This window comes from Sceloporus occidentalis, unplaced genomic scaffold, assembly GCF_023333645.1.
Source record: "Sceloporus occidentalis isolate IW3139 unplaced genomic scaffold, rSceOcc1.0.p SCAF_28, whole genome shotgun sequence".
NCBI lineage: Eukaryota > Metazoa > Chordata > Lepidosauria > Squamata > Phrynosomatidae > Sceloporus > Sceloporus occidentalis.
Window position 1 is genome coordinate 5,508,720 of NW_028317008.1, and position 72,089 is coordinate 5,580,808.

The 72,089-nt window shown below is 37.2% G+C and overlaps 2 protein-coding genes across 2 annotated transcripts; both read right to left on the reverse strand.

Moving 5' to 3' along the window:
- Window positions 1-10,910: 10,910 nt before the first annotated feature.
- Window positions 10,911-26,099, reverse strand: LOC149299729 (tyrosine 3-monooxygenase-like). The gene is made up of 12 exons (XM_089486024.1): window positions 25,872-26,099; window positions 24,454-24,628; window positions 22,323-22,411; window positions 19,060-19,127; window positions 18,234-18,284; window positions 17,080-17,225; window positions 16,394-16,529; window positions 16,101-16,170; window positions 14,809-14,865; window positions 12,024-12,119; window positions 11,147-11,280; window positions 10,911-11,070 (listed from the first exon to the last, which is right to left on the reverse strand). Exons 1-12 carry the CDS (start codon window positions 26,097-26,099, stop codon window positions 10,911-10,913), a joined length of 1,410 nt encoding a protein of 469 aa, XP_089342150.1.
- A 4,864-nt stretch (window positions 26,100-30,963) lies between these two features.
- LOC149299730 (phenylalanine-4-hydroxylase-like) lies at window positions 30,964-52,877 on the reverse strand. The gene is made up of 13 exons (XM_089486076.1): window positions 52,836-52,877; window positions 51,185-51,289; window positions 44,985-45,168; window positions 39,670-39,758; window positions 37,458-37,525; window positions 36,376-36,572; window positions 35,882-36,017; window positions 35,523-35,592; window positions 34,889-34,945; window positions 34,351-34,446; window positions 33,544-33,677; window positions 31,303-31,418; window positions 30,964-31,007 (listed from the first exon to the last, which is right to left on the reverse strand). The coding sequence occupies exons 1-13, from the start codon at window positions 52,875-52,877 to the stop codon at window positions 30,964-30,966; spliced, it is 1,338 nt and encodes a 445-aa protein (XP_089342202.1).
- Window positions 52,878-72,089: the final 19,212 nt, after the last annotated feature.

The window sequence follows — 72,089 nt, forward strand, 5'->3', positions numbered from 1 at the left end:
CCACTTTTTTTAGAGGCACCTTAAATTGCATTCCATTTAGTGAGTTGTCTAACTGCTAACTGACTTGAAGTGAAAATGCATGGTTAATTATTCAATAACTTAGTTCAGCACCTATTAAATTAAGATGGTAAGTGATAAAAAATTGAGATTGATCAAGTGCCATTTCTTACATTGATACTTTTGGGGGTGTTGCTTTGTTTATAGGCAGGGCTAGCTTGAGTATGTCCTCAAGCCCATTAATGACAATGCATTGTAGAGGCTTTGCTGTGAAGGGGCTTGTATGTCTACATTTCTGCATAGTGTTTACAAGAAAAATCATCATACACCTCCTTTGTTGACCCTGGAACCCTAGACTGCCTAGCAGACTTATGTAGTGATGTATGGATGTAAGGGTAGTGAACGCTTCAGTGTTGAACTAGCTGCACGAGCAACACGAGCCTGAGTGAAATATGAGTGGGCAGGTGCTGCACACACAGAGTAGTACACAACGCTACAAAATGGATTGTATTTATTTTTTTCAAAAACATTTCCTTTATTTTTCAGAAATTGTAAATGAAATTACATCGCTACGACAAAAAGGAGGCAAGTACATTTTCCACTTATCTTGGCTGAGTTTACATTTTTCCAATTCAGATATAGAATTAAGAGAAACATTTATCGGGAATCTCACTAGGCTCTGTTATTTTTTTTACAGAAAAAGCAAACACAACAAGTGAATAAATATATAAAAAGTATATTCTCTCCTCGAGTAGCAGCACCCAAAATGTTTCCTATTACATGTGCTATTTCATCCCATGTGATTGGTGAGTTTTAGAACTCACTCTAGTCATCTGACAATGGAGGAAGAGCAATTTGATTTAAAAAGGTATCTTGAGTAACTGGGTCAAAATCATCTTTGCGTAAAGATTTTTAGAATGTGTTAGGAGAATTTCAGACTCTGTATGTAGCAAAGTGGAGGGAGACCTCAATGCTACTATTGGTTTGTATTTCGAATGGGTTTTAGTCATTCTGGCTAGAAGGCATTCAACTTTGTTTCCCTGTGCAGCATATTTTGCTTTACAATAATGTAGTTTCAATGTGGCTACTTCTTAATAACGTATTAAAAGTAACTCTGGCCAGAAGAAAGGCTTATTTCTTGCGAGGACTGGGGGATTGCACTTTTTTGGACATTGGTAAGGGATCTAAGTAAATCTTTTTTTTTTTTGTATGATATGTCCACAGAGGACCTCTTTGGCAGTGTGCCAGAGTAGTACTGGCTGTTCTTGATGTTGGCTATTGGTTTGTGAATATTCCAGCCAAGCCCCTTGTAAACTATTTTTAAAATCTTCTGAGGAGTATAAGTATTGAGGCATACTCCAGTTAAAGGATGATAGTGTGGAAGGTTTAAATTGCAATGTGAGCAATATGGATGGATAATCCAATATTACCAATTCCTTAAATTTGGTATGAATAGTGTGGTGTAGTAATGATGTTGATATCAGCAGATAGTCTGCTAATCTTGTTAATGATTCGTGAGGGGCTGAATAAAATGTGTATTCCCTATCCTACACATCCTACAACCATCTACCAGATTCACTGAAGAGAGTTTTTGTTTCTTTTACTTGCTATGATCTACTGTTGTATCCACCCAAGCATTGAAATTGCCTCCCAGTATTATTCCCCCAGGCTTCTAGGCCATTAGTTTTAGCATTAATCTCGTGAAAGAGTTTATCTGTGTTGGTATTTGGGACATAAATGTTACATAAATGGATTAAGTAAATTTCCGTGGAGCAGCTAATTATAATAAATCTGCCTCAAGGGTCTAATATTTTGTGGTCAATGTCATACAAATTAAAACAAGGTAGCTATACATTCCCCTACCGAATAAAACCTCAATCTAGTATGTTCTAAATCAGTGAGATGTGTTTCTGATAGAAATGCTAAATGTGTTTTCTAGTTTTGTTTTTTTTTCAGGTGAAAATTGGTTTCTTTTATGCTGGATTATGTACTCATTTAATGTTCCATGAAACTATGTTCAAATGATGCTGTTTTAAGATTGCCTGTGTGAGGTGTTAGATGTCACATCAAGTGACATCTAATATGCTATATAAGGTCACTATGTCAGTCGGTACCTTCAGTATAAAACGGGGCCTGTCCCAGAGAGGAGGCTAATTTATAATTCCTATATTGCATCATATATGTTTGTATATGTAGAGGTATAAAAAAGTGAATTTGAAGAAAGTTCCAAAATTTAAGAATAAGCTTCCAAGCTTAATGTTATTAACCCTTAAAAATGGAAAATATTTTGCCTGTTCCTATGAACAGTTAATTGGAAAAAGTAGAAAATGCCATATTTACTAAAGTATAATCATTACAGAGTTCAAATATTTACGGAATAGAATCATTACTGGGGCAATGAACTTTGTTTACGCCGTGGCAAGGGTTGCAGGTCCACGGGATCAATAATTTTAACTGAGTAAAACCTAATTCTGTTCTTAGCAGTCAATACTTTTGTCTGTAACTTTTGTGACTCTAATAGTTATAATTGAAATGTATGCCCACTTTTACTTAGCAGATAGTTAGATGTGAGAACTAGAGGTAATGCATGACCATAATCTTTTACTTACCTAAGCAAACAAATCAGGTGAAAATCATAGACTGAGAGAGGTGACAAGCATTGGTGACCTGTGCCATCCCGATTTGTTATCTTACACAAATATGCCATTGAATTGTCTCTCTTGACTTGGGGCTGTGCTACAAGGAAATGGTCTTTAATTTTATCTGTGATTCTCATCCTCAGGCTGTGCTTTCCACAAAGTCTGTGATGCTGCATATTGGCACAATAGCATTAAAATATCAAATAGACTCATGCAATTTTTCATGAAAATTACCTGTTTCGTGCATTTGTACGAATCAATGAAAACCAGGATGATCACATACTAAACTAATAAAAACAAATTGCAAAAGTTCTGGCTGTGATTGATGGTTCTAACAATTTGTGGGAGTTTTTCTGTATTTTTTTCACTTTGGCCAATCAGCATTTACAAGTGAAGGGACAAGCATTAGATAAATAAGTGTGCTGGTGCCATTTTGTGGAGGTGGAGTGTGAGACAATGAGATTAGCAGAGGCTTAGATTAATGTTCATCAATCATATACAATACTGCATTTTACTTAATAGTTTATTTTAGTGCTGAAAATGTACTGTTGGGTGGATTGGAGAAGCTGTAGTGACTTCTATAGTGTAGACATTTTCCCCCTGTTCCTGAGTACAGTTGATTAAGACAGTTGCCTATTTATGCTATTAGCCAAACCTGTAATTTGTGGACAAGTTAATTTTTTAGGAGTTTTCTATCATATCATCTATTATTCTTCATTGTGGACTCATATGAAATAATATCATTATTTGTAATGAGTAATAATAATTATATGTCTTTTTTGTTGAATATATACCGTGAATATAACTGTACTTTTTAACTTTAAGGATATACCCAAAAAATAAGAAAATAAAAATGTGGGTATATATTTACTTCAAATACGTGAAAAAGACAAATTACAGTTACATTCAAGGTATATATTCTAAAAAAAGACTTATTACAATCCAAATTTAGCTTCATTAAGATAATATTATTTTATGGGAGTCCAGATTCCACAGAATAGGGCTGGCCTGGAAAGCAACTGATTACAGTACTTAGCAGGGCCTTAAAATGATATAGAACACATGTTAAGGGAGGGTTGACATTCAGTGTGGGAGAGAAAGTCGACGTTCAGTGCATGTTCACACTGACGCAAGGAAGAGAGGTTGCCTTATAGTATTAGAGTGTGCATGTGCTGGAGATTTATAGACAGCTTAGATGATCCATGGTCTTTTGCATAGTTTATTTAAAGAAGGGAGTGACTAATACTATTCAGAGCACTAAAGCTGTGATAAAACAAGATAAAACAAAAACAAACACAGAAATAATCAATTAATATCACCAATATGGAGAGAACTAAAAGGATTAATATAATAGATTCAATTAGAAATAAATAAACAGATACTTGCACATCATATGTCAACAATTGTGTCAATAATTTATCTATACTGGAGGTATTATTAACAAAGCATTACTATGTACCTGTCTTCAAAATCATTGAATCCATTTCAATAATATGAAAAAATCCAATCCATCAATAAAAGTTATGCAGAAACAAAAAAAAACCCATAATCTACTACAAACCAAGTCCCCCATTTTCACATAATAGTCTTTCCACTCATCCATGGGATATCAGCTGAGGAAGGGGCAAAGCAGAGCCCATGTCTCATTAATGCTAATTACCATGGTACAGTACCAGGTGATGTTTGGAAACGTCAGTTTTAGTTTTTGTTGCATAACCGGAGATTTAAGTTTGGAAAATGGTGGCCAAAGTCTGAAAAATGAGTCATTTTAAAATGTGCATGTTAAAATTGGTGCCTAAACAAGCCATTAAGAGCACACATGTAATAACCTCATATAGGAGTTTTGTTGTGAATATATTAATGCAGAATTATCTTTTGTGTATCCACTAATACTATTTTAATAAGTTTAGTATACCGCACCTGAGCTCAGTTTTGCTTCTTTTTTAACAATAAGTAGACTTGTGCATTCGGATTTGTACAAATTGTAACAAACTCACTGATTTGTATGAATGCCTAAAAACGAGGAGAGCCTCAATGAAACAAATTAAAATGAAGCAGAGAGCTCTGAATTTTCGTTCCCATGTTTTGAGTTTTTTTTCACTCACTCTCGCATGCTCCCTCAAGTCTAGCTATTGTCTCTCTATTTTCCCAGCGTCTCCGCACAACTTCTTGTTCTCTGTTTCGTCTGTCTTCTTTCTCGTTCTGATGTAGTAGTTTTACAATAGGGTGGAACCTCAGAGCACAGTCTCTCCCTCGGTTGGCAGGATGAGGTAGAGGCTGTCCCTGTTTTATGTGTCGAGGCTTCGTCCTTTTGCTAAAGTACTGCATCAGGCCAGAGAAATCTGGATGAAGTCACGGAGAAAGGGAAGCATTTCTATACTTCTCTTTCTCCGTAGATCCATCTGATCTGTCCTGGGCATCCAATTGAGGAAGAGGGTGGGCCTCGAGGCTCTGCCCTATTGTGGCATTACTTTGAAGAGGACAAGGTTAATGCAGAGGAGAGCTGGGAGTCCTCTGAAACGGCAGTAAACAAAATTTTCTTAACGGTGTAATAGGCTTGACCCAAGGCAGCACACAGCACCCCTTCATGGCTATAAATGGTTGTATTCTATGCTGCATCACAGTCTACCATATGTGTTATATATATGTTCAGTCTTTAAATAAACTTAATTCCCGCTGTGTATTTATAAATATTGACTACAATACATCATGGCAGTAGAGTATTCCTTACATTTGTTCTGGCAATGTCCATTTGCATAGGATTTACTGGTCTCAAAAAAATCTCAAAACTGTGTGGAGAGAGATTTCCTTCTCCATCATTCTATATTTTGTTTTAGGAAATTTACATGGAGGCTGCCATGGGGCCTAATGTGTTGTGTTAAGGTCACTTTTTAGTTTTCTAGAAACCCTCGGATCCTGAGGAGGGAACAGGTCACTATCTGAGTTACAGTTGTGCTCTACTACCTGCTTAAAAACTACTCTATCATCAACAGTCTTGAGGAGGAAGATTAGTCCCCAGCCTTCACCATTCTTCTTCCCACAGCATACCCAACGTTTTCTTAAAAAAGGCAAAAGTAAATCAAATTAATCCAACCCATGCTGGAAAAAAGAAGATTAGTGAATGACTGCTAGTTGCAGGGGAGTATGGTTATATATTCCTGGGCACCAGCAGCCTCAAGTGGTTAGAGGATGCATTGCAATCTTCTTTGACTTCAACAAAAGTTAAAGACATGTATGTCCTTGCCTGCAGTTTACAAAATTTAACGTTACATATGCTCTCATGTATTTACGAGCAATAATATAAATGTGTTTACATGTGAGGACATGCCATTGATCAGTTGACTATTTAGTAAACAGTGCCAAACTCTTACTATAAAAACTGTAAACAGTAATTATCATAAGGACATATTAATGCATACTAAATGTTTAAACAGCAACTGGTCATTAACAGGGTAGTAGACAGTCCACCTAGTACATAATTTGACAGACTCTTTTGCCTGGTGGTAAACAAAAGAGCCGCATCTGTAGTATATAACTTAATTCATGTGAGTTAATGTATACTTACACTGTGCACACTGATCAACACATTTCTTGTTATAATAATTTATTTTTAATAATAATCATTTTCAATAACTTATTTTATTGGTTAAAGTAAACATTAGGTATTAACAAGTTACAGCATGAACATCTGGCTTTGGAGGGTCTCGCTGCCAAGTGGGAAAGCCAAGACAACGGGAAATATCCACCCATACTAACTATAGTATATAAATATAATAAATACACATATTGTATAAAAGTATATTGGTAAATTAGGAATTATGCATATTGAATTTAAAGCTGTATACAAAGTCAAAACATTCCTTAGATGTTGTGCATGGTTTCATTTTTTATGTTCAGATTTCTTCTGTATTTTTGGGTTGATTCAAACACACTGAACTGACACTCAAGATTCATTTGTTCATCAGTGGTTTAGTCAAACACCAGTTGAGGTTAGTTGTGACGAGCTGAAAAACCACAATTTCCAACCAAGTTCAAGCAAGTGGACCATGAGCTACAGCATGTGTTCAGTAGAAAATAAATCCTCCCCAACATAAAATGCCCTATTAACCATATAAGAGTCAGTTTTCCCTTCCGTCTCCACAACCTAATGCAGAGGGATCTGTCATTAGTAGGCTACTCAGAGCTCTTTTCTTCTGGGCAGTGGCTACTTGTAGTTATAGGGGTAGCAGTACATAGGGATACAGAGGGCCTTTAGTGTGAAGGAACTGGTTGCGGAGCAGGTGGGAAGTGAGTAGGGAGTATGCAGGACATGGGCAGGTAGTGTGTATAACCACATGCTGCTTCCCTGCCTCGAGAATGAAAAAGGCAGGACTGGGGTGTTACAGAGCTGCACAGTCTCTTGGGCCACTCTATGCAGGTATGATTATGATATTTGCATAAAGATTTCATATCCGGAAAATTGGAGCCATAAGTGTGTTTTTTAATAAAAAATGGGAAAACAGAAAGCACAATGAAATGTTGAAAAAACCCCTAATTTTGCTTTTTTATGCTTTGTGTAGCTTAACCCATCCTGATGCAGGTGTTGGTGTGGCAGGGCCTGTCCTGGTGTGTGTTTTGGTGTCAGTGTGGCAGAGCCTGCGCTGGGTGTCGTTGTCACAGAGCCTGTCCTGGTGTGTGTGTTTGGGTGTCGGTGTGGCAGAGCCTGTCCTGGTGTGTGTGTTTGGGTGTTGGTGTGGCAGAGCCTGTTCTGGTGTGTGTTTGGGTGTTGGTGTGGCAGAGCCTGTCCTGGTGTGTGTGTTTGGGTGTTGGTGTGGCAGAGCCTGACCCTGGTGTGTGTTTGGTCATCTGTTTCCTGGCACTTAAATTTCTGTAGGAAAAATAATAACTATAATAACTATTTACTTATCCAGAGATAAAACGTCCTCCTGAATTTGCAGTCACTTCAAAGGACCAACCTTTCTAGGCCCAGAGATCGGTGAGTAAAAAAGTAAAGTAATTGTATTATTTACTTTATTTCAATCTGCATATTTTATTAAAAAGGATTAGTCGCACTAAATTGTGGCTTCAGGCCTTCCATGTATCATGACTTTTTTAGTGTACTGATGTACTCCCAATCCAATCACATAAGATTCTATCTTATATTATCTGCCTAGCACTGATGTCATCTTTATCCAGTACACATGGATATTATCTGCCTAGTACTGATCTCATCTTTATCCAGTACACATGGGTGCAGAGAAGTTAGGATTCTGTGAATTCCCAGGTACTTATTTGGACCTTTTAACACTTTTGGTTCCTGGGATTTTAATAATAATGGGGTATTCTGTCATTGTTAAGGAACAATATGATTTCATTTTAAAAATAATGATTTACCGTATTTCCCCATGTATAAGACGTTTTGCTCAGCAGCGTCTCTTGATCTGTCGCGGCGAAACAGGAACCCAGTGGAGTCACGTGAATGCACATCGCATCACATGACTCCGCTCAGTTCCTGTTCCTGCTCGAACGACGCAGAGGGAAACAGCCCCCCCCCCCCCCCAGAAGTCTGCAAGCGGCACCAGAAGATCTACAGTTCAGGTAAGGTGGGGGAGTAAATGAATGAATGTGTGTGTGTTAGCATGGATCTGTGTGAAGGGGGCACAGGGAGGCTGAAAGTGATGTGCATGTACTGGCTGCCTGAGCATGATAGGAGTGCGATTACTAACAATTGCTAGCAGCTAACATCAATCACACTCATATCATGCCCAGGCAGCCAGTACAATAACTTTATGTAATATATATATTTTTTTAATTTCGGACCCCCAAATTAAGGTTCGTCTTATACAAGGGAGCATTTTATACTTGGGGAAATACGGTATAGCTACTTGGATGGTAAATAGTGTTGCTTTGATAGACATGTGTAAGGAGTGTGGTGTGTGGGTACAAGAACTCAACCACGTGATACAATACATGGGGCTGGTGTCCACATATTTTCAGGGCTGCTTTTCATTCCCAGTCTGGCCCTGCCCAGAAATAGAGCGGACGCGAGAGAGAGTTCATTATGACTGCATATTTCCCTATTGAGTGATATAGATTCCTGGTGCACTGTTGCTCAATGAGCTGTGAGCCATGTGGAGCAACTGAGAGCCTAGTCCTTAGCCAGACCTAGGGGTGCACCTAAGGTAAATACATCACTGTTTTTCCACTCATTTCTGCAACTATGCTGAACCCTTTTCTGCTTTTAACAGGGTATGTTTTTCATTTACCAAAGCACATGTAAAATCATCACTGGTCATCACTTTCAAATTAAACACTTTGACATCCAGATATGGTTTTATGGTGTTTTATTATACACAAGGTACTGCATCTTTAAACTAAGTTTCCCACAAATAAACAAAAGAAAAGTCAAATCCTACTCCAGTTTGGAGACCAACGAAACAGAAATTGTCCTCTTTAGCACACTGGCTGGCTACTCCAGTTTCCGGTTACAAAACAGAGTAAATATCAAAAACAAGTTTTCACATAGTACCTTCTATAGGGTCCCTGGACACAGGGCTCACATGTTTCTCTCTCTTTCACACACTAAGACACCCAAATACCTTTAGAGCTGTCATTTATTCACTTGTACAGCAGGAGCTAATTAACCTCACCTGAAAAGGGTGGCATTTGCAGTATTAATCCTTTCAGGCAGGGAATAGAGAATAACCAATACGAATGGGTTCAGTAAGCTAGAAAAATATAGCTGTTGGAAGCCTCAAAAAGTGGCCACCTTAAGTACACTAATAGAAATACTGACAAAGCAAGGTGTACATATCAGTGCAAATTATATATAAATCACAAAAGATATAGCAACAGATTTGTATATAAATGATAACAAAATATAGTCCAGAACAATATGCAACAAGAAACAATGAACCATAATCTTTAACCTATTTCCTTAAGCCTTCAGTAAACACTATCCAATATCTATACAACCATTAACATTTCCCACCCTAGCCTCTGGTGTAATGTTCACACTTGAGAACTCTCAGACATTGACCCTTAGTTTCAGGGTTTTTTGTTTTTTTTCAGGATTACAGTCTGGAGCAGACATATTATGCTCTGGTTAAATGATATTGAAACATCCCAATTGTATATAACAGTTAAAACCACTGCTTGAATACAAATAACTAACTATGTGTCTACCAATCATTTTGCATGCTGACCATTATTACGGCCATTTTGTTGCCATTATTAGTAGACTTGTGCATTCATATTCAGGTGAACATGAAAACGAACACGAAGGGTGCGTTTTCGTTGTTCAGCCCGAATACCGAACATACGAACATGGTGGCGGCAAAATGTATGTGAAGACACACAACGTTCGTCTTCGTCTACTAATCTCCCTGGTCCTTTCCCCATCTAGCCTACCTTATCTACGCAGCATTGCAGGGGTTAATGGAAGCGGAAATCCACAGATTCGCTGTCAGGAGTTAAAGTGCCGTGCGAACAACTCTATTGGTCACCTGCAGGGGCCTCCTCTGGGATCAACCAATCAAAACGATGCTGCGTAGTTAACGGGAGCGGAAATCCATAGGTCCGCCATCAGGAGTTAAACTTGGATCGGGGAGACAGGCCAAGTTCCCCGTCAAGAGTTAAAAGGCCGTGCAAGCAACTCTATTGGTCGCCTGAAGGGGCCACCTGCAGGCAACCAATAGGCTCACTCGCACGGCCCTTTAACTCCTGACGGCGCAACTTGGCCTGGGGAGACCATGGTCTCCCTGCTCCAAGAGTTAAAGGTCCGTACAAGCGACTTTACAGGTGTACTTCATCAGTTGATGGCAGAGGAGGCCCCTGCAGGCGACCAGTAGAGTTGCTTGTACGGACATTTAAAATCCTGGCGCCAAAGCTGCTGCTTTTTTCTACGAAAAAAGGGGCCAAAAACGAAGAAAAAAACGAACACGAAGAATGTACATGAATATTTGCCCGAACCGAACACAGGAACAGGCGAATATTCACGGAATACGAAGATTTTTTCCCCAACGAAGACGAACACAAAGACGAACAAGAGTTGACCGGCGCCCAAGTCTAATTATTAGTCAGCATCTTGATTGGCCATCTGACACACCAGGTAAATGCCTTAAAGTGGAGACTGTTAAAACAGGGGTTGCAGGATTAGTTCTTAGGTATTGTCATAAATAAAAGTGAAGCTGGGGAAAAAATGCACTTCCAGGAGTTGCAGCGAAAATTAACTTTTGAGCTATATTCTTGTGATCTATAGGTTGGCACAAGGGAATGTTTGGTTTATTCATGCAGTCAGCAAACTTTGTCCAATGCGAAATATAAACTCTTCAGATTATCATTTATCTGACCAAGCATATTCTTGACTTTTTGAAGTGAATCAAGAACTTCAATGCTGCAGGTGAAAGGGTCATAACGGATAGAGAAAGGTTTCTTCATCTTCATAGCATAGTGTCTGCAAAGGCAAAATCAGTTATCAGAATAATAACCATGATTTAAAATATAGGAAAATGAATGGCTCTTTTGCTCACCTGAGTTTTACTTTAGAATCCTCAAAGTTTTCAGACACAAAGTAAATTGGTTGAAATAAAGTGTCCTGATAAGACTGAATGGCTGTTACATCTGGATCAAAAGGTTTAAGAACTGGCTTGTTTGAAAATGCATACTGTAAACAAAAAAGCCAAAGAGATATATATATATCTGTGGCAAAAGCATTCTCGTGCCTTGTACCCATAGCACAATTATATTTTTAACATTGGAATACTTAAGGGAATTAATGAACCTTAACTGGCTAATTTAATTCATTGTAATGAAATCAATGATTAGGCGATGCCTTTTTTTGCTGGAGAAAAAAATAGTTTGCTCAGTAAATATCCACTTGTTGTTATCTGTTTTGGCCACATGGTGGCAGCTGTATACCATCATTGTGTTTACATCAACATATCAGTCTATATGCATTACGCATTTACATAACACATCAAATCAATTATACTACTAATTAGTCAAGCAAGACTACATTCTATATCTTCCTCTGACACTCAAAAAAGTCAAAATGTGTGAATCATTTATTCTTGGGAAGTTGTTATTAAACCAAATCTGCATACAGGAATGTGACATTTGCAAAAGTTATTATTATTATTATCTTTTATTTATATAGCGCCAACAATTTACGCAGCGCTTAATACGATGCATTCACTCAGTGCCTATACTAGACAGTGCTGGTTTATGTAATCTTCACCATTGCAGTTTATTTACATAGCATCACACTATATTTTGTTTGCTGAGCATCAGCTAATTCCATAGTGTTATCATGACATAATCTATGACAGAAAAACAAATTTGTCGTGAATTTCAATCATATCCAAATATATGCACCAAAAAACATAATTTACAAATAGTTATTCCTACCGTAAGTTCTCCATATGAAGATAGAAGTCCTGCTCCATAGGCTTTAATAGATCCATTCTGCTTGCAGAGACCAAACTCAACAGTGAACCAGTACAGCTAAAATATAAGGAAAACATTTTGTTTTTAGACAGTTACAAAAACGAATTACAATTTTAGTGACTGTTCAATAACTTTGTTTATGAGTTAGGTTCTTCTCTATCTTGACTAGAGATGTCAAGTAAGTTCTTTCTGTTACCTATAGTAAATTTTAAAGATTTAGTAAATAAAAGCTAAGGAGAAAAATAATCTGATAGTAACTGGAAAATCTTATACCATATTAAAATACTGTGAGATTTTAACTAAGACCAAATAATGAAACAAATGAAAAATATATTACAAACATGAAGAGTTATTTGAGGTTGCCATGGCGCTGTTTTTTTTCCGGATTAACTGCATTGCTATTTGTGAATAGTTCCATATAGAAGATAATTTTAAAAAAGCATCCTTTTTATTAAAATTACTTACTATTTACATGATAGGGAAACTGTGACATGACTTCATACAGATAATCTTTATTCAGAAGTTAATGTAAAAAATGCAGTAGTGTTAATTCATTGTAGTTGTTGTAAAAACAGATTATAGATCAAATGAAAAATAGTTGCTTTTTGACTGCAACTTTGTTTTTACAGTATATCCAGTTAAAAACTAAATTAATACTGTGGGCATTTGAAGTATCTAAGGTTCTAATTTATGTAATACATTTGTTTTGTCATAAATGTGTCTCTTAAGAAAACATAGAAAACTTAAATAAAAAAACAAACATTAAAAATATAAAAAAATATAACTGCAATGGTTGTGTAGCAGACAACATAGTGTGCAATGTCACTGTGTAAATACAGAGGCCTCAAATGGCAAAGCATGGGCATAGATGCATTCAAAAGTTAGTGTTTGTACTAAAAACTTATTGTAGCCCCTCACCCCCAAAGACAATCTACAGTTACCAGCTACTATTCCTACTATTGCGGTCTCAACATCATTGGAGTTGCAGTGAAGAAATGTTTTGTTGTTTAGTGTAGCATTCTGAGGTATTAATAAAAGAAGGTAGATAGAAGGGGATAAAAAAGGGACATAAAGGCTTGGAACCAAAATAGGACACTTGGCATTTTTACAGAAGTTTTGGTAACTTTTCTCAAAGTGCTGTGAATGTTTGCCAAAATGACAGAGCTCTCCTCCGATCACATTCTAAATACATAGACATTAATATATAATTTTGCCCCCCTTTGCAGCTATGACTGCTTCTACTCTTCTTAGGAGGATTACAACAATATTTTTGGAGTGTTTCTGTGGGAATTTTTTCTATTCATCCAGTAGAGCATTTGTGAGGGCAGGCACTGATGTTAGACGAGAAGGCCTGGCTCTCAATCTCAGTTCCAGTTCATCCCAAAAGGTGTTTGATGTGGTTGAGGTCAGGGGACATATTGTTAGGGGTAAGTGTAAGGAATAGGTGAGAAGGTAGTGGTCAGAAAGAGGGAAGGGAAAGATAGAGAAATTGGAGAGGGCATATGACCTAGAGAAAACCAAATAAGGTCCATTATTGTGTGGGAGAATTAGTGCACTGGGGAAGTTTGGAGCAAGCAGAGTTGTTATAGGTATGTCATATGGGATGTTGAAGTCACCTAGAATGGCATTTGAGGTGTCAGAAGAGAGAAAAGTGGTCAGAAATGTGAGCAATGTATTACTGCAATGTGGAGAGAAAGAGCAGAGAACAAATTTAAAGGGAGGGAAGACTCTGTATAAATGCAAAAAGGTGTAGTTAAGGGAGAGAAGCATGGTTATACCATCACCGTTTTTATCGCCAGGCCTAAGAGTATGTAAGTGTAGGCCCCTGAAGGATAGTGCAGCGGATAAGGTCATGTCAGAGGAGGAGGTCCAGGTTCATTAGGAGACAGAAGGTTAAAGGTATGAGATAAATAGGTCAAGTACGGTAGCCATACCATACTTTGTTGCATAAAGAGTGTCGATTCTACAAGCAATAGTTGAAGCTGGGAGCGAGTTTGTGGTTACAATGTAATCTAAGATGGCAATACATTCATTAAGTCCATGTGAGAAGAAAGAGGAAAGAGATAAATGGTTTAATTAAGAGAGAGAATTAGAATCCCACACAAGCATTCAAAAAGCAAATATGTAATACACTAAGAAGAAAATGTCCCGTTATGACTGAGCTATTAATAAATGTAGGAAATCTTGTGTAACGTCAGTTGTAGCTATCTTAAAGTACATACATACAAGCCTGGACTCAGCATCTGAGACACCAGTGAGCCACAGTTCCACCTACTTATCCGATCGTCCGCTCCACAGATATGTAGACCTGATTTCCTTTGACCAAGTCACATGCTCCAACTTCCATATCCTGTACCCTTCTACAATGTCCCCATCAACCTCTGCCATGCCCCACCTACCCCTTGTGATGTTCCCTTTTAGTCTGGTGTAGAAGTCCTGGAGATCCTATGCATCTGTATCATAAGCGCCGGATATGACAACACATCAAGTGCCTCTGATACAGCCGTAGACATGTGCTTCTGAGATCTTTGGGGGGCCTGGAGTGCACCCTTAGAAAGTAAGCGCCTCGTTGCAGTGCACCTGCAGCATCCGCGTTAGCGTGCCCATGATTTCTATAAAGTAAGACAGCACAGGGGTGGATGTGGGTCAGGGAGGGAGGGTAGAATTGTGGAAAGATGGAGAAATGTGTGGCAGGCTTTATGGGGGCTGTAGGAGAGAGTGTTCTGTAGACCTCATGTGAACTTACAGTTGCCAGTTTGTCAATATCTTTATCGGATGCTCCAAGTGAAGCCAGGCCAATATCCTGCAGATATAACAATGTTGTGTTAGTCCTGACATTTCTGGATTAGGTAAGAAATGAGAAATAAAGTCTAGGGGTGTTTTGTAGTACAGTGTAAACAATAAAGGTAAGGATAATATATTTACAGTGTAACTGTCCCATAAAATTACAGCCCAACATTCAACTGAGCTAACTGCATGATTGATGGCTCAAGTAAACATGGAGGCAGTCAGCCTGGAATGCAAAAGTCTATTGAAAGGGGACTTTTATGATCGTTCATTTATGGCTTATAAAATAATGTGGACTGGGCTGGGACTAGCAATAACTGCAAATCAACCCTGAGTATCCAGAAGTATTTCCAGTCATTTAGGACCAATCTTTATATTAATCTAATAGGGTATCCATGCCACCTTGCACCCCAGAAAGTTCCTTGACAAATCCAAAATATTCAACATTCAGCACCTGAGGTAAGCCCAACAACGTAAACTTAAAATGGTATTTCACTTCCATAATTCTATAGCATATCTATAGCTGTTGTAATGGCTCCTGGGTGTAGAAAGTAAGCAGTGGAGACTTCTGAGTACTACTAGTCTGTGCCTAGATGATTTGCTACTCTGGCACAGCTGCTTACTGGCCCTTTCTCCTGACAGTATTAATTTGTTCTCTGGATTATTGACAGTTTGGCACAAATACTCATTTCTGAACCACAGCTTCCTCCTCCGGCCATTGTCTTGACTATGCATCTTTTTTGTCCCTCTCAGTACCTCACTTCTTGGATTAGCATCATGGTGGGTCTCCAACTTTAACGAGAACATGACTACCACTCATATTCTTGCTTGGTCCCGGCTCCAGATCTCCCATATTATTAAAATAAGCTAACTCTTCTGGCAAACAATGGATATTCACCAGTACACATAGTAATTTTAAAAAATAATACTGATTCAGAGAAAAATCCCAGTCGTGATTTATATTTTACTCTTTCCAGAGAAAAGTGACCATACTCTTATAAGGCTGTTTTTCCTTTATCTGGATCAATGGAATTAGGGCAATGTCTGATGGGCTAAACTCGGTGGATGTATGCCTTTTTAGCCTTATTATGTATAGAACAACAAATCTAGACATGCTCTTATTTACATGTGCCTTCAACAGCAATGATAACAGTGTGCACCTCAGGCTTTTGGCAACAGACCCATAAATGTTTGATCCATCAAACTCAGTGTAAAAATAGTCTAATAATCTTGTACAAAAATGTGATTTACCTGTGAGAACTGAGCAAATTCTTTGTCAGCTAGCATGGGAATATGCCCCAGCAATTCATGGCAGCAATCACTGCAGAAATAGTAATTAAAAAATACATACAATTTAGATATGTTCCTTTATATGTAAATAAATGAATGTGAAATACAGGGATATAATACACTAAACATGGGTAATCTACATTTCAGATGGCAGAAAAGTTATCTAGTTTTTAATTAGGAATTGCTTGTACCACTTTGTACCTCAACCAAGCCATCAATTTAGCCAACATTCGTATAGTTCATTTTTAACTCACGGTTCAGGAGAATGCATGGAGGCAGAGTGATGCCTTATATACTGGGTACTCGGAAATACTCGGAAGGCCAGACAAGCTAAGAAATCCCGTGCAGATAGTAAGCCTGCTGCTGGTCTCAATGTGAATCCTGTTCTTTCTATGTAGGACAATTTAGTGAAATGAACAAAATCATTTTATACACGTATATTTTAATTTCTCACTTTGACTCTGTGTGCTACTATGAATTATTAATTGACAGTATGATGAGTATTAAATGTATTAAACATTGGCCAAAGCTGAGGTAAAGACAGGTGTTTTTTTTTATCAAAAAGTAAAAAAATTGCACAAAATTTGCCACTTTTATCTGCGATGGACAACCGTAGGATTTACAGGGCCACATGCATGTTCATTTATTGTATAAACAAAAGAAATATATAATATAAAAACATGATGTAGTTAGTTTTAATTATATCTCACTGACCTGTTAGTGATTTTTGCCATAATTGTTTTATTTGAGACTCAAAAATAAAACTGACAACAAAGTTTTGTGTTAAGAGAAACTAATAAAACATGCACATTAACACATTACATTACAAGATAATCTACCAAACACTGACTACCTATGTTCAGATTAGGCTCTGAGAACTAGTTTGTCTTAATTTAGAATTGTGTAAATTTGTTTTCTTTCTTTTTTCCATTTGTGTTACCTTTTAGAAATTGAGAGACGTCTTGAAGCTGAGGTATAGCATCCTCTGTAAAGCCACAGTATTTCTCCAGCTGTTGGAATGAATCTAAGTACTGCTTGCATGCATAATTTGGATACAAACTGATGAGGGATCTGTAAACCTTTCTCCTTTAAAGTATAAAATATACCTTCATGTTAAATTAAACTACCCATTATGCAGTTAAAACATCACTGCTACATTAACAAAAAACAATGTAGCTATACAGTATTTATATATAGAAACAAACAATCTACTGTTATAGATTGTTACTTATAATAAGATAACAATGGAGTTATGATAATATAGATTTAACTTTGTGACCATTTCATTAAAGCAGAACAAAAAAGTTATATTCTGTTCTTATAGGCCAACTAAAATGTACTTTACTATGTTAACGTGCTAGTTTTAGTGTTAAATATATGGATCTCACATTTATTACCAGAAGAAATATACTCTACTCTGAAGCCAAACCATGAAGCTACCTTTCGGTGTACTCCTTAAGGATAGATATAAAACACAGGGATAAAAATGAATGTCTTAAATCAGCCCTTACTTACTTTTCGTTGAACAAGATTTTGTTTGCTTGCCAGAATAACTATTTTATTTTTTCATTACACTATTTTAATTATTTTCACAGTGCTCTGGGGCCGCACTCTTATGAATGTGTTATGAAAACTTAGATCATTCTTGGAAATGGTAAGTAATCAAGTTAACATTCATTCTCACTCACAGTTGATGATGGTTAGGCAAAAACAAACACCTAATTTTGAGATCCAGAGATTGTAAGGTATAAACATTTTTTATTAGTTTTTCTAATACAAAGCAGTTTGTGGATCTGGTTATCATTACAAAAAAATAATTTCTAACTAGCACCATTCCATAGAACACCCATGACTGTAAGTGATTCTGGGATTGATAAGAGTATCCAGAGACTGTAAACATAAAGCAGAGAATAAGTCCAACTAAAATGCAACATGTCTACTTTTAAAATATTCAGTATGATATTATTATTTTAATCATGAATAATAATAAAAATTGTTGTTATTATTAATCATATTAATATGACACATATACACATATATATCTATACATGTGCAAGAGTATAAGATTATTTCACTTTTTGATAGATTTCTTACCATGTGGCAGTTTCTTCAGCAGTATAGTCAATTCTTGGCAACAGGTCTCCTCTAGAATAAAGAATTTGTGACTTTCAAACAAGTGAATTGGTTTAAAACTATACCTAACCACTTTGTGTGCGTTGTGAGCTACATTGAGTTGCAGCATTGTGGTTCATTTTGTTCCATCCTATAACATTATACCACTAAAGTTTAATGTGTCTCTTTACTATAGGCAAAAACTCACTTTTAAAGTAGTAATTGGGACATGTATAAAAATAATTTCTGATTTTAATTAACCTATTCAGAGATGATCTTTCTTTATGGAAATTCAATCAAGTGATTATTTGTAATTACTGCAGTACTGGACACAGCTTAAATTAATATATATATGCACCTCATAGAAGGTTATATTAATATTGTGTAATCACACAAAAAAAGCATTACCAGTTTGTTCATCATCATTGTTCACCTACTTCTAGCTGTAGGTGGAAAATTGGCAGAACAAGGCAGAAAGAGGTGGAACGCCCCCACCTAAAGATTAGACTCCTACGACCCTGGAGATATGTCCTATGATTATATTATTCATGTTCTGGAAGTGAAACTTGTCTTACCCAACTCAATGCTGTTATTGTCTATGATAAAGTGTGTTGAAGAAGCAAGTGATATATTTATATGAGATAATGAAATCCTGTTTTTAGAAGGATTACTTTATATGTGTAACAAGCTTTGCATGCAAAAACCTTTTCTTCTTACATCTTGGGCACAAGAGGAATCCACAGAGGTCCCATAAGCAATGCTTGGACTGTGAGTCACTTCAGAAACGTCTTTGACTCTTAAAACTTACTGTTTGTAAGTGGACGCGAGTTCTGCAAAGAATGCTCTACGTTTCTTGTATTCTTGGTCAACAAAACCCTAAAAAAGAAGATAAAAAGTAATGTATGATAATATATTGAATATATGCTAAAGTATAATTCAGAATTTTATAAATTATTTTAAAAGTCTATCTTACTACTAATAGTTCTCTGCAAGCCATATTTATAAAAAAATATTGAATGTGAAGCAACCTGGAGGAAATGGTATTGTTTCCCAAAAGTTCTTAGGTTAGTTATCCATATTAAAATATGTTGAGGAGCCAAAACCCAGATCACAAAGCTACCTAAAAACCTTAGGTAGCTTTGTGATCTGGGTTTTGGCTCCTCAACATATTTTAATATGCCCTGCAAGAAGCTGGCTGGAACAGCAGTGGCACATTCTGGCGTAGGCTGACCAGACCTATGGTGGTAGGTCCGGGTGGCAGTATCCCCTTTGCAACAAAGCGGCCAGAAGATTGCCCTAATGAGTAATCAAGCTCCTGAGTGTGCCACTGCTCAATAGGCCAGTTAGCAGGGCAGATTCTGATCTCCTCAACTGTCTGTCACTATTTAATCTAATAAGGAGGCTTTATAATGGACAGCAGATGCTGAGGTGGGTGACCTAGGTGGGGACCTAGGGCAGTGGCAGAAATCTTTAAATTACATTTCTTTATATAGTCCCATCATATTCAATAACACTGTTACAAAAGGGGACAGGGGAAATGTTTAACAAAGGCAATTTAAAATGTCCATAACATTGATACATGTTAACCTGTTAATCTTTAAATTACATTTCTTTATATAGTCCCATCATATTCAATAACACTGTTACAAAAGGGGACAGGGGAAATGTTTAACAAAGGCAATTTAAAATGTCCATAACATTGATACATGTTAACCTGTTTGCACCCCTTTGCTTAAATCTGTGCCAAGGCGCCCTTTAGGATGTACCTGTAGGTCTTGACTTTGTTGCAGCGGCAGAGAAATCTTCCTGCACAGCAGTGCAAGAACAAAACAAAAAAGGAATTTTTATTTTTTTTTAAATGCGCCTCTTTTCCATACCACTACAAGTAAAAATGTTTTTTTGTTTTTTTAAAAAAAAAAGGTCACTACCCCCAAACCCCTTCACATTAAAAAAATATTCAACATTATGATTGTACTCAAGAGATGTTGCTGAATCTTAACTGGGTCATTGTTCAGCTGTGGCATTTACAGTATAGAAGAAATCTTAAGCAAAAAATGCAAAACATTTTATTTTTTTTATTTTAGCATAGTATTTTGATCTATTATCAATACTGATTATTCTTTCTACGTACTTCTATTATACTTCTCCTGAACAAAACTATATATGGCTTGTGCGGGAATCATGGTTTAACAAACTTTTGGTAAAAATGAAAAAAAAAAAACCCTCAGAACCTGAAAAAGCCCCAGTCCTGTAGGGTTTAAAACATACTGGTGCAGAAGTAAAGGACAGTCTTACAATACAATCTATTGGGTGGTTGAGGGTAAAGTGAGACAGTTGGAGAGGAATTTATTGTAAGCAGGGTGATATGGAAAACTCCTGATCTGTTGAACTTGCAGGTGGGCATGGCAGATGGCTTCTTTAGGATGCTTGTTGAGGGTATTAGAAGGGAAGGTTTTTTGCTTTGTGAAAGAAAGGGAGATAACGTTTGACAGAATGAAGTAGGTAATTCCAGAGAAGTGGTACAGCACCTGAACGTGAAAGTGGGATGAGGGAATAATGGTAGCAGAGAGATGCAAGCCATGAGAGGAATGAAGAGGGTATTTGGATATGACAGTAGATATATGGGTGGGCAGAGTTGTAAGATATCAATAGGTCAGAGTCAGGAGTTGGACATCTGAGATGTGTCAGATGAAAGAATGCAAAAAGGTACAAATGATTAGGACATGTATGAGCTAATTTTATTTACAGGTTGCAACGATGCTTCACAACTATAACATAAACATTACAACATGGTCAAAGAGTAAGGGCTGCCTTTGACATGTTTCTTGGTGCAAGAGCTTTTTCTTGATGTTCTAAACATGTAGAAAATAACAGAAAATAACAGATTCTTCATAAATCACATGAGAAAACAAAAGCTAAAATGCAAGATTTTTGTTGTTAACCTTAAAATTATTAAAAAAGAAACTCTGTTCATCATTTTGTGCAAAAAGCCAAGACGTACAGCTGTGGAAATTGGTCTTTTTCTCATGTCATATGGTATTAGTTAATCATCAAATACCCACCCAGGGACATAACCTTAAAATGCTTCACTGCATGACATTTTCTTGGTTATGGATCTGACAACAGTGGATGCAAATCCTCCTAATGTCTATGTAAATGATTAGCCTGGGAAGACTATAACAAACATACTTTTCTGTGAGCTAGAATTTTTTATATTGGTGTTTTGGTTAAAATTTGGTTACAACTAAAATATATTTAGGGATATACTTTATGTCCTTTAATGTGGATTTACTCACATAAGGTATTTGTAACTAGGACAGTTTCAATAGGTGCAGGCCCTATCATATAAACAAACTAAGTGACTGTCTAGGGCACTTAGCAGGCACCGCTGTAGTTCTGTCCTATAATTGCAAGCAAGTGTCTGCTGGAGGGTACACCAGTGACACCATTTGCCTAGGATGCTATAAGCACCAGGGCTGGTCATAGCTAACAGTATTATTATTATTAATTTAACAGAATGCTGTATTTATTTACTAAAGAGAAGTTATATATGTATTGAGTGCATTAAGAAATAATTCTTAAGAAGGAAAGGTTGAACCAGTGATTGAGCCACATCCAGACCCGTATAAAACTGTACCTTGTGAAGGACAACCAGTTTTCCTCAAGTTCTGTAGGACAATAAACGTGTAGGCAACTTCCCAAAATAGAATATAGGCATCTGTTTCTTCCTTTATTCTGAATTCACTATGTTAATACTACTAAGAGGCACACAATTTGAACCCAGAGATGTAATTCCAGTTGACCTTCTGGGACTTTTCAGAAGATTGGGATAAATTATTGACTCAAACAGGCTTTATAATGTAAAATCATTACCAGATGAAGTGAACTTCCTTGACAATATTATGGGGGTGGGGGGCAATCTAGGACAAATTTGTTTTTCATTCTTGTCCTTGGGAGATCATTTATGCAAGACAGCAAGGTAGCCACTGAGTAGCAAATCTTGGTATCATAACATAGAAAGTTCATGCACTCCAAGATGATATAACATGTTTTCAATTACTTCATACTTACAGGATGATCCTGATCAAAATTGGGCTCAAATTTAATAATCAGGTGATGGCACAAATCCAAATCTTGCAGTTTTCTTGGAAAAGAAGACACTGTTTGGAAAACCAACAATATTACTGGGAATGAGCTGTATTATAATATTATTTTAGACATGATTCCAAAAGGCGTGATCCCCAGTCTACACCACTTCCAAATAATATTTTTGGGTTCAATAAAATACAACAGCAATATAAATTATAGAGCATGGAGAATTTTTATATTTATATTAAATTATTCTAAATTGCCTTTTTAAGTGCACATTTTTTATTTTTACATCATTTAAAATACATATGGCATTTAAATAGTTATGTAGTTATATAGTTTCATAAAGCAGAATTGATTAATAAATTCTGCCTGCAAAAACCCCACATTATTATATTGATCAGTGGGAAACTTAAAGAATCTTGCCAAATGTCATCACCACTCTCAGGCCATATGTTAAAATCTTGATCATCAAAAAATTGAGCCACAGCTGTCCGTAAACTGTAATATGGCATATCAAGCAAATACAACTGGTGTTTAACAACATGTCATTTGTAATTTTTAATGCCCAACATTATATTTTTGGCAAAAAACTGTAAGTCATGTGATTCCTCTTTCTTTCTTTACACTTCTTATATGCATTATGATTTTGCTTCCATAATGTTTAGCACTTTATAGCCTAACAACAAGAAGAAAATAAAGGCAGTTTGGTAATTTAACAAACCTGCATCAAACAGAACATGACTGACCCCTGGTGGCAGTTCAGTTACCGTACATGTGTTCTGGGCTTACACAAATGACAATCATTTTAACCAATTTCATGGTTGGCAGTGGTTATGGTTAGCACACCTCAACACAGGAAGGTACTTAATTTGCTGTTTTATTCTCAGCATTCAATCTGGATTGCTGTTTTGAATTCTCAGTTTAAATTTTAAATTGTCTTCAAATGAGAAAAATGTATTTGTGCAAATAATAAAATACAAACAATTACAGGATAATCCAAAATCCATATTGTGAAACCACTGTTGGTGGCAACATCATTTTTCATGAGTTATTATCCAGTATTCGCTATGTTATCTAGATAATATTAACATATATACATGGAGGACATATTATTAACAGGATGATGTAAACAATAAAACTGAAATATTGTAAAAATAGGCATTGGAGCTATAATCTTCTATGTCCTGTAGCACTTTTGCCAAGATCTACCTTTTTTTACATGAGCATTATCATTATTATTATGCATTTGCTGCAGAAATTGTGGGTGTTCATTACCAGAGGCTGGGTCACATATCAGCAAAATATGAAAGTCCATAAAGGTCTATACATATAGCTATAAATTAGAACTTGGGCACCACCCACGTCTCTGTGTTTATCTTCAGGGGGAAAAAAAACCTTCGTATTCCATGAATATTCGCCAATTGCCATGGTCGTTCTGGGCTAATACGTTCTTCTTGTTCGGTTTTCTCTTCATTTTCTGCTGATTTTCTAGCAGTGGTTAATACGGGGTTAACGCTGTAACAGTAAGCAGCAGCTTTGGCCCCAGGATCTTAAAGGGCCTTAAGAGCCGGCAGGGGGCTCCTCTGGCATCAACCAATGAAAGTTCTAAAGGTAAAAATTTACCTTTAGAACTTCGTCTTAAAGGAAGATGAAATAATCAGGGAAAATATTAAAATCAATTAAACCCAAGTCAATCCAGCGAATTTATGAGTTTGGTGATATTGGACAAATCATTTATTGACCAAGAAAAGCATTGGCCTATTTACTAGTTCACAATCAATGGGCGGGCTCACAGTAATACAACGTGAATCAAGTTGGCAGCCAAGTTGAAAAGGGCTCACAAAGAGCTGAGTTGGCCCAATTGTCCATTCACTAGGACTGACAGATGCTACAAACCATTGACTCTCATTATCAACTTTGATGACAAATGATTTTCAACTCAACAGCAGCAGAACTTGAGAGGAAATGTATTCAACATTTTATGATTGCATAAATATACTGTATCATAAAAACTGTGTAGGCATATTTTTTACTGGAAGTATATTTGCCAGGGCCGGCTGCAAATTCTGAAAATATATTGGAAAATGGCATTTTCAACAGGAGCACTTACCACTTTCCTCTGTAGCTATTTTCACATCATCTGCCACCCTTTTTAAAGATGCTAAAAGAGAGCTTATTACAGAGTTTTTGATGTCACATTTCACAAAGCATTCAAGGCCATCCCCCATGTGCTTGATCCATCGAACAGGTCTGGTTTCAATGTGGTAGATACAAGCTTCAAATTTCTAAAGGCAAGAATATGCACTAATATTTATCAATATTTGAATATTAAATAGTAAATAAAAAATATCCCTTCTTTTTATTCTGTACCCCAAAACTAAAATTAAACAAAAGGTTATGAATATACTTTCAAACCGAAACATAAGTGGTTGTGTAGTCACTCAGGAGCGTCTCCTGTCTAGGCAGACAGATACCACATGAATCTCATCTGTTTCAAAGATGGAATTCTGCCTGCTCTAAATGCATTCATAGTTAAGAGTTGCCTTTACTTGAATTGCCCCCATCATTCAGATTGAATGTATAGGTAGACATTCCTCTAAACTACAGTGAAGATTTGGTTCATGCTCAAGTCCCAAAGACTTCGTAAACATCTGGTTAAAGCATTAGAATAATTACTTATCACTCTTGAGTTAACAAGTGTTTGAGATGATTTACTCTGCAAAAAGGCAGATAAAGATGAAATAATATATCAATTTGAAGCATAAATGTTTACTTAACATCTTACAGAGTACTATTTAATATCCACTCCTCTATTCCCTTTTACCAGACAACTCATTGGTATGTGTTAGTTGTATAAGGTTGTCTATTTAAATTTAAAATTGTTATTTTTAAATGTTTAATTGTAAAGAATAAAATGTATGGCTTTCAAGTAACTACCCTTTTGTAGGTCAAAACCACATTGCCCATGGTCCTCCTAAAGTGGCTCTTAAAGTTAAGAAATTTTGCTTTGAGAAGTAACCTTTTCACAAAATAAGGTTTATATTTGTAATTTGACAGCTAGCAACTCAGCAAATTATAATTATTACCTTTTATTTATATAGCACCAACAATTTACGCAGCACTTCTTACAATACATATTTTCAAGGGTTAAGACAAACCGATACAGTAGGTGGAAAGAGCCCTTCTTGCAAGCTTGCCATCTTGAGATACAGAATAATTTGCAGATCATGTTTTGCATATTTATATTTCAGTTGGGTTGCAAAACAATAGAATTATTTGAGTCATTAAGAACTGAGAAAAACATTATATGCCCAGAACATTGTACCTATAACTGTAAATATACATATAAATACATAACATACACTCAAATGACCATGAGAATGTGTAGGTTCTTTGACATTTAAATACAAATGAAATATGACAGGTCAAAAAACTCATTACAAGATTTGTAACTACACAATACTAAAGATATTAGCTTTACAGTGACCTTTTAAATAAAATATGCATATTAATTTGCCATTACTTTACCTCTATGACTTTGAGGCTTGTGGACAGCCCAGATGTTCCAGGATTTACCACTGTAAATATTAGATTCAAAGTGCTTGCCTCATGATCAGCAGGATCTCCGAAGCTCTCCAGGGATCCGGTTGCCTGAAGGTCCCCTGCTAACTCTTTCTCTGCCCTCTCATCCTCTGCAACTCCCTGCTTTGTGGCAGCAAGGTGGGCATTATGAGGAGCACCTACTTCAGATTTCATCGTGAGTTGGCTCTCATCACAGTATGTTAAGTAGTGAGATACTGAGATTATTTTTGTCTAGGAAGCTGTTAGCTGTTTCAGCTATTCAGTCACTAGAAATGTTTTCTTCTACAATATGAAGATGCGTTTGTATTATTATTATAAGTCTGTACTAGCTGCAACTTTCAAGAGGCTGAATTATACAGCATAGATGTGGACTGCTTATCTTCTAGAAGCAAACCCATTTATTGGGGTTTTATAGTGCCATACAACCCATGAATATTCATTCTATGCTTTTCTCACCCTTCAGCAACGTTTTATGCTAAGGCAAAGACATGAATCAATACATGAAAGCAGACATTGAAATTGTATTTTATGCAAATCGCTATATTAGATGTCTATTTTAATTCACCCAAACAATCTGAGGATAAGACATAAAAACCTGCATGCTTAAGAAGGAACAAAGGCAGATCTTGGCACAAGTGCTACAAAACTACTAACCAGATTTACAATGATACCTTTCTTTCCCCTAAATACCATGTATATTATACAATTATTTCAGCTTTATTGTTGGCATGATCCCATTACTTATATGTTCTCCATCTAGCTAAAATAATGCACAATTAATAATACCTTATTACATATTACATTTTAATAAGTTACACTTTGCTTTGTCTTTTTTCCTCCTTTACTTGTGTTTATGTCTCCTTTCAAACAATACTTCATCACAGAGCTAGGAATAAGGGCTATGGTAGAAAAAGCACAAGTTGGTGCCAGCAGAACCTATATATTTATGGAGGAGGTGCTGTCCATTGTGCTGAACCTTGTTCCAGGAAAGTAACAGTAAATTGGACATTTCACAAAGTACCATATTTATTAAATCTACTTACTGTGTATCTGTCCATGATGAGCTAAACAATGGGTACAATTTAATACAGTAATAAGTCTGAAAATGTTGCATTGTCTAAATCAGGCATGTCCAAACTTTTTTCGAAGAGTGCCAGATTTGATGAAGTGAACATGTGCGAGGGCCGACAATTTTGCCTGACATTCTTTGAACCATTAAAATTAAATGCAAATTAACTATTTTATGCAAAGTTTATTGAAAACGGCATACTTTTCATTTTGTGACTTGGATGACAAATCTAAACAGGTGTTAAATCACTCTGCCTTTAATATCAAAAAAACAGATCTATATTTGGGCAACTTATCTGTGGGGCCTTATCAGTCTGGAACGCGGGCCGCAATTGGCCCTCGGGCTGGACTTTGGACATGCCTGGTCTAAATGAATGCAAGATATTATTAAACGCTATCATTTATATCTATTTATTTAAATACTATAATATATATTTATTATGATCATTCAGTTATAACTGACCATACTCAAGAAAATGTTTTTATAGGTTTCAATCACAATCTGGATGGTTGGAAGGAGATTAATCATAAATATTAAGCTCATAGTATGAGTTTTATAAACCACCCTTCACTATTGCACACTACCAAACTACTACTACTCATAATAATAATAATAATAATAATAATACAACCATATGTGATGACATGCAAATATTTATTTTGTATGTAGTTGAGGAATAAACCCAATATGTTAATCTATGTTACATCTATCATTTCTGAGATGTGAAATCACAAGCAAAACACAACATAGGTATTGTACAAAAGCCTAAATGTGTTTCTCTATATAAATAAATAGCTCTCCATTGCCATTAGCCTTCATTGAAATGATGAAGGAAATTGTATTGTGAATTTAAATATAAAAACCTTGATTTACCACAACTTACCTCCCTTTCTGTGTTTGATTTGTCCTGTTTGGTGTTTTATCCCGCCAAAAAAGACATTCAAGCATTGCTCTATGTGATTTTGTGTAAACATAAATTTACCTTGTAGCATTTTAACTACTCTGTGCCTGGAATAGTATTGCTTTGCTTTGTAAGAGATTAAAGGAAAAACAAAGTTGTCTTGATATTAATTGATAGTTAATATAAAGAAGGCGCCAGTTTAAGGTTTAAGTCTTGGAGACAGTGTTTATGGAAAGACAACATTCTTTTTCATTTAATTTTGTACAAAGCAAAATAAAATACCCCAGCATATATTTGTGCTTTGAAGGTCTTCCAATGCAGGGAGGAAGGTATGTATAATAAGCTTATTTCTTTTTTCATTAATTTGTTTTTATGCATGTATTTTGATTTGGTTAACAAACTATATGCATGAATTCATCCATTGAGAAAAAGTGTCATCTATGAGCCAGTTATACTCTGTCCATGCATCAGGTTCCTATTAGTTTCAGTGATTTTGTGAATTAAATTTTACCAGTTCTTATATTGGCCCAACTGAAGCTATCATGCTTATACAACATGTCATTAATGATTGCTTAAATTACATATTGAGTTGATAAACTCTTAGCACCCACACAAGTGAGAAATCCTACATGGGCGTCCGGGGGGGCAAGAGTGGGCACTCCACCCCCCGTTATTTGAAGAGGCCCACTGGAGCTGCAGCAAGGGCGAGACAGTAGGCTGTTTAGAGTAAGTTAACTAGACATAGGGGCACAAAAAAATACCTTGTAGCTAAAAATATTTTATTTATTTCTGTACAACTCCTGCTGGCACAGTGGTTAGTCTGCTCTCATCTAGCTGGTCTCCTCCCCTTCACTCTGGTAACTGCTTCTTCTGCACAGAGTCCCCACCTCAGCAGAGACACAATGTGCTGGCTGCAGACACAAGGTAGTTTTATTTCAAACATGTATTGCAGTTAGGGTTAGTTAATATCCCATCTTCCATGACTCTTAGCCAGTCTGGTATGTTAAGCATCATGGGAAAGTGAGTACAACTGGATTGTCAAATGTTCAATTTTATATCATTATGGATTGGCATTGCAACTGAGGTGGAATGCACATGTCATTATTCTCAGCCATCCACTTAGTTGGCTGAACATCATGACAAATGTAATAACAGCACTTTGAGTACCGAATGTTACCCCAACCACCAGAAAGTGTCCTATTTTGGTTCCAAGCATTTATCTCCATTTACTCCCCTCTAACTAAAATCTCATAATGCTACACATCAACTTTCCTTGACTGCAACTCCCACGATGTTGAGCAAGCAATAGTAGGAAGAATAGCTGGGTATTAGGGGGAGCTCCAATAACTCTTCAGTACAAACACTAACTTGATGTCTGCATCTACAATAATATTCAGCAGCCATATCACTGGCTGAACTTCATGGGAACAATACACCACACTACACTACACAGTAACTGCAGGTCCCATGAGATACAGTAAACTATTACTGGCTGAACACCTTGACATTATATTACATTTATTTATATAGCGCCAGCAGATTCCATAGTGCTGTTATAACGAGGCAGTAAAATAATTTAAAATCATACACAATAGCAAACTGGTACAAAAGTAGAAATGGGCCATGTTCTTGCGAGTTTACAATCTAGACTGGGGTAGTTGTGGATAATATTTACCACTCTAGGAATTGCAAACTAAAGTTGGCATGTTGCCCAGGTTCATGATGGTCTGAACCATGGTTATATAATTTTTCCTATTAATGGGTAAATAACATTTGCCTCCCACTAGGAAACACATCTTCTGAGCCAACTAAGGAAGGCAACAGGGATGAGGTAAGGAGGTATTGGGGTGGGAGAAGGGAATGGTGGGGAGAATATCCTCCCCTGGAAACAATCCTGCGGACACCCATGAAATCATATTATTGTAGCACATAGCCTTGAAAATGTGTCCATTTACGAAGAGAAAGTCTTTACCTAGAACTTAAATATCAATATACTAAGATTAACAAGAAAATGAAATTAAAAAGTTAACATGGGACCCTTAAGCATCATCATAAATAAAAACTTCCCATTTGCCATTATTTTACAATTTTCCAAGTATGAGGTATAATTAAATAAAACAGAGTTGTCTTTGTAATATAAAGGAATCTATATAATTTTATTTTAAAGTAAACATTGTATTTACTACAAGTAACCTCCTTTAAGATAAAGCAAGTGTAATTAGCAAACAAAACATAAAAGCACTTATATATCACTTAATATATTTTCTTAGTAATTATTCCTGATATGTGTGAAACAGTATATATATATATATATATATATATATATATATAGATATATATATATATATATATATATACTGTTTTCACAAATATATCTTCTTGTAGTATTGTGAGTATAGGAAAGACATTACTTTTGACAAAATAATAATAATAATAATGCATATCAATAGTAACATATAAATGTTTTTATATATGTATTATATAAAAAATTAGGATAAGGTTGTGTTTTAATATATATAACATTCAAACAAAGCATTTTCATTTATTTTTTCTGTGTAAGTCATACATTTTAATCCTTCAGTATATTATATGTATATATGCATCTGAACCCTTATTTAGAGCCAGACAGAAAATCAGAACATTTGCTCTAGCAAAAGTATTAACTAAAACATCACTCATGTAACAAAACTGTTATTCTTTAGCTAATCTACTGTTATTTTTTCATGGTAATTGTTTGTTCTTTATGAAATCAATGTGTAATGTGCAATGAGTAATGATGTATAAGACCTTTATTTTGTATAGGACCTTATTACTAAATAGCTAAATTCCAGAAGAGACATTTTGACCTGCTTGGCAACAGAATGATCATTAAGTGTTTTACAAAAATTATTTTGTAACAAATACAGTATTACACTATGTTGTTCTCCTTTATGCATATGCCACTTCAGGTATTCATTGCAAAGCTTGATAATCTAATCAAATCATTAACTGCTTATAGGATTATAATACAAACATATATTCATAACAACCACAAACAAATCATTATGGACACAGTAGTGGACTTCTCCTCACTCCAGCTTTCTAAGGGCACTACACAGAATCCCAAGTTCACCTAAAGGAGAGAAAAATGAAATCATCATTCATGTTCAGACAGTGGCAGAGGTGGCACAGGCAGTCTGTTTCAGGGGCAGAGGTAGCACAGGCAGGCTGCCTGTTTCAAGGGTAGAGGTGGCACAGGCAGGTTGTTTCAGGGGCACAGGCAAGCTGCTTCGGGGGCATAGGTGGCACAGTCAGGATGATTCAGGGGCAGAGGTAGCACCCCTGGATGAGTGGCACCTGCCCCCCTTGGGTATGCCACTGTTCATGCCCTCTAGTTCTTGTAACTAGAGTAAAATCAGATGACTTACCACTAATGGAGTCAGCCAGATTCTTCAGCTGCTGCATGTTGTCCAGAACCTCGATGCTTTGTGTGTAAGGGTTGTAGCGAACAGAGAAAGGACGAGGAATTGTAGCTGCAAATTTCCTATAGAAACATAATGTCCATAGCTAGATCACAAATATATACATATTTCAAACTAAATAATGCAATTATTCCAGCTTTAAGCCAATGCATTTCTTCGTCCAACAGCTTTGACATAAAAACAACGCTAAAGCCATAAAAAAATGTTTAAAAAATAAAGCCAGACTGGAGAAGCCATGTGTGAAAAACTAAGTACACCTTATGTTTCAATAGCTTTTGTAACCACATTTAGCAGCAATAACTTGAGGTAATTATTTTCTGTATGACTTTATCAGTCTCTCACACTATTTGTGGAGGAATTTTGTCCCACTCTTCTTAATAACGTTGCGTTAAATGTTTCAGATCATTAAGCAAAGTTTAGACAAAGAAACCCTGAATAAACACAGAGTGCAGTTTTTAAATGATGATTTCATGTATCCAAGGAAAAAAGCTTTTCAAACAAACCTGACGCAATGTTAAAAAGTATTTGCCCCCTTAGTTACTAAAGCAACCAATTATCCACATTCAATTGATAACTGGGTTCAATTTCACTAGACATTCCCAGGCATGATTACTGGCAGCCCTGTTGAATCTAAACAAAAAATAAATAGAACCTGTCTCGCAAAGTGAAGTAGGCTAAAAGGTCTCAAAAGGCAGCACATGATGCAGCAAACTAAAGAAATTCAAGAACAAAGTAATTGGCATCTACCAGTCTGGAAAGGTTTACAAAGCCATTTCTAAAGCTCTGAGACTCCAGTGATCCATGGTGAGAGCCATGACCTACAAATGAAGAAAAGCTGAAACAGTGGTGTAATTTCACAGGAGTGACCAGCTTACCAAAATTCCTCCAAGAGCACATCGCCGACTCATGCAAAACTGTGCAAAAATGGGACCCTTGGGAGAGTTGCAAGGCAAAAACTGCTATTGACCAAAACGAAACCCAAAGGCTTGTCTCACATTTTCCAAAACATCTTGATAACCCCCAAGACTCAAAAAGGGACAAAATTGTAACTTTTTGAAAGTCATGAGTGTCGTTACATCTGGTGTAACGTTAACACAGCATTCCGCAATGAGAACATAATGCCAACTGTCAAATGCGGTGAAGGGAGTGTTATGGTCTGGTGCTGCTTTGCTGCTTCTGGACTTGGGAGACTTGCCATAATTGATGGAACCATGAATTCTGCTCTCTACCCAAAACCCTGAAGGAGAATGTCCGGTCACCAGTTTGTGACCTAAAGCTCAAATGCAGTTGGATTATGCAGCAGGACAGTGATCAGAAGTACACAAGCAAGTCCACCTGAATGGCTCAAAACAAACAAAGTAAACTAGAGCGGCCTAGTCAAAGTCCTGAATCTGATTGTGATACTGTGTCGTGACCTTAAAAAGGCCTTCAATATGGCTAATTGAAAACATGTATGCCAAGATTTCTCCACAGTGATGTAAAAGGCTCATTGCCAGTCATCGCAAACATTTGATTGCAGTGATTGCTGCCAAGAATGGCCCAAACAGTTATCGGGTTTGGGAGGGGGGTGATTTTTCACATGGGTTACATAAGTTTTGATTGACTCTTTAATTTCAATAAGTGAAGTGATTATTAAAAAGCTGCATTCCGGCGCTCAGCATGAAACGCCGGCACCGCGACGGAGTCACGGAGAGTGAGGGCCGCCGAGCGGTTGCTGAAAACTTCACTAGCGACCGCTCGGCGCCACTGCCCGGGACTTAAATTAAAACACTGTTTTTTTTGTTTTAACTTTACTTAACATCCTCCATGTTAAAGTTAAAAAAAAACTTTATTTAACATGGAGGATGTTAAATAAAGTTAAGAAAAAAACAAAACAAAAAAACCCCGATGTTTTATTAAGTCCCAAGCAGGCGCCCCTGTTGCCATGTTGCACACCCCTAAGGCCGGCCCTGACTGTGCATGCAGTTACAGTTACTACAATCTTGAACTAAATGAGAACTAACCGTCCCTACTTTGAATAGCAGATGATATGTTATCTAAAAGTAATAAAGCAAGCAGGATACCATATGAAAAATACATTAATACGTATTTAAATAAAAAAAATAATAATTTTATGTTCTAACCCTCATAAACTCCAGCCTTTAATCATTTGGTAAATTAATTTAAAACAGATACTCCCAGATTTACCTCACTTTTTCCTTTGCATCTTCAAAACTGTCAGCAATGAAATAAACAGGTTGGAATTCTGTAATTGGATATTTTTGCACTGCAGTCTTCTCAGGTTCAAAGGGTTTAACCTCTGGTTTATCTGTCAAACAATACTGAGAAAAAAATATGCTTTTTTGTTTTACACTGTGCATGATGAAAGATAGAGCTTTTAAATATATACATGGTGTGGCTAGATATAATTGGATGCATTCTGGTTAAGAAGAAAATGGTCCATTTCTCTTGTTGTTTCTCCTTAAAATCTCATATATACCCGTTCTTTGTCAAAACATTAATTGCATAGTACTAGCAGTTCCACTTGTAGATTACTTGGTGCTGGGTTAATATTTCAAAAGAACCAATGCTTATTATATAGGTAAATAGATACATGTAGGATTTGACACTTGATAAGGCATACATTGTTGTATATGCTTATTTGCTGATAAGAGGTATTAGTTAAGTGATTTTGACTTCTAATGACAGGACTTCTCATGGATGCAGGGAAGAAAGTGCATCCTGGACGGGCATCATTCTTTGTGGGGTAATAAAAAAAAAGACATTTGTCAGACAACACACTCATGTCATGTCTAAGACACATTTTCAGGATGTTTCAAGTAGTGGCCCGAAATCTTTCAATCAAAGCCACACTGGAGGCAACTGCCCCCCTGCCCCTCTTATCAGCCCTACTCATACAATCATATCCTGTGAATAAATACATAATAGTGTCATCATATAGATGATGCAATATTTAACATTTGTGTCATAGCGTTTTCATAGTTATAAGTATACCTGCAATTCTCCAAATGACGAAAGTAGCCCAGCTCCATACGCTTTCAGCTTATCACCTTGCTTACATATTCCAAACTCTGCTGTAAACCAGTAAACCTATATAGAAGAAGGAAGATATATAATCACAGGTATATGCAAGGTAGGGCTACTTCAGTACTTTGTAAAGAGGACTTATGATCCTTCAGCTCTTGGGTATCTACATGGGTTGTTACAGAATTTTATTCTCTCTCTTTTTCTATATGTAAATGAAAATGTCCTACTCACTTGCACTCTTGTAAGAACTGTAAAAAGAGAGATGGTAAAAGAGAATAGGTGTAACTCATTTTTCAGAAACCTTAATTTTTAGTTTTTTTTACACAGTTCACAATAACTAATATGGGCAATATTCTAAATGTAATGTGTATATTAGGATGTGGTGCAAAATAAATAAACATTATATTTTCTTTATTCATTTACATTTTTTTAGAAATGTGCAGCATAAATCAAGGTTAAAATCTGTTCCAAGAAAATAACTGGTCTGCAAAGTGAAATATTTTACCGTAGCCAGCATTTCGATATACTCATCAGGAGCGCCAAGAGATGCCAATCCAATTTCCTGAAAAATGTATAATGCTTATTAAATCTTAAAAAAAATCATACAGTCAGTATAAACACCAAAATATAACAATTTAAGTAATTTAATGCAGAGTAGTATAATCCTGTTTTACATAAGATTTTATGTTTGGAAAGACCTACATTTCCTATAGTAGTATTTTGTAGTCTATAGTCTGCAGTGATCTATAATTTGAGATTAACTATGCACCTTTACATGTGCTCATCTGAATGTACTTTATTGGATCGTTCAATAACTGGAACGGTCGACCAGTTATGGATTTTTACCTGGTTAAATTGTGCATCAAAAGAGGTAGATATATTTTGGCTGATCAAAGAATATAAACCATAGAGAAAGGAAAATATAACAGTAAAAACCTAAGTAGGAAAAATCTGACTTTTTGTCTTGATAATCATTGATATTAATGGCGAAGATGACAATGATGAATTTACACAACATAAAAGTGTTATTAAATCAAAACTATACCTCTTATATACATTCTTATCTATGTAAAGGTGCAAACAAATCATAAAGAAACCGTAAAGTTAGCTATTTTGCCAAGAAAAAACTAAATACTTACTTGAGAAAACTGAGCAAAACTGGGATCAGCAAACAAAGGTGCATGCCCCAATAACTCGTGACAAATATCTCTGTTGAAAAAGGCAACAATACTTTTAATAATAACTAGTATTTATATAGCACCTTTCTCACAGTGGGACTCAAAGTGCTTTTTAGAGCACACTCATGGAATTAACCGAATTGGAATTGGTCATGTGTTTCCAAATAATCGTGTATTATAAAGAGCTGCAGAATCTGTCGGAGCTTTATAAAGTATAGTAATAATAAAAAAATAAAGAAACCCCAGAACCTTTATACCAAATACTAATCTCCTGTCTTCCATGTACTTAAAGGCTTTGGACAACAATTAAATATACTTACGGTTCAGGTGTGTACATGGGTTTTGACCAATGCCGAATATATTGCGTAGAGTGAAAAACCCTGAATGCCAATCCGGCTAGAAAATCCCGAGATGACAGCAAACCAGCAACAGGACGTAAACGGAAACCGGTGCAGGCTTTACAAGAAAAAATAAAAGGTTATTTTAAAAAAAAATTATGTCAGAGAGCTCTTTAAATTCAGCATAAGTTCTTCTTTTAATGTGATATTTCACCTCTTCTGCAGGATTTTTAGACGTTTTCTAAACTAAATGTTTTCTAACTAAATGCAGCATTAGTTATGGATGATGGACATCTTGACCAGCCACAATATCACAACATATCAACAATCTCCAGATAAAGGATGTTTTTTAGAAAGAAGATAAATCCAAGTTTTTGTCAATGCTAACCTACATTACTGTATACAGAACTGCAGGATGTATTTTTAAATAAGACCTAATCTAACAGTTTGCAATACACGTGCACGGTGTCACCTACTTTGTAGGAAGTTAGACACATCTTCAAGCTGAGGGATGTTGTTTTCATTATATCCACAGTATTCTTCCAACAATGGGAACACATGGTTATGCTCATAGCAGGCATGCGTGGGATACAGAGTTTTCAACTCCTTGTACACCGTGCCCCATGTTTTCTTTTCCTGCTCAGTGTATGTCACATGAGGAATGGGTTGACCACTGAAAACAAAGGTTATGTCTGTCTGTTATAATTATGTATATAGTATTCCACTTCCTGTTGGATAGCTGTCCCTATTTTTATTCATGCTTAATAAAAAAATGGCCTGGTAGTGTCACAATCCAAGGATTAGGAATCCTAAACTCTCATATATATAAACTACCATTCAAAAGTTTGGGGTCACTTAGAAATGTCCTTTTTGGGTGGGGGGGCACATTTTATCCATTAGAATAATATGTATTGGATCAGAAATACAGTGTAGAAGTTGTTAATGTTGTAAATGACTATTGTAGCTGCAAGCGGACACATAAGCCCTTTATCAGCGACCACCACCACTTGTGCTAACTCAAGTTTAAGTTTAAATGGCTAGTTGTAATTATGCTAGCACAGCTAGAATTTCCCTTGTTTTCCATGACCCCAAACTTTTGAACAGGTAGTATACTTATATATATCATCATTTTACACATTTGTTAAAAATGGCAGTTCATTATGTTTTGAGACTTATTATTTATTTGTACATTGTTTCAAAACGTAAAAAAATTGCTGTTGGAAATAAGACGCCTTACAGTTATAAAACGGTAGTAAAAATGATAAATAAACCATAACTAATAAAATAAATTGCAGATAGGTGGAAAGGTTTGAAGGTATATGGTAACACAACTTCATCATATCTCCTGGCCAATGGATATATAAAATCAAGGTTTTCATGGACATTATCAATGTAAAAGTTCATCATGAACATTGATCTGGTAGACCAACAGTACCATTTATAAAGGAGTGCCTTACATAACATGTAAGACACTTTATTTTAACAAAACCTCTGCAGCACTACTTATATAGAGTAAGCAGCTGGAACAGCTCAGTAAAATATGTTGATTTTTTATTACTGTTTATAGCTGAAAGCAATGTCAGCGAATTCTTTGCGCCGTGCTCGATATACTTGATCAGTGAAACCCTACAAACAAAGAGAAAAACAATTTTAATTATCATACTCATCCATCCCTATAAAACATGTATTGCTAGTTGACTCTAATGTGTCAACTAGCAATTCAGGGGTGTCTGAGGAGTCCTTGAGGGGCCTGGGCTGTTCAGAGCATATGGACAGTATGGGCGGAGGGGGGGTTCTCACGAGAGCCCAAACCATTGAAGCTCACAATGTGATCCAGGTCTGAAATCCATCACTGTACTGTCACCACTTTTATACGTAGAGATATTACACAAGTAATGAAACAGAACAACATCATTTTGTAATGCAAATGCTAATTACAGTTCTCAGAAAGAAAGGGGAAAAAAGCAGATCACACAGCAGTTTGTCATCAATACAAATTTACATGTATATTTAGATATGGAATAAATAGTAGCATGTTTATCTCCTCATCTCTTTTAGCACCCTTTTGAAATATTATTCTGAAATGATGAATCACTGTGTACAATACCTAATGCATATTGGATTAGCCACAGTACAAGTGACCAATTATCTATAATTGCTGTAGCCCAATTAAAGTAATAACACCACTTTCACAGTCTGAATTGATCCCCGTATCTTAATCAGAAATGAATATAGTTCGGGGTTTTTTTTGCTTTGTTTTCTAAAGCAATCAATAAACAGAATTGAATGCACCTGATCTTCTCATCAGATGTCTGTGATAACACATGAAATTAGGCTACTTATGATAATAATAATGCATATTTTTGGAGATATGACATCATAAAGGACAGCTTTTATTTTTCATTGCAAATGGGTGGGGACACCGTCTTACAATGTATGGCTGCTAAACCTGTTAAGGGCCGAATGATTTCCTCTGTCCATGAAGAGTATGCGGCCCGTAACTTCACAAATCACAAATTTTACATGGTGACATCTCAAATATATAAAAGATATGGTATTGGAACTGTTTCTATGATCGACAACTTATGAAGTCATCACGCCTGGCATGCAAATTACTATTAAACGTGATCATAAGTGCCTTTTTTCAGAATGGGATCTTTATCAGGCATGATGTTAGATAACACAGCAATAAGAAAATGTTTTACAAATCTCTCATTTTTCATTAACCATTTTAGTAACAACCTCTACATGGAATATGTGGTTGGCAAAGTGGACTGCATGTTGCAGAGAGTTCAGAGGAGAGCTACAAAAAGGTTTTTTAGGATAGAAATTATCAGGAAAGACTTAATATGTATAACCTGGAGGAAAGAGGAGAGATGCAATAGAAACATTTAAACACTTAAAGTGATTTAGCAAAGTACAGAAGGCAAGCTTATTTGAAAGGAGGAGCAAGTAGTCATATTACATATATATATATATTCATACTTGGAAACTCTCTGGGCTTGACCCTGGGTCTCTGGGTCACTTTCCTCTTTCTCCAGGGCATCAGAGCTTGACCAAGCCTACGTCCTGTCTTCTCCCCCTCCTAATAACTGCCAACTGGGGATACCGGTGCCCATATGGCAATCCCGTCCACTTACATGGCTACCCCCACCCAAAGCCACTCCTCAGGAGAAGTAGAGAAAGATGTCATGGTTCTCCAGAACGTAGGTATTAATATTATTTCTTGACAGGGAGAGACTTTGTTTTTCCTAAACCCAGGAGAGCCCTATTACAAATGTAATAAATGTTAACAGTTAGGTCAACAAAAAATTTGGTACATTAATGGTGCTGTGGTGAAATTCTTGGTGATATACTGTGGAGCTAAGGGTTCTTCACTTGTACCCTGCATTATAAGTTATACTGTTTTCAAATTATAATTTGTGTGGTTTTACAATATGGAGTTTTGCCCCTATTTTAGCTGCTTGCTGCAATCTGGGGATCGAAATCAGAGTTCTGCAGAAACTATAAAGAACTTTTTTTACACATTAAATATTACTTTGTATTGAAAATACTACACTATAATATTTTCGTTGTCTTCTCTTTATAGTTCTGCATCTCCAATGTTTTGTGTTTCATTACAAGTAAGCCATGAATTTAGCCATGAATTAATATTACCATTTATAAAGGAAACAGACTATTCCAAGAGTTCATTGTTCTACTATTACTGTGTGATGCATGCTACATATACTGGATAAAACTGTGAAACTTTTAAGTAAAATGATGCTTACAGGATGGTCAGAATCTAGCTCTGCTCCATAGCTCAGGATTTGATTGGCAAACTTATCCAGGTCCTGTATAGTCCTTGGAAACCATGGAACTGTAATAGAGAAATAACTAATTACTTACAAATGCAATCTCAAGTAAAGCTTTAAAAAAGTTTATGTGGTTTTAGTACTTGCTATTGCTAGTAATTAAACAATATGAAACATTAGCTATCTCTCTCCAGGTCTACCTGGCTGACCCTCTTCTAGATAATTAGCAGAAAACCGCTAACACATCAATATTTATTGGAGGTTTTTTCTTGAAACCCATAGGCTGGGTGATTGGCTAGCATGTGGATCCAGTATACTGTATATATATCCAGTATACTAACTTTGGTAATAATAGTATGTCTTTGTTTTAAATTATAAAATAAAAAAATGTTCTGGTACGGATGTATTGATTGAGATGAAAATACTCCATGACCATTGAGTATTTTGCTGAATAATCTACCCGTGATCTAAGTCCTGTAGCGTATGTTGTAGTTTTTTTCACACAAAATCAATACACAAGTTATACACTGTTATGGATAGTGGTATATTAATCCACCTTTTGTCATTTACAATGGTTAAAGTGAGGTAGAAAAGAGAGGTGGGGAAACAGAGCTGTACTTACATAGGACCAGGTCATAACTGGACCTCCTTTTGTTATGCTACTAAGTAGAGATCTTGGGCGCTTACAGAAAGATTCAACTTGAAGTCTAGGATGCAGCTTCACATTACAATCAAACACAAACTTTCATACCAACTACAGATAACATAAACTTATATACAAACATACTTTACTGCAACCTCCTCAAGCCCCAGTCTTCAGCTCAGGTGGTCTATTATGTGGCATGTAGAGGTGACATTGCTAACCTTTAACTACAGAACAGACATCCATGTTTTGACAGTGTACCAATGTGTAATAAATAGAATTATTCTACAATGTTATTCTGGTCCTCATACAAAGCTTGCATAATAAAAGAGCAGCTAGTAGCTTCCCAGTGGTGATCACCTGTTCTATTTAAATCAATATCTGGGTGAAAACTACAAGCTGAATTAGAAAATAGTTTTTGCTAGGTTGCAGGGTAATTTTAATACTTATACTTCAAGTATCCAATATGCAAACCGATTGTTATAACTGTGCAAGATCCTTTGCCTTGAAGAACATGCAGTGTAAATCTAGACCTAAACATGAAATGGATCTTAAACACAGTGTAGATGTTGTTAACATTGTAAATGACTATTGTAGCTGAAAACAGCTGATTTCTACTGGAATACATTCATAGGCGTACACAGTCCCTTCATCAGCAACCATCACTCCTGTGTTCCAATGGCATACTGCGTTCCCTAATCCAATTTTAAAAAGAAGACTGGATCATTAGAAAACTCCTTTACAATTATGTTAGCACAGGCAGGCATTTCCTATATATATGTAGTATATATAGAGAAAGATAACCACAGCTTCAGTGGCAATCTTGTGCTCACTCACTTGCAATGATATCGTTCTGATGTAGCATGGATTCTGTGGAGCTTAAAGTGGCATGAAGCAAAAAAGCAGAGCTGGAACCTAGAATCAAGGACATTTTGGAGGAAGGAGATGACAGACAGAGCAATCATTCGATGCAAATGAATAAAAACAATAAATAAGCATAAGCCAAATTATCAACCAACAAGAGAGCCATTCACAAAAGCATATTTATCTACTGCATGTACAAATGTATGTATACATACATACATACCAGAATGGTACCAATTGTAGCCATTCTGCAATAAATCAGTTACAACTAAATTAGTGCATATAAATTTAACAATTACCTTAACATATTTATGCTCAGATCACAATTGATACACTTTAAATAAACGTGTTTTTTTTATAAACAAAATCTAAATTAACACCTGATAAATTAACACATGCCTGTAAATGATTACTCAAACAAATGTTTTATATTTCATTAGCAACCATTATGTTGTTTTGTTTATTATAAATTATTGAATTGGTAAGTCGTTAAACAGGCAAAGATAGGAATGTAGCCAAATAGAGATATTTACCCATAATCCCAACATGCATTATTTGGGGAAAGCTTTAAATATTATCTTGTAAGTTAAGCAATTGAAGTTTAGAATTTTTACAAAATCAGAAAAACATTGGTCATAGATTGTATCCAATCTATGGTAAATTTAACTCTTTTTCCATCGTCACTAAATAAGGCACATACTCTAAATGGGCTGACCAGTTGGCTTGGCACGCAGCATACTCTTTGCTGCAGACCACCAACCCCAGCATTAACATAATAGAAGGAAAACCTACCACGATCTGGAAAATGGCATTTCTACCCTTGATTCTTATTGCGTATAATGCTAATTCCCTATACATTCTATAAACGATAAGAACAACCTTAGTCAAGCCAAGCTGGGGGTCCTGAGTCCAAAGGGCCAGTAAACCATAGGGTAGCGTATTTGGCAGTGCCCTGTATACCTCCCAGTATTTGCATTGACCTTCCTGGCTATATTTTACTTTACAGGCTAATTGAATTTTGTGATATTAAAGAATCTCCTTGTTGCTGTTATAGTACCATCATTATCTAACTATGATAATTAGGACCTTTTCTGACTTTAGCAACCAAGTAATTGGTTGTTTGTCTCCGGCCATGTATGGAGCTGGATATGATAAATGAACATTTTCTCAGTGAAGTATACAATGAAACTATTCATGGATGTCTCTAAAAACAGATGTCCTTTAAAACAGTCACTGTACTGTATCAGATATAGCACACAACCTATGTCCTGTTCTTGACTTGCATTATCTCCATATCCAATTTAACTTAGTTAGCCAGTACTTGATTACTTATAAATATTGGATGGCTGTCATGGTTATCATTCATATATTTAGCGTAGCAGACTGACTGTCTTCTGGATTGACTGTAAATCATAAAGCCAAGCTGGTTTAACACTGACCCTTAGTGACAACTAGAGGATGTGTGTTGTCTCTTGACCAATAAATATTGATTTGATACTTAAAGCTAAAAGGAGCCTTTTATTAGCTTGGTATGAACACCCAAGTAGTAGACAAATTAAACCAGAGGTCAGGTATCTAAATTCTGCAGTTGTGTCAAGAGAAAAAATTGACATTTTTGGAGCATGTGTACACCATCCAAGAGTCACATTTATATGCAATTATGGAATAACTTAGTTAAGCCTATGTCTCGACATTCAACATTATTAGAAGGACCCTAAGGGTTTCCTTAAGTGACATGTGAGTTCAAATATGTAGACAAAAATGCTCAAAGCTGTCAAATGCTTGTGCCAATGTCTAAGAAAGGCTGACTAGATAGAATGTTGTGAAGCCTTTGACGTGATTTTTTTAAAAAAACCCATTATATTCATTATCAACCTTTTAAAATGCAAAAAAGTAAAAAAAAATGTATTGAAGGAAATTGAATACAAATAATGGAATATTTTTATTTGATAAATATGGAGTAATACCTCTGTTTTAAATTAATCCTAAAACGTAACCGTTTCACATAGTTAAAAATGTTAATATAATCTGATGATCTTTTGTCGTCTGGAAGGATCATTTAGCTATATATGAAAATACAAATTAGCGAACACTGCCCTGATATGGCATTACAGTAGCCTGCTTAGGATGTTGTTTGCTACTGCAGATCCTGTGCATAATTAAATTTAAGCGTGCATGTGGAATAAGAGGATGAATGGGATATTTGTTCAGCAGAGATATAAACAATTTTGGTTTGAGTTTAGTAACATGTATGCATTGTGCAACATAAGGAAATCCAATACCGGATGGGAAAAATAAATGAAAAGAAATAAACATGTTTTTTTGTTATTTAGGTCATGGTAACCCAATAACAGCTGCCTGCCATTAATTATGCTTCAAAAATTAAACAAAATATGTTAACAGAAGGGGAAGTTTCATACTTGCCATATTTATCTTTATTTTATTTTTTTTGTGACGATATACACTTATTTAAAGTATTCCTTCAGGTTTCAAATGTGGTGTTCTGTATTTACAGTATTGCATCAATTAATTCTAAGAAGGCTTTTCTTTTAATGAAACTTTGTAAATATACTAAGTGGGAGAGAGGTGGAGAAAAACAACACTACGGGGTTTATTCACTAAACTGCGACCATAACCTATACATTATGCGGAGCCAACCTCAATGAATGCATCATATGACAAAGGTTGAATTACCCATGGATCAATTATACTTAAGCCTAAAACTTTAATTGAATCCAGTCCTATTATTTTCTCACCAGCAACTCATATGTATCATTTTATATAAAACTGTTTATTTTGTGATGATTTGTTTTTCTCAACAGTAAGTATTTGACTGTAGTTAGTAAATGATATAGTCTTTCCTCATTAATTAGTGCATAGTTATGCTTATACATATGTTAATAATATATCTACTTCACTAAACTGTATTGTGGAATAATGGGGAAAAGTGAGGTATATGTGAGAGCGTAAGTAAAAGGGGATTTTGAATCTGTCTGTTAGATGTTGATGAACTGTCTATCTAATGAATAGGTAGCCCTTTGGGCATTTTGTCTGATGGCTTGCCTTTTTTTATTATGGACTACATTTTTAAATATAACATAAATAGTCACAGGCATCTGTGTAACCTTGGAATTGCTAGCAGATATATATATATAACCCTGTCCACAATGCCAAAGCAGCGGCCACTGATTGGAACTGCAACATGCAGTCATTTAGTTCCTTAGAATATGGAAATAAGGGAATAAGAAAGCATGCACATTCTCAGATGCACATACATGCACATTTGTGGCATGCATAGGTATCACGCATATTTAGTATATGGTTAACTGGTGAACGTATACTGTATGAATACTTTCTGTGAATGAGCCTGTGATTGTTGTAGACTAAAACATCTGTTATGCTCAGATATCCAGTGGTTGATTGAGAATGATAATACATGCTTACTTCTATATCAGCAAAAAATGAGAATTAACAGAAATCATGAAAAAGACAAAAGCTTCTTAATTGTGCGAACATCTGGTTGGTTTGGAATCATGTGTTAGGTTTATCTAAATCGTGGTTGTTCAAACAAAGTCCATCATCCAGCAATGTGAGATACCAGTCACTGGGTCATGCCATCATTGGCATGTAGTACTCACCTCTTTCTAATTGCTGGGTCACAGGAAAAACAGTATAACACACTGATTTAGATTCTATCGACCCATTTAATGGATTTCTCGAAATGTGATGTATGAAATTGAGTGTTGTAAAAGTAAACCTGCACACAGTGTTCATATAATCTCACCAGCATCCTTTTTCTTGTCTCTGGAAAGTTCATGTACAGTTGCTCCAATGTCATGTCTCAGACACCTGACAATCTCATCTAGTGCAGGAATGCTCTTGTTGTCTAAGTTGATGAAGAACTGGTATTCATCTTTGTTTAGACGAGAAGGTCTGGACTCTATGTGTGTCAAGCTAACATCTCTTTCCTGAAATGTAATAGGACATTAGTACAGCAAGGTTAAAAATTCTATGAATGTATATATATATATATATATATATATATATATATAACATCCAAAAATAGTTACCGGCACTCCAGGGACTTCTTTAAATAATCACTCCAGAAACTGCAGTTTCCTAATCAACGTTTCAGTCTGTTTATTAGACTTTCATCAGGACATCTATCATTATTATCTTCCTCTTTCATTATGTCCTGATGAAAGTCTAATAAACAGACTGAAACGTTGATTAGGAAACTGCAGTTTCTGGAGTGATTATTTAAAGAAGTCCCTGGAGTGCCGGTAACTATTTTTGGATGTTATATGATTTGCTGTTGCAGCTACTTGGCACCGGGCTAAAAAAGTGGTGATTGGTGTGCAATTGTTAATTTTGGACTTTATATATATATATATATATATATATATATATATATATATATATATATCACACACTTGGACATTTAAGCTAAGTGTGACATTTTATTGAAAGTGCATGTTTAAATCAAACACTTGCCCCATCTAGTGGTTATAGTAGTAACACACACTCTTGAGAAAGGCTCATTGTTAGCCGAAACGTTGGTCCTTTACTAAGCCAATAAACTTTATAAAAAGTTGAGTGCATCAACTTTATTTGCATGCTGTATATACTTTTTGGATTGTTAGCACCCGGGCATATTACAACTATAATACCATATCTTTTGTATATATATATATATATATATATATATATATATACCAAGAGGAACAGAGCGAGAAAAATGTTTCTCAATGCTGCATGTGGAATTTCCTGATGGCTCTGCGGAAGCATGAAACTATATTTCTAGGTTACTTTTAAATCCATGTGTGCAAATCTTGGAAAACATTTATACAATTATTGCTCAAACATATATTTGTATAAAAACAACCAGGGAAATACCATTTATGGCTTATTGAGTACATTCCTGCTTACTGATCCTTTCTATTCCACAACCTTTTCACCATCGTTTTGTGACTTCTCTATGACATTTTTTGGATTCTTATTTAAATCACATTGCATGTTGAATAAAATGAGGAATTGGTTGATGTGATGATTGCACTAGTTTTACATAATACCAAACAGTATTGTGTGTAAATGTGTAACATGCAGTCTTTGTTACTTCTTTGAGTGAAAAAAGAAAGAGCAAGTGAAAAAAAGAAAGAGCAAGTGAAAAAAGAAAGAGCAAGTAAAAACAGAAGGGGCGGATGCTCATCCTGGGGAACTATTGGTCGGCTGATAGTTGTGCTACTCCAACAGTATATAAATCAATATGTTTGGTGAAGGTGGGATCCACCCTCTAATGAATTGCTTAAGCCATGGCGTGTGTTCAAAAGCCATCTGTAGCTTATTATTAACAAACACGTGATCATATCCTCCCCTTCTATTAAATATAACATCAGAAGGAAAACACAAATGACCCATGATATTACAACACCAATCATTAACCAAAGAGTCAGAGAACTGAGAACGTACATTATACATGAGTACATTCATGATTTATATATCTGTCACAAATTTAGTTCATCAATATTATTTGATATTGTAGAATACTAATATTCTACAATATCAAATTGAGGGAAACTCGAAAACTTGATAGAGCCATTATTTTTTTTTCTATATGAAGTAGTAGTTGCAATTAATAGTCAGCCAGTGGTCAGATGCATTCTTATAGCTGGTATGTAGATTATACTAAGGGTTAAATTATTTAAAAAAATTAATTTGTTCTAACAAAGGCACTGTCCTGGGAGAAACATATGTGAACTCTTTGTTTGACATCTAAACAGTGAAGCTCACTGACATAACAGTATGTGCACATACCCTAGATAATAATTACTAGCCCCAGAAAATAGGCAGAACAGGGTCAATCAACAAAAAAAGCTGTCCTCATGTGGCGTGCTGTGGGTATTGTGGAAGTACTCAAAAGAAACAAGAATAATGCAGAAGTATTCACTGAAAAAATAGAGCTGCAGAAATATTTATCTTCCTCTGTGAATCCATCTTCAATATTCTGGCCTCTTGGAGTCCTTACGCAAAAGGGACTCACGGCATGCCTCATGGGGTAGAGGGTATGTGGTAAGGCGCCACCCTTTTGCGGAAGTACCTAGATAACAAAGCTGATACCGGGGAGAAGCGGACAAAGAAAGAAGGAGAAGGTAGGGATACATTAGGAGAGAGAGTGTGAGAGAGTGAGAAAGAGTGTGAGAGCAACGAAAGCAAGGAAATGCAAATGAACAGTAGCGTACCTAGCGGGGGGCGGGGGGGCGGTCCGCACCGGGTGCCGCTCATCAGGGGGGTGCCAACTTGCCGGCACCCCTCCAGAGACGGACAGTAATGTCCGCCGCTGGAGGAGCAGGCTCGCAAGGGAGCGGTATCGGAGGTCTTTAACAGACCTCCGGCTCCCTTGAGTGATTTTAAGCCTGTTCAAGGATCTCCCTTGAACCCGGCTTAACATCACTCAAGGGAGCCGGAGGTCTGTTAAAGACCTCCGATACCGCTCCCTTGCGAGCCGCGCGGCAACTGCTGCTGTGCACCAAGGTTTGTTGTCAGATCCCGGCGCACAACACTGAAGCCGCGCCCACCGCTGTCCGTGCCCTCTGAACCGGAAGAAGACAGAAGAACTGAAGAAGAGGAGCGAAGAGAAGGAAAAGGAGCTGTAAGGAGAAAAGAGGAAAGGTAGGAAAGCATTCAGTGAGAGTGACAGTGACAGTGAGAGTGGATTGGTATATGTGTGGATTGGTATATGTGTGGATTGGTATATTTGCGGATTAGTATATGTGTGGATTAGTATATGTGTGGACTGGTATATGTGTGGACCAGTATATTTGTGGATTGGTATGTGTGGATTAGTATATGTGTGGATTGGTATATGTGTGGATTGGTATATGTGTGGATTGGTATATGTGTGGATTAGTGTATGTGTGGATTGGTATGTGTGGATTGGTAAGTGTGTGAGAGTGATGGGTGTTATGCTGTACCATTTCCAATGTATTTTTCATTATATAATTATGCTCTAAAGTACATCATAACTCCCATCACTCTATACTGTTCCATACAGTGGCAGAGCTGGGAGACAGAGGCCTTGCACCCCCACCGCAGGACTCCTGAAAGGTAAGTGAACTTCAAAGAGGGAGAGGGTAGATAGTTAGGAGGGGGTAGATAGGGAGAAGGGAGTGAGGGCAATCATACTCCTATCATGCCAAGTCTACGAGTACATCCTGGAATCTGGGTATGCCTGGGCATGATAGGAATGTGATTGCTGTTAACAATCGTATATATATATATATATATATATATATATATATATATATATATATATATTGTTTTGTCCTATTTTGGTGTGTTACTTACTTTAAATAAAAGTGTTAGATTTTTTTTATGGTGTGGGGGGGTCATATTCGGTTTCGGCCAGGTAAATGCTGCATTTTCGGTTTCAGTCCAGAATTTGTTTCTGTGCATCCCTAAGCCAGACAATGAAGTGGTAGTCCTACACCAAATCAATGTTTGGCTTAGTATATAGTGATAGGAGTTATGCTGCACTATTGTCAATGTCTGGCTCAATGTATAGTGATAGGGATTACGCTGTACCACCATCAATGTGTGCCTCACTATATAGTGATAGGTGTTATGCTGTACCACCGTCAATTTCTGCCTCAGTATATAGTGGTAGGTGTTATGCTGTACCACCATCAATGTGTGCCTCAGTATATAGTGATAGGTGTTATGCTGTACCACCGTCAATTTCTGCCTCAGTATATAATGATAACAGTAATGCTGTACCACCTTCAGTGTCTGCGCCGGTATATAACGGTAGAAGCTATGCAGTTTTAAAGTGTGTGGGGGGGTGGCACATAGATGATCCGCCCCAGGTGCCAAATACTCTAGGTACGCCCCTGCAAATGAAGATTCTGAGCTCTCTGCTTCATTTTCATTTGTTTCAATGGGGGTCTCTTCTTATTTTTGGACATTTATATGAATCATCGAAATTGGTAAATTTTGTTAAAATTTGTATGAATCCGAGTGCACAAGTCTACAGCACACCAAATGCATACTGGTCCCCCAAAAGAAGATGCCTTGAGGCGGCAAAACACTACACCTGTCAAGTGCTGTCTTGGACCCGCTAGGAATCATGTAATGGCCAGCTCTGGATGTGTGTGAACATGGCCTATTTTTGTCAGTGTTAATATAAATGCAATGTCATACTATTCTCTGCTTCTGTTTACAAGTCTTTAAAAAAACATGTTAACCTGTCTGATAAGAGTCAGCATTTGTTTACTGGCCAGAGAAATATAGTCAGGTGGATATGATGACCAATTTTAGTGTCCTTGTATAATGTTTGAATAGTTAGAATACAAACATTAACATGTTGAACATTATCCTGTCTGCCATGTATCATATGTGCAGGATGTGCAGGAGAACAAGCTTTGAGAAAAAAAATGAATATATATTAAATTTGGGAACATATGCCAGGGGTGTCCAAGTTGTTTCTGCAGTGGGCCGCTTCATCAGAATTGTATACGTGCGCGGGCCGCACTCATTTTTCACTGTGAGAATATATGGCCTTTAATAAGATATGCAGATTAAAATAAAGTAAATGACACAAAACCTTTACTTTTCCTCTCACTGATTTCTGGGATTTCTGGGCCTACAAATTCAGGATTCTGGATAAGTAAAAATAAAATAGTTCTATTTATTTTAAGGATTCACTAAAAAGAAAATTCTGGACCAAAACCGAAAATTCAGGGTTCACTTAGCCGAAACTGAAAATGACCCCCCCCCCACATTTTAATAAAAGTAAGTTACACACCAAAAGTGTACAAAAAAATTCTATATTATGATTGTTAACAGCAATCTCAGGCATACCCAGATTCCAGCATGTACTGGTTCGCTGGGCATTGTATTTTTTGTCCAATTTTAGTGTGTAACCACACTTTTATTAAAAGTAACACACCACAATTGGACAAAAAAATCAACAATATGACTTTGCATGATAGGAGTGTGAGTACATGCTGGTACAGGGTGACTGTAAGTGGAGACCCCATACTGCTGGCAGCATCAATACACAAGGGGGGCAGCTAGCCAGGTTTCAGCATGTACTGGCTGACTTAGCATGATAGGAGTGTGATTGCTAACAGCAATCACAGTCCCATCATGCCTAGGTTCCAGCACTTACACATCCATGCTATCACACACACACTCATTCATTCACACATTCATTCACACATTCATTCCCTCACAGGCATACTCATTCAAACAACCTCCCCCACCCCCTTACCTACTACAGCTCTCGATGCCGCTCACAGACTTCAGTAGGGGGCGCGGCCTCCCTCGTTCTCCCCACAGAGGTGGCAGGACTGGAGCAGAGAATAGACCCTCCCACAAGTAAGCGGCAGGGCTTGTGATTATGTGATCCTGGCTGCCGATCTCACGCGGGCTGCACCTCGAGTTCACACGGGCCGCATTTGGCCCGCGGGCCGCATGTTGGACGCCCCTGGCATATGCTATTCCATCTGTGCTAAGTTATTACAGCACTTGCCAGCCACTATCAACCATATTGTACATCCTATAAATGCCTAAACCTTTCTGAGCCATTATAACTACTGCAAACCTCAATGGAAGGCAGCAGAGTTTCAGGGAAACAATGACAAAGGAAGGAGGTTAGGAAGGGACAGTATGACAATAGTAGGACATTAAGATGATAAAGTAGGCAGTATGAGGGCATAGGGGGTAAATGAAATATCTTAGAAATGCAAGAATGATGTTTAAAATGAGAAAAGACATTTTGAAGACAAAGGGGTAAATAAAAGAGGTATGGCAGAAAGAGATGTTCAAATAATAAGGACAAAGTAGGACTAAAAGGTTTAGACATCTTTGAGGAGGATTAATAGTAATTTTTGCCAAGAAAATAACTTAGAAGGGTAATGGCTGAAAATGTGAAAAGTGGAATACAAGATAAGTATGAAGACTATCATGAAAAAAACATATTCTTACCTCAAATATGCGCAAGACTCTGGCTAATGCTCCAACTTCTTCTTTTAGTGTAAAGATCAAAGAAATTCTATTATCTTTTGTACTTTCTTCGATATAGTTTGACTCCTGTAATTAATAACATTAAACAAATACATAAATAAATATGAGTTATGTACAATGTGGTGAAATAGGTTATGTGGCAAATGTTAAGAAAAGACACATCTGTGACACACATGACCCACTTTAAGCTTTCCATCTAAGCAGGTACCGTTATGACAAATCATCAAAGCAAATTTTTTTTTAGACATATTACCGTACTTATATTACTTAGAAAAAGTCAATATCATTCTAGAAATGGGGTCTGTACATAATACTTTAAGTAAGGTCTGACTAGAGATCTGCAAAGTGGCAAAACCATTCCCCCTATATGAGTTGTATAGGCCAGACCTCCCTTACAAAAAATGACTGCAGTTTCTTGGACATGAAAAAACTGCAATACTGCACTTTTACTGCAGTATTACTGCACATTTACTGCAGTTTTACTGCATTTGTACTTCACTGTACTGCAGTTTTACTGCAGTTATTTTTGTAAGGAAGTACAAATGCAATAAAGCTACAGTACATTGAAGTACAACTGTAGGTTTGCAATATAATGACGTAAAAGTGCAGTAAATGTGCAGTAATACTGCAGTAAATGTGCATTACAGTTGCACTTTTCCTGAATTTAACAATTCTGTATTCTTGGTACTAGAATACAGATCTTACTGATTTTAAACATTAGGATTGTTTACATGCTGGATAAACAAGCAAAACAAACAAGCTAGACAGCTATACGGTTTACATCTTTGTAGCATTTTCCATTAAAATATAAGTGCATATGTGAATTTTTCACATTAGTCTCCCTATACTTTTTTAATAAAATGTAAAATGTAGAAAAAGACAATAAAGACTTTATCATAAGTCTCACAGAAAGTACTTACAAAATATTTCTGTTTGGCTTATTTTAATTAAAGCAATATCTTTTGTTTCCAATGGCAAGCTCGCTGACAGTAAATTAAACTTTTTATATTATTTAATTACAGCCAGGTTTTGAAGATATTAATGTCTTACGTATATCCCCAAATTTACAAACTCATCTTCAAAAGTTATTGTAGGACATAAGAGTAAATTGTACAAAGTCAGTTAGCCATGTAAAGACCATATGCTCAGGGCAAGAGCATTATTGCACATGACAAATATGCTCTGGACAATATGTAGGAAAGAAAATGTTTGCAATAAAAAAAAAAAAAGTTTTTAATACAAATAAAAGTGTAACATTGTCAATGGATTAAATGTATATGAATTATTTTAAGGTTTATGCACATTACATAGACCATAATGATTACATTGTCAAAACACTATGCTGGATCTTTCATCAGTAAGCTTGAATCACACATTATACAGGGTCTACTTGGCCTTTTTTGCTGATGAAACCTGCTAATGTTGCCCCTTCATAATGAATATTTACGTTATGGAGCTGAAAACTATCCTGACAACTCTCCCTTGCATAAACCCCAGAGTATACCTGCCTGACAGATGGAGAACAACCTTGTTAAAGAATACAACTATTTATGAAATGTATTTTTGTGCTAAACAGATGTACGCATGCAAAAATCCAGTATAGTCCACTTACATAAGTATGTCCTCCATTCATTTTGCAGGTATCTGCATTCATCTCGTTGGTGTTTTGGAATGATCAACGTTGTACAAGTGAAAAAGCTCAAAAGTCGGTCAACGCACCTGAGTTCTGACTGAAGTCTGAAATGTCAATGTTGTTGACAGTATATAAAGCCTTGCAAATTTTTTACACAGCAACAACTTCAAACACCCACTATCCCATTCCCTGCGAATCCCTGCTTTGCATTAGGGGGTGCTGCCTTCACGTGACTTTCGAGATCCCACCTCACACCTCCAGCCACCGCCTTCTCATGGTATTCAGCTGCAGACATGGAAGGCCACACGTGGTTCCCATCAAGACAACAAACTACAGTCTCCATGGGCTCTGGGACTTTTTTTGATGTTCTGCAAAAGGGTTTTCAAAAACATGTGGCTTGCATCAATTTGGCATTCCCTGCTATTTACTGTGTGCAATTAAACTAGTCTGATTTGGGGACAAAGTCGGAGGTTTGCTGTGTGCAAAGCACAGACTATTTGTCGCACTCATACCTAGGAATTTTCTAAATAAGCTGATTGTACATCTCTTCTAAATAGTAACTCTTTGATACCCCGTCACAGTTACTCTAAGTGATAACCAAAAGGTTAACTGACTAAACAGTCCTTTTAAAACGATAATTTCCCAGGAGATAGATATTGCGAATTAATTTATGTATTCAAGCTGTGATTTCAACTGAGATATCCCAAAATGATTGGGATGGCCAGATATCATTAATAGAACAATATAAGAGGTGTCACCATCAGACTGAGCAACCTTTATCATTTCCCCTAAACCCTGAAACTCAAAGAGGGGTTTTAATTAAAGAGGAGTTTGGCAAGAAAGTTGTGGTTTCAAATCACTGCTACTATTTCTCCTTTTGTACCAGTTCCTTTTTGTTTGTCATTTTAAATTTATCCTACCGACTATGATTGTAAAGCACTACGGAATCTGCTGGTACTATATAAATCAATGTAATGTAATTTCCTGACTTTACTATTTTGATAGATTTCCCCTAGCAAGAAGAGCTGATCTGTCCCTGTATAATGCTTAGTCCAATGGGTGAAAAGACCTGAAAAAAGTATTTTCAATTTAAATATGCATTATATACACTCACTGGCTACTTTATTAGGTACACCTTGCTAGTATCGGATTGAACCCCCTTTCGCCTTCAGAACTGCCTTCATTCTTCATGGCATACTTTCTACAAGGTGCTGGAAACATTCAATTAGTACTAAGGGGCCCAAAGCGTGCCAGGAAAATGTCCCTTACACCATAACACCACCACCACCAGCCTGGACCGTTCATAGAAGGCAGGATGGATTCATGTTTTCATGTTTTAAGTCTGACCCTGCCATCTGAATGTTGCAGCTGAAACCAAGACTCATCAGAACAGGCAACATTCTTCCAGTCTTCCATTGTCCAATTTTGGTGAGCCTGTGCCAATTGTAGCCTCAGTTTCCTGTTCTTAGCTGAGTGGCACCCAGTGTGTTCTTCCGCTGCTGTAGCCCATCTGCTTCAAGGATCGACGTGTTGTGCATTCAGAGATGGTGTTCTGCATACCTTGGTTGTAATGAGTGGTTATTTGAGTTACTGTTGCCTTTCTGTCATCTCGAGCCAGTCTGCTCATTCTCCTCTGCCCTCAAGGCATTTTCATCCATACAACTGCCGCTCACTGGATATTTTCTCTTTTTTGGACCATTCTCTGTAAACCCTAGAGATGGTTGTGCATGAAAATCCCTGTAGATCAGCAGTTTCTGAAATACTCAGACCAGCCCGTCTGGCACCAACAAACATGCCATGTTCAAAGTCACTTAAATCCCCTTTATTCCCCATTCTGATGCTTGGTTTGAACTTCAGCAATTTGTCTTAACCACATCTACATGCTAAATGCTTTGAGTTGCCATGTGATTGGCTGAATAACCATTTGTGTCAACAAGTAATTGAACAGGTGTACCTAATAAAGTGGCCAGTGAGTGTAGGACTTGCCATGCTTGTCCTGCAGGAGATGTGCATTGGAGATGGCTCTTCATAATGTATAGTGCAGTCAAGGAGTTAAAGCACAACTCTCTTGCAATCTTTCCTGCCAGCTTTATATTCACAACCCCAATGCGCTTGGTTTGTTTTGTATAAAAGCATATTAAAATAAGCCACATCACTGCCTGAACTATGCGTTAGGCAGGGCCAACTCAACCCTTATTGCAGAGACGACCCTCTATTATAATGCTTTGGTGAACAAACCCCAAGATCAAACTCCAATATGTCTTTCTTTGACTAAGGTTAAATGGATAATGAAATCACTGGTGAGTGGGCTTTGTTATATGAGAGGTACATATTTTTAGAATTCATTAATTAAGACCAAGTTATTTTCTATGATACCCTCCCTAGAGTCCCACTTACAGTCGACATGCACTGCTCTGAGTGAGTATAGGCTGCAACTTTATCAAATCATTTATTTATCTTCATACCTAGAAGAGGAAAGTGCATTGCCATCTTAGACCCCACCAAGTTCTAAAATAATGCATCTGGAAATTGAAGCTTACTGAATGAAGAGTACACGGAGAGAGAGGGGTGCCCCAACAGGCCTGTCTGTTTGTTTTACTTGATGTACATGTGGAATGTATATATGTGTACATGTGTTAACCCCTTTACCTGGAAGTGAGTTTGTGTTTGTTTTACCCCTGGCCTACAGAGTTTGTTTATGATAACCCTGCGTATGCTAGGTTGTACAACAAGAGCCATTCGTAGCATAAAGATGCAGGTGGTCATATTAGCCGAACACATCTCCTGAAAGAAAAATAGCTGGAGAGCGGGCAAAGGGGCAAATGCATATGAAGGGATTCTGCCGAATACCCCATACATTTACAATAAGGACATTAGAAACATTGAAAGAAACCCCTCAGCTATCATATCCATAAGGTGGCTGGAATGTCCCGTTAATATTAAAATGTCTTCAGATGTATCATGTGAAAAATTATGGTCTAAAATGTATATGTAAAAATATATTCAGTTTGGGACATTTTTACTAGGTATTTCATAGTATGTTTTTTCTCTCTCTAATTTTTATCAGTAGAGGCAGGGCTATAATACCAGTATATGACTAAATGTGACCTATTATTTGATCTGAATGAAACATAAACAATTGAAGGAATATGAAAAAATAAGCACATTATCACAGTTTTGCTTACAAAAATGTCCACACAACTAAAGCATCTAAAGGAAAATTAATTAATTTAGCTGTGCTGATTTGGAAACCACATAATATGCATAGAACATGCATAGAATTTCCACTGTTCAAAGCTTGGCCCAGAGATCTAAATAAATTAACTATATTAGAGGACTGGTCTTCATCCCTGAGGAGGATTAAAAGACACATACACTGCTTAACTCTTTTAAAAACTTTTTATAAATTGATTAATAGTTGGTATTTGGTCCCACGTAAATTAGTGAAAATGTATAGAGAAGCCTCCTCAACCTGTTAGATATGTAAACATCCTGGTTGTATTGCAGTGATGAAACCTGTTTGGAGCAAAGTTATCAAAGTAATCTATACATTTCTGGGGAAAACTTCACACCAATATGCAAAAATTGCTGTCCCTGTTTCAATAGGCACTATTATGACAAACGCCCGATCATGGAGGCCTGAATTCCGCATAATTTATTATCAAATCTTAGATTATATTTCAACTAAAAATGGAAAGAGATATAATCAAGATACTGGGCTCAACGACTGGATATAGTACTTGGGATGAATGTATTGAGGTTATTTCTAAGAAATAAAGTGCCCTGGAGCATAAGTTATAAGCTATTGATTTCCCTATTTAATAGTAAATTTAACATTTTGCTCCCTCTACCTCATAGGTACTCTTTTTAAGTTATGTCTTTCATATAGCTGTATAGTTTACTTCTATTTTATAAATAATAGGGATTAAGGCAATTGAGGTTACACATCACTTTTTTCAATTTAAAATTTGGTATCCTAGCAATATAAATTCATTAGTGGCTACAAAAATCAAAACTGCCCTACAGAGGTATATGTTTCTTGAAAGAAGACAAGCTAGAGTATTTCACTTATAGTCATTTTGCCACTTTTCATGCAGCCATTTCCACCATTAGTCTGTTCAAATTTTTCATATAAAGCTGTGAACCTTACTATAGATTTCTAGCACAGAGTATAAAATAAACTTTCATTTTTTGTAGAAGCACGCCTAAATTTTATGTTCTAGGTAGTAGATAAATACACGCCATGAATGTTGCAAGACATTAAATATAATTTTCTCTATAATTAAAAGCAGCAGCTAATTATTACATAACATCCAAATGTCTCCAAGCCTCATCCGGACATTTGTCTTAAAGGAAGTTGGGCAATCCTGTCTGAAAACTAAACCACAATTTTTATGTGGAAAAAAATTACATATGATAATTTCTGTTGGAGAGAAATTGAACTTGTTGTGGTCAGTCTTAATGGCTTCCTTTTTCACATTAACATGATAGACCTTTCTGCTGGGATGTTTACTCAACGTCTTCATTCTCTCCGTGAAATTGAGTTTATGTATTATTATACTATTATATCATATGGATATTTGTTTATATACATACTTGAGTACAGAATTGTGCAATTCCTTTTTTAACTTGGAAAATGAGTTGGGTAAAATATACAATCAATTTGTTGGTGCTCTTCATAGTCAACCTCAAAATAGTGGTAGGAACACAGACGTTAACAGCATGGACACTGGATAGGTAACAAGCATTTCTACAAACAAGGGTGGCTTTTGGTTTTATGTGCTAAATGATTACCCCCTCTTACAAAAGAATAATTTAATATACACTAAGGAACACTGAGGCCCTAAGCAACTGTTTGATATTCTTATATTCTTCTTGTAGCAAAATACACAGGTGCACAATGATTTCATATTTTTCCCTTAATATGAAAAAGTAAATCTGGCAAACAATTTGAAATCTTTCATGTTGGTATAATTGTTTCTTTTACTAAACATTAAAACACTGCGTAAACAGTCCCCTACATATCATATGCACATTACATTTGTAGATATAAATGGCATAGCTACATGTAAGAAAAAAGGAAGCATACTGCTGCTTACTGATATCAATGTATGCAGCACGCATACATATTATGTGCAAGTGCAGTGAGCAAAATGTAGAATTAAAATACATTGAACTGGAATGTAAAGTCAAATATTTAACTAGCTGCCACATCACATATTAACATATCAGTTCCAGGCATGTATAGTATTATTTCAAAAAAGATATATATATATATATATATATATATATATATATATATATATATATATATATATATATATATATATTACAAATTTACTTTTAGAAAAAATATACTCAAAAACAATCAATTATGTTACATTACAATGGCTAACCTAATTGCAGAAATTGTTCTATAATACATTCAACCTCTCTGAGAGATCCCACTCTGCACTCTAGAGCAAAAAGCTGTTATAATGTGAAAGTAAAGAAATCTCACAATAGTTGCTCTAAAATAAAAAAAAGCAAATACGGAAGATCATATCTGAAGCAACTAATCACCAGTTCCCTCTAAATGGATGTCATACAATTAGGTAGATAAATATGATGTTTTAAAATGGATTAGGAAAAGGGAGTTAGGACTTCTGGGGTCCAGTTTATTGCACTGTATAGAACAGAGGGGAAAAAAGGCATGTAACAGAACAACCAGTAAGTTACAAATGTTCTGATTTTATTTTTTGTACTCTTTGGGGAAATTTTCAACATTTCTGTGGTGCTTGTGTTTAGCTAAAATTGCCCTATCTCATTTAGAGACAGGACAGGAAGGGCTTCTATTATTTTGAGCATATAATCTAATTTACTATTTAAAAAATTATAAAATATGGTGAAAAAATGAAAAAAGCACCTTTTATTAATTTTATTTGAAAAGTATTTTACTCATCTTCAAAAGCTAAAAACTGCTAAAATAGATTCTACTATTTGTCTTGAGTTTAGAAATACCCAATGTTTTTTTTTCTCCCTTTTTTGCAAGTTATAGGGCAATAATTACAAGTAGTGTTTTGCTATTTTTCCAAATCTAGTAATTCTGCCCCCATGTCCTATTTGGGACATATTTGAAGCCAGCCAATTCAATTTACCCCATCAAACCATATATGTTTGAAAACTAGACATCCCAGGGTAGTTCAGACACTGGTATTTTAACCTTTTCCAGGCACTGATTCCAGCCGCAGTAAAAGTTTGTGATACCAAAGTTTTTTTCACACACACATTGTACTTATGATATGAATTTACCACTCCTGGTATATGTCCCTGTCAGACACCACCCCAATATGTGTACAGTGACGCCCCCATGTCTTGGTTTGTCAGTTTGGAGATTAAAAGGCCACATTTGTAAGTGTGCATTTTTAAAATTGGAATTTTGACATGTTGAAAATTCTGCCCATATATCCTATTAGGGATATCTTTGAAGCCGGAAAAAGCAATCAAGGCTTTTCAGTGACACCATTTAAGCTTAGGAGGTGAACTACCCTTTTAAATTAGGCACCCATTGCCATACAATATATGGCAGACGTTGACATAAACTAAGGTATATATCAGATAAATAATGCATGGAAACCTGTCAGGGTCCATCCAGGCTGCGGAGCTGCATATCTCTGTTTTTCCCTGCCTTGCCTCAGTTCCCATGTCTTGCTGTGGTCCATTTTTGGATTTCCGTATGTTCTGTCCTGTACCTCTGATTCCTAGTTTATTCGTAATTCAGTAAGCAGGGTTTAGCGTTAGGACCCACCGAATATTGGAGTACTTTGGCGTAGTGGTGGGCTAAGCATACTATGGCCAAATGATGTGTAGGAATCTCCAATTGTTATCTCATAGTCCTAGGCTAGTCCTGTGTTCATGTGTGTCTGTATGTTGTGTACTTTTGCCCTCCTTTCCCTGAATCATCTGAGGATTTCGGTTCCTCTCTCCTCTCCCCATGTCCCAGTTAAGTTGTCCTTGCTTAAAGGAGAAGCGTCCGAGGATTCCGGCTCCTCACTCCATCCCCTGTGTTCCTTGCCTTGTTCCCTGTCCTTTGTTGTGCCCTGTATCATGTATGTCCTGTATTCCTATGTTCCTTGCTCAGTCTCCCTGTTCCTTGCTCTGTCCTCCTTGTTTGCTACGTTTCTGTTGATACTCTGCCTAGCTTTCCCTACTCCCAGCCTGCAGCATCCTGCACATGATTCTGGTGCTATGTTTCATGCCTGCTCCAGGGTGCTTGCAGGATATCTCCAAGTTTTGTTTTGGATTTCCACATCCAGCCAAGTTTAGTTGTGCATCTACAGGAACTGCCCAGCTCCAAGGTAGCATTGGATTTTCCCCAAACAGCTTATCTTGGCCCCCAAACAGCTTATCTGTCCATCTTTGTCACCAAACCGCTTAATTGATATCCCCAAAGATCTTGTCAGTGCCTAAATATAAGCCTGTGTCATCCCATGTGTGTGTATACATCCATACTAACACACATCCACATCCGTGCTATGACACACACACACACACATACATACATATATATACACACACACACATACTCATTCACTCATAATCATTCATACTCTCTCCAGCACCCCCTACCTCACCTGCAGCTTTCTCTGTGGCGCTTGCACACTGTGCGAGCAATTTCTCTTTTACTACCAAGGGTAGCAGGAACGCAGCAGGGACACATAACGTGACATAAGTGACCCTGTTGCCTTCCTGCTTCCCCCGGGCAGTAAAAGAGCGGTTTCTCGCACTGGGCCCAGGGCATCTGCCCCGCATTAAAGACAGCCCAGCGGTGAAGGAAACATTAGAGGACAGGTTTGTGCCTTTAGCTGGACAGGCTTCCACTCAGGTATGATTAGATACAAACTTACAGACAACATACTGTCTGTAACGAACTGTTTTAATCTGTTTTATACAATAATAATTAGACTTGGGCACCGTTCTCATGTTCTTTTCGGATGAATATTAGTGTATTTTCTTCGTTTTTCTTCCGGTTTTTTTTTTAGCAGGGGTTAATACGGTAAAAGCTCCATATGAGCGACCCTATTGGTCGCCGGCAGAGGGCTCCTCTGCTATCAACCAATGAAGGGCAGCTTCTCTTCATTGGTTGATTCCAGAGGAGCTCAGAGCCGGAGAACAATAAAGTCGCTCATATGGACCTTTTACTCCTGGAACCTCCCAGGCCAACGACTCTATTGGTTGCCGGAAAGGGCCTCCCCTGGCATCAACCTCTGACACTCATACGGACCTTTAACTCCTGGCGCGATCCTACGGACTCCCATTCCCGTTAACCCCTGCGATGCTGCGTAGAGAAGGTAGGTTAGAGGCAGTGGGAAGGGACCAGGGAAATTAGGTAGGAGATATTAACAAACAGGAACATGAATATTCTTTGTGTTGTGCGTCTTCCTGTACGTTTACTCGCCACCGTATTAGTTTATTTGGTATTTGGTTTCTATTCTCCCGAATACGAATGCAAATGTCTAATAATAATATGTTTTTTCGGTTTTTCCTCCCTTGCAAAAAAATGCTTTATTTTGTATTGTTGGCTTCATTTAATTAAATTGGAGATAATTATTGTGTCAACATTCCTTTCTATGGAAATTGTATGTTAAAAGGCATGCTGAAATATAAATATAATATTAAGTTGCTTGTTCATAAAGAAAGCCTTTTAAAATGTCAAACAGGATGTAGAGGGCAGGGAACATATGCCATCCTATATAATGCATATTTTGGTATGAGGTTAAGAAAAAGCATAAAATTATATGTTTGTTCAGAATATTGTGAAATGGCTTTTTGAAATATAAGCAGTATTGTTAATCAACAAAGGGTTCTTTGTTTTTTTGTTTTGTTTTGTTTTCTCACATTTATTAAGTTGCGGCTTCACTAAAAGAAAGTGATGACAAAGTGATGTACTGTATAACAAACTCAGTTTTACTGTGGGTTTAAGGTCACAGGTATACACCAGTATTTTATTAATAAAAATAAATACAGTATTGAAAGTATGTAAATATGTAATATAATGATAACAAATACAAGGAGCAAAGGGTATAGACTATGAAGCCATTTTTGAGTAGACTGTAAAAGTTATATATATATATATATATATATATATATATATACCTTAAAAGAAAAAAAACAGGAGTTCCATCAAATTTGTAGAGATAGTTTGAACCAGGCAACCTATTAAGACTCCTCAAAAACACAGTCTAAACAAAATGTGCAACTTTGCCAAATGATGACTTTTCTGTTTAGACTTCCTGCAAATAAAATTGTGCAATCACATCATCTCATCATTCTTGAATAGTGTACTAGAAAACAGATACAGTATACAAGCCCGCAATATTAATCAATGCCCCAAAACTATCTAGGAATGCTATTTACACACCTCCAAGGTATCTCCCTTTAAAAGGGACATACCTCTTTCCTCCCATCTTTTAATCAAAAGATTTAACTTAATCTACTTAATTTTGCTGAGGCTGACTAGGGCAGAGCTAGTCCCAACTATAACTGTAAGAGTTAGGAATGGAGTAGAAATTGGATGGGATGGGTGTGGCCCAACACTGTTTCCCTGACCCAGAGACTCAGTGCTTCGCCCAGAGACTTTAAGTCAAACTCGGAGTTCCCAGATGTGTACCTAAATGTATGCTGAAAAGTTTTTAAATATCATTTAAGTGTGCTCCCATTGAAATCAAACAAGGAAACGAGATAACTAAAGAATGTCTCTCCAGATTTGCATAAATATTAATTGATATGAATTAAAATAGGAAAGAAAACCATAATGAAGAATATATTTACCATTTTAATTTTAATCTCACAGACTCATTAGTTACAGCATTAAAGAAAACACAGCGTGCTGTTAAATTAACATTAAAGTAATAGTGCAGATTTTCCTTTTAGGATAAAGCAAGGTAATGATCGTTGACTCTTGACTGACACCATGTGGTTGATTGTTACAATCGCTTCTCAGCTTTTGGCAAAGATCCAGTGATTTCATGTGAGAGAGGGAAAGTTTGGTCCTCCGGCCCTGAGGCTCTGAGTTATGGTCCAGCCAGGGCCCATGTTTAAGCATTTGTGTGTGAGGTTAGCACATCACCTCATGTGTTTTTGAACAAATTGCTAAGAGCACTGATCATTTCTAGACCCTTCAAGCTCTTTTTATTTTTATATAGCCTCGGCCTTTTAGGCTCAGTGTGCAGTGCATATATCAAAATTTTATCACACCTGCACAAATGGCTTAGGCTTCTTATGGAGCAGCTTTCGGGCCCCCCTTCAGTGGGGAAGGCCCAAGAAGATCCGGCCCTCCTGCAGGCCTTCTGGCCAGTGAGAGAAGGAAGGGGCCACATACCCATCTGGGAGTCCCACCCTAGAAGAAACAAAGAAAGGGTCCACCGTGGCCTTCTAGCACAACTGACACAGTTCACTTTTTCTTTTTTTTCACACTATGGAGCATGTGCCCACTCAGATAGACTCCATAGTCTTCATTAGAGGGTGCTGTGTTTCTTGAAGACACAGAGCACAGGGAAATGATGTCGTATCAAGGTGCTCTGTGTCTTAAAGGCACGGGGCACCTTTTAATGCAGTGAAGGGGGCGGCTGCCTAGGTTGGGCCTAGGACAGGATATAAGGTGAATGCATTGCTGAGTGACATACAAATTAAAAGAACATATGTCATTATAGGGTCTGTGTGAAGTCACCATCAGAGAGCTAAGGCAGAGACAGAGGGGCTGAGGCAGAGACAGGGGGGCTGAGGCAGACTGGCAGGGGAGCTGAGGCAGACTGGGAGGGCGGATGGCAGGTAAACCCACTGGCAGGGCAGATGACAGGTAGCCCACTGGAAGGGCTGAAGGCAAGAGGCCAACTGGAAGGGCTGAAGGCAAGAGGCCCACTGGAAGGGCTGAAGGCAAGAGGCCCACTGGAAGGGCTGAAGGCAAGAGGCCCACTGGAAGGGCTGACGGCCCACTGGAAGGGCTGACGGCAGGAGGCCCACTGGAAGGGCTGAAGGCAGGAACAATACAGGGTCAGGTACAGGACTAGAGCAAAGCAGTCCTCCAACGTTAATGCCAAGACCCTGACTGAAGGGCAGGGCAGGTTTTTAAAGGCAGGGCTCAACTCAGGTAATAAGGTTCAGCTGTAATTGGGTTTTGAGCGCTCCAGAGGGAGGAGAGTGGCCACTAGTGGTAGCAGATGGATATACCACATGTATGATTAAGCCATGGTTCAGGCAGCGAAAAGTGGACCCTGACACATCTGTTCCTGAGCAGGTCAAAAAATTAAGGAACTACAACCTCAGATAAACAACACATGACACATTACACCATGTCATGATTTCTTCAACAAAAATAAAGCCAAAATGGAGAAACCATGCATGAAAAACTAAATACACCCTCACTGCTTCCATAGCAATTAAGATGCTAAGTAGCAAACAGGTGTTGTTGATCAAATACCCATGATTAACTTGAACCTCAGCAAGTGTGACCACCTCTACAAAAGCTGTTGTAGCAGTTTGTTGGTCTCTTAACACAATGCCAAGGAGGAAAGACATCAGCAATGATCTTAGAGGAGCAACTGTTGCTGCCCATGCATCTGCCGATCAATCTCCTTATCTGGCACATTCACACTATGGAGGCTGTGCTGACTCAGACAGATCCCCATAGTCTGCATTAGAGGGCACTGCGTGTCTTTAAGACACAGAGCATAGGGATATGACACCATATCTAGGTGCCGAAAGGTCTGGAGCATTCAAGTGTGTGTTAGCACAATGCCAACGAGGAAAGATGTCAGCAATGATCTTAGGGAAGTAATTGTTGCTGCCTGTCAATCTGGGAATAGATATAAGGCATTTTCAAACAATTTAAAGTCCATCACTCTACAGTGAGAAAGATTATTCAAAAGTGGAAAGCATTCAAAACAGTTGCCAATCTTCCCAGGAGTGGACATCCCAGCAAATTCACCCCAAGGTGTTGGCGTGCAATGCTCGGAGAAATTGCGAAAAACTAAGGAGATGTGAGAGACTGATAAAGTTATACAGAAAACGATAGCTTCATGTTATTGCTGCTACAAGCTATTGAATCATAAGGTGTACCTAGTTTTTCACACATTGCTTCTCTATTTTTGCTTTATTTCTGTGGAATAAATCATGACACGGTGTAATATGTCATGTGTTGTTGTTAATGTGAGGTTGTATTTACCTAATTTTTAGACCTGCTATGGAACAGATGATTCTTATTATGTCATGATATGTAAACCCATAACATTCAAAAAGGGTCTACTTTCTTTTTCACACAACTGTAATTGAGCTTGGATGTGCCATTCCAAAACCATGGACATTCATATGGAGTTGCCCCCTTTTTGCAGCTATAACAGCCTCCACTCTTCCAGGAAGGCTTTCCACAAGCTTTTGAAGCATGTGAGGGAATGTGTGCCCACTCATCCAGTAGAGCATTTGTGAGGTCAGGCACGGATGTCAGACGAGAAGGCCTGGCTCACAATGAGCATTCCAATTCACCCCAAAGGTGTTCAATTGGGTTAAGGTCAGGGCACTATAGATGACTCAAGCTCCTCCATACCAGATTCCCCAAAGCCTTTCTTTATGAGCCTTGCTTTGTGTACATGGGAACAGTCATGCAAGACAAGATTCAGTGAGAGGCCTTGCGTTTCACTGGTCTCTCGGGATGCTGCCAGCGATTAATGTTGAGCACTGGCATATGATGTCATTTCCCGCCGCTCAGCACGGAGGATTGACTCCCTACGATGGAACTATGATTTGAGACCTGCAAGAAGAACACTTCAGGAAGGAAATTAATAGGGAGAAAAAAGGGGGAGAGATGGATATAGAATAGATCGTTAAAAAATAAATAAATGCAAATAAAAATATAGGGGAGAGATAGAGACAAGGGAAGAGGGGGAGAAAATGGAGCAATAGATATAGTAAAGAATAGAATACGCCATAGGTGAAGCTTTACCAGATTTATAAATGCACGGTCTTAGACAAACCTGATCCTGTTTGTTTAGCCTATCAGAGGACAAAGAGCGCAAATGCAAAGTCTTGCTTATCTGACTATAAACTAAACACAAGACCTTGTTCTTAAGCAATAACCACTACATGGGTGGTCCCTTTAAAGTGTTAGTTCCACCAGATAAAGTAAATAGGCAAAGTTATATGTAGTCAGCAAATATAGATGAATATAGATAAAATATGAAAATAACTACAGAGATATTGCATAATCTCAGATAAAATAAACATAGGTCCCCATTTTACTACAAGTACTACAACAAAAGTACAGGCAACTCATAAAGGTCTCAAAGCATTGTCTATGGCAATGAAGGACTCTTGGATGAGTTTCCCTTGCAAGGAGTTAAACTGAAACACCACACTGAGCTGATCCTTTGTGGCAATGTTAATGAAGTGCCTTCTTACATAGTCTTTTACTAGTCATGAATGTGTGGCTCAGTGATTAACATTGAGCCCTTCTATTATTTACTACAGGCAGTATGATAAAGTTAGGGTGTTTGTCTAATGTATTGGGGTAAGGTAACAAAGCTAGAACATCTTCCTAGTAGGAAGCATGAGGTAATGCTTGAGAAGTCAGCCCCATGCTGACACAGGGATGTATTGATACAGGAGAAATGCGCCCAAGGTGGATTTGTCACAGTGGAATGGCCACTGTGGGCAGATATGGACTATGAGAGAGAGGGACAGAGAGTGCCGTAATTACAGGGGTTGGAAGGGTCAGAACTACGATTGGGCCCATCTCTCTTGGGGGCACGGACGACTACTTGTTTCTGTATCCTTGTGCCGATTCAAAATTGTTCAGAAACGGTCCTTCTGACCTGGACCAGGTCATAACGTGACCTGACGGTGAAACTGTGGCTGCTCGCACCGGACCAAAAGCTGCAGGAGAGGTAAAGACGTGCAGACGGGCGGGATGAGGTATGTATGTTTGTATGTATGTGAGCATGAATGTGAGTGTATAGGCGTGTGAGCATGTATGAATAAATGGTGTGAAATTAAATGTGTGTTAGAATTAGTCTGTGTGTGTGTAAGTGTATTAGCATGTGTAAATTTGTGTACCTGTGTTTCCATATGTATGCCAGAATGCATGTTGCAGGGGGCAAGGGGCAAAGAAGGCAGAGTCAAGCTGTTTGGATGCAATGATGGGACAGACAAGCTGTTTGGGGGCAACAATGGCACAGACCAGCTGTTTGCGGACAATGATGAAACATATAAGCTGTTTGCGGGCATTGACAAGCTGGGGCAAAGATGGCACAGGCAGGTTTGGGGGTTAGGATGGCACCAATAAGTTTATAGGGAGCAAGTGTATGGAGAAATGCAGCGGGGTATTGACCCTGAGGTGGGGTGGAAGAAGGGCATCAAATGGAGGAGTGGCAGAGAGGTATAAACATTAAAGGAAGAAGGAGGCAGACAGGTATGGAGACAGAGGGGGGAGAGTCAGAGTGGAATGGATACTGGGAGGAGGGAGGCAGAGGGGTATGGATGGGAGTGTGGGCAGTCAGAACAGTATGGACACTGAGGTGGGAAGGGAGATGGATACTGAAGTGAGGAGGGGCAAAAGGGTACAGGTACTGAGGGTGGGAAGGGGCAGAAAAGTATGAGGGGCGAGGGCGGCAGATGGGTTATGGATGCTGGAAGCCGAGGCTGGGATACATGGGGACATGAAAATAGAAAAAGGGGACTGGGAAAGAAAAGTTGAACATGAAGAGGAATTTTGATGCTGATGGTGCCAAGGGAAATAAATCCATAATGGCTCCGAAATTCCTGATGGTGGCACAGACTATAGGTAGGCAGGCCAATGTAGACTTGATTCAGTGCCAGTTGCATCATTGTTTTGGCCTGGATATGTATTGGCTGTCCTTACTTAGCAGTTGTGCCTGGCTTCACTTAGTGTGGCCATGGGTGGAACCCGATTTGTCCCACTTGTTTCCCCACATTAGTTCATTGGAGGGATGCCAGTTCTATTTGATCGCACTCTGGCTCACAAGCACCCTCAAGGATAATACTTATGTTTAGTCCCTAAAAATAGCAGAATTAAGGAGAGTGGTTTAAAACCTTCACATAAGGGTTGCATATAGCATTGCCAGTTTCACCTTGGCCTTTTAAAACCTGGTAGCTCTAAGTTCTACAGCTTCTAGTTTAATCCGACAGATACTGTTCTGCTAAATGTAGAATTCATACACTACATTCAATGTGTGTATGAGGTATGTGGTTTACATACTGAGGAGCAGTATTTATCAGCGTATAGAATTCATAGCTATTCTATATGATGCAGGTCAGTCTGAAATAGCCCTGTCAACTCTTGCAAAAAACATTTTTAAACCCTTAAATCTCCAATTTTTAGGAATTGAATATAAGTATTATTCTGAAAAACACTGTAATCCTCACTCATGAGGTCAGAAAACAGACTGCTATTTAAAAAAAACGTACTTAAATGTTAACTATTGTGACTGGAGCTTAACTGAGGGCATGTTAAGGCTTTTTAGCCCCATGCACAGTAGCTTGAAAGTGATTTGCAAGTTCCTGTGTTAATATGTGAGCCCAATACTATTAATTTGGGTCAGGGGCCACAAGAACTATTAAAGAGACCCTCTTGATCACCAAGCATACCCTTCAATGCTTTATTTGCGTGGTTTATAGTAACCTGCCTGTGCACCCCCTATATGTCCAGTAGATGGCACTCTATACTTGTCAAATCCAGCTTCTCTTTGCAATCCAGAAAAGGTGAGTGCTAACATAACTTAATTATCAAATGAAGTTTTGGGGGTTTCTCCAGTAAGAAACGTCACCCTTTCTGCACATGACTTGCCAGTTGCTTCTTTCTCTTATAGTTAATAAGCCTGACAAAAAAATATAGTTGCATACCACCAACTTGTCTCCTTTACATTTCTACAGGAATTTTGCAAATAAGATGCTGCCTTTTTAAACTTGCATGGAACCAGATGCTCGCTTAAGGCACAAACTTTATTAATGTTAATGTTGCTATCACATGGGTATTTAAATCTAGGAAGTCTAATTTAGGCCATCTATAGAAGTAGCAGAATTGAAAGGTAAATGCTTGTCAAAGATTGTTATCTTGGCGGAGAGTCAGACAAAATAGGGACAACACCTACTCGCCTTCTATTAACCCTATCACTGCCTTAACACAGAGTGGAATAGGTTAATCTTTAGAAGGCTGAAAATGAGCAATAAAATGTTCTGTTCAATCACAGCCTTGTATGTTAAAGCCGAAAAGCTTTATCATTGAGATTTTTTATGTATAGTATTTGCATAGAATTTGCATAAATACAAAGAACCAGTAGTTATGGGGTTAAAACTTAAATCCTAATGTCCAAAGTACAGAGGTTAACTATTATTCCTATACAGCTTTTTCCAGCCGTGTGAGTAAATATTTATCCATCATTCTTTAACATATAGGATTAAAATGGGGAAGAGAAATTATTTATGAATAAGAAGTGCCTTTTTATATCTTGCTGTGTGCTCAGTACTTTGTTGGAGGGGTGGGGACTCCTCTGGACTTAAGGAGATGATGGACAGACAACATGTGATCACACAATGGAGACACACGCCTGGCCTCAGCCAGTCCTGCACACTAACTGGCCTTGTCTAAAAGCAATCTTCAGTGCTTAAGGAGGTGGAAAAACAACCTTGCAAAAGTAAACAAACACCTGAGAACAGATCTTAAGATCCCTGGCATTCTGCCTGCTAGACTAGACACACACAAGACTGATAGCCTGAGGTTGGAATGTATAGAAATCCCAACTAATTCACCTTATGTAAAGAGAGAAAGTAGGAAGCATTTAATTCATTCTGTCATTAAGGGTTTGGTGTGTCTGCTAGTGTTGGGAGAAGTAATGTTAATATACTTAGAAGATTTACCTTGTTTTATATTCCTAGGTGCTAAATAAATATTAATGCAATTAGCAGAAAAGCATGACCCCAAGTCTTTGCAGAAGTAATAGAAAATAGAAAAGCTTGATTTTTTAAAAAAACATATCATTGTAGATGTTAGGAGAATTAACCCGTTGAGTGCTGCCTTGTACAACTGAATGTGATGGTGACGTAATGAGTTTTTTGTTGGTTTTTTTAAAAGTTTTTTTTAAGGCTTTTGTAAAATTTCATACTATTACACCGTACGTAGACAAACTTTAACTCTTTGCGGATCTGTTTAGCAGTAACCATCCGTTGGCTGTAGTTAGTCATGATAGCAGGTGCCATTCAACTGGTTCAGTTGTAGAGGCACCTTGTATAAGTAACACAACACCTGCGAAATACACAATTATTTTTTTGTTATCTACTACGCAAACAGGTTCTAAGAATATTTTCCAAAAAATCCCCCAAAAAACATATGGATAAACATCAAATAAAAAGTGCTGATAGTAATGCCACAATCGTGTAAAGAAAAGACCGAAAAAGTTCTAAGGGATATAAAAAGAAACATCAGAGTCTATCATTAAAACATTTCTATTAGTATGTAGAAAGACCATATGAATGAGCTATAATTTCACTGCCATTATCCTTTTTAGTTTTTTTCCCCTTGGTTACGGCATGCTTGATCCGTGTACATTGCTGTACCACCCACTGCAGCCCTTCGACTGTAGCCGAGGTGTTTCTATACAAACTTCAGCGTCCAGTTGTCATATTAATTATTACACTGAGTAATGACTGAAATAGTCAAAATAAGGGGGGATTCAAGAGAGCCCATTCTTGCTGCTCAAAGATTTTGCAAAGGAAGGCCTGCAACAAAGCATTAATTGGTCTGCAGAAATACTCTGACAAGGCATGGAAGATAGGTTTCAGAAAGCCAAGCAATTGTGAAGGGGGGGGAAAGGATCTTTGAATAGACCCCACGCTTCTTTTCTAAACTCTCTTGCTGAGCAAAAAATGGACTGCATCTTGAATACAGGCCTGGTCTTGAATGCAATACCCAGCAGAGAAAAAAAAATGCTGCATTTATTGTAAGTCCCCCCCCCCCCCTGTCTATTCATGTGTTGTAAGCAGAGAATCAGCTGGATTTGTTTACCATGAAAGACCTTTACTTTATTTTCTCCTGGTATAAAAAAAAGTGTCCCTCAGCACAAACCGCCTGTACTGTAGCAAAGTGAGGAGCAACAAATGTGCCAAAGTTTCTAATGTATTGATTCTTTGAAGACCTCTATAGTTGGACAACTTCATTCCCCATTCCGAAGAAAATGTATTTAATGTAAATGGCTCTGTAGGAAAAAGGGGGGGGGGGGGAGCAGCTTATCTTTCTATAAGAAACTTCAAAAGAAATCCAAAGTGTGGCTGGCAAGTGTGTTTCTAAGCTAATAAAATGGTAGCCGGTTGAGATTTAGAAAAGGGCAAAAAGGTAGAAAAGTAAAAAAAGAAAAGATTAATCGCTTGGGTAAAAGTGGGCCTACTTAGTTGGAGTGGTAGAAACGAAGTCATTTTAGTTCAGGCCTGTATGAATTACCACCGTGCTTGCTGTGAATTGTTCCTATACCGGTTATGAGACTACTTTGAACATTAAGGGAAACGATGAACAGAGACGTGTTTAGGGAGAATACATAATTATTTAACTGGCATTTAAATGTGCGGTGGTCTTGTCTCTTACTGTGGTGTATTAGAAGGGTGGGGGATTTATACATTACAGTTAGAGGAAGAGAGACGTACAAAAATAATTGCCGTGACTGCTCCTTTAACTCAATGATACGTGATGCGCAGTATTGTTGGAGTGCGTTAGATTGTAAGCTTGGGAGCAGGGCCCTCTTTACCTAATGTATCGCTTTGACCTAATCTGTCAATTCTAGTTTTGTCATATATATATATATATATATATATATATTGTAATTGTAAATTGTTGCTGCTACATAAATAAAAAAATCATAAAAATAATAATTAGAAGAATCATAAAAATGTACTTGGCTTTCATTATTCTATGGGCCAAATCTATTCTGTTTATGTACATCCATTATGTGAGTGCAAATTCAATAGGGCCCCTTACTATATCATAGAGAGAGAGAGTTAAAGGGCTATTTTACTAGGGGACTCTAAAGATGCTTAGAGTGCATATTAATAAAAACAAATAATAATTAAGGCTCAATGTTTTACTTATTGACCGGGACGAAAGTTCTGGACTGCAATTCATTTCTATGTTCCATAAAGAAAAGAGATTAGATAGATAGATGGATGGCGTGTGTAACTGTTTGTGTTTGCAATTTCAGT

Excerpts from the sequence above, each read along its gene's own strand:
- LOC149299729 (XM_089486024.1), bottom strand. The coding sequence starts at position 26,099 with ATGAAATCTGAAGTAGGTGCTCCTCATAATGCCCACCTTGCTGCCACA. Across the intron at positions 17,226-18,233 it reads GCTGAAGAAACTGCCACATG|GAGAAAGGTTTACAGATCCC; the intron begins GTAAGAAATCTA and ends TATACTTTAAAG. Across the intron at positions 11,281-12,023 it reads CTTCATATGGAGAACTTACG|TATGCATTTTCAAACAAGCC; the intron begins GTAGGAATAACT and ends TTTTGTTTACAG.
- LOC149299730 (XM_089486076.1), bottom strand. The coding sequence starts at position 52,877 with ATGAATGCAGATACCTGCAAAATGAATGGAGGACATACTTAT. Across the intron at positions 34,447-34,888 it reads ATATCGAAATGCTGGCTACG|GTTTACTGGTTTACAGCAGA; the intron begins GTAAAATATTTC and ends TCTTCTATATAG. Across the intron at positions 31,419-33,543 it reads GATGCAAAGGAAAAAGTGAG|GAAATTTGCAGCTACAATTC; the intron begins GTAAATCTGGGA and ends ATGTTTCTATAG.